General features: G+C 51.4%; 4 protein-coding genes across 6 annotated transcripts in view; all 4 read left to right on the top strand.

Annotated features, from left to right (window-relative positions):
• The first annotated feature begins 15,459 nt into the window (after positions 1 to 15,459).
• Positions 15,460 to 24,036, top strand: SERPINA4 (serpin family A member 4). Its single transcript, XM_055303617.1, has 5 exons — positions 15,460 to 15,555; positions 17,270 to 17,917; positions 21,426 to 21,699; positions 22,543 to 22,702; positions 23,477 to 24,036. Exons 2-5 carry the CDS (start codon positions 17,287 to 17,289, stop codon positions 23,675 to 23,677), a joined length of 1,266 nt encoding a protein of 421 aa, XP_055159592.1. The 5' UTR covers positions 15,460 to 15,555; positions 17,270 to 17,286; the 3' UTR covers positions 23,678 to 24,036.
• Positions 24,037 to 30,473: 6,437 nt separating this feature from the next.
• On the top strand, positions 30,474 to 40,398 carry LOC129496173 (plasma serine protease inhibitor-like). Of its 2 annotated transcripts, XM_055304218.1 has the most exons (6): positions 30,474 to 30,567; positions 30,707 to 30,813; positions 36,064 to 36,696; positions 38,058 to 38,328; positions 38,673 to 38,820; positions 39,368 to 40,398. In XM_055304218.1, exons 3-6 carry the CDS (start codon positions 36,081 to 36,083, stop codon positions 39,554 to 39,556), a joined length of 1,224 nt encoding a protein of 407 aa, XP_055160193.1. In that variant the 5' UTR covers positions 30,474 to 30,567; positions 30,707 to 30,813; positions 36,064 to 36,080; the 3' UTR covers positions 39,557 to 40,398. The 2 variants fall into 2 exon arrangements, with proteins under 2 accessions (XP_055160193.1, XP_055160194.1); XM_055304219.1 differs by lacking the exon at positions 30,707 to 30,813 and having other exon boundaries at positions 30,483 to 30,567.
• Positions 40,399 to 51,675: 11,277 nt separating this feature from the next.
• LOC129495849 (alpha-1-antichymotrypsin-like) lies at positions 51,676 to 60,399 on the top strand. 2 transcript variants are annotated; one of them, XM_055303590.1, is made up of 5 exons: positions 51,676 to 51,743; positions 53,267 to 53,920; positions 55,939 to 56,212; positions 58,773 to 58,923; positions 59,988 to 60,399. In XM_055303590.1, the coding sequence occupies exons 2-5, from the start codon at positions 53,284 to 53,286 to the stop codon at positions 60,189 to 60,191; spliced, it is 1,266 nt and encodes a 421-aa protein (XP_055159565.1). In that variant the 5' UTR covers positions 51,676 to 51,743; positions 53,267 to 53,283; the 3' UTR covers positions 60,192 to 60,399. The 2 variants fall into 2 exon arrangements, with proteins under 2 accessions (XP_055159565.1, XP_055159566.1); XM_055303591.1 differs by lacking the exon at positions 51,676 to 51,743 and adding an exon at positions 52,654 to 52,804.
• Positions 60,400 to 68,076: 7,677 nt separating this feature from the next.
• The window catches only part of LOC129496330 (putative serpin A13), a 10,479-nt gene continuing 9,422 nt past the window's right edge, over positions 68,077 to 69,133 (top strand). The window contains 2 exon segments of the mRNA XM_055304425.1: positions 68,077 to 68,151; positions 68,931 to 69,133. The exon segment at positions 68,931 to 69,133 is cut by the window's right edge and continues 72 nt beyond it. Of these exon segments, the coding sequence (XP_055160400.1) occupies positions 68,077 to 68,151; positions 68,931 to 69,133 (278 nt within the window).

The raw sequence follows: 69,133 nt of genomic DNA, 5'->3' as shown, positions 1-69,133 counted from the left end.
TCTATCTCTCCACTTCCTCCTCGGCCTCATGGTTCCCCAGCCTCGTCACCCTCTGCTAATGTGCCCTGTGCACCCTGGAGACGGGGTCCAGCTGGTCACCAGGTCACAGGGCAGGACCCGCGTTTTCCCGTGGCTCCCTGTAGACCATTAACCCTCGTGGGAGGGAGGACGAGCCGTAAGTGGGTGGGTCTCATCTCCCTGGTCCTGTCTGCTGATGCCATGGGAGGGAGCATGAGCACACAGAAGGGCCCCTCAGCATGGTTGAGGGTGTAGCAGGTGCTGGTAGGGAGAGGGAAGCAGCGTACCCAGAAGTATGTGGCTTCGTATGTGCCCTCAGGGACCCTATGATGTAGTCAGCGAAAGGAGATCCCAGGGAAGGGCAGAGCTTCTGGGGAAAAAAGGAAGGCACCATGGGAGCATGAGCAACTCCTTACTTCCCAGAGCTGGAAACTGAGGCCCATAAGAAATCGCTTGCTTTTGGGCATGCAAACAGCAGGTGTCAAGGCCAGACATGGCAGCAGGTCTCTCTCCTGCAAAGTTCACACAGCGTGGCTGCTTGGAGCCCCAGGCACTTCAGAAGGGAGGTGAGTGTGTCCTCTCTGGGACCTGGAGCTTCTCCTTTACTGCCTCAACTCCCTAGGGCTCAGCTGAGACCAGCCCACTGAAGGCCACCTTCTTCTGGTGGCCTCTCCGCGGCCTGTCCTCTTTGTGCGTGGGAGCGATCGGGAAGGATGGCACGTCTCACCCAAGGTGCCCTGGCTCACCGACAGAGTTAAGTCCCCTTGGGGATTGCAGAAGTCCTGCTTCCCGGTGCCTGTCACCTCCACTGGCAAAGGACGCCAGGACCCCAACCTCAGTGGCTCAGATGTGCCTGGTGATGAGCCAAGAAATAGTGTAATAGGGCCTGGAAAGTTCTTCTTGAAGAAAAGTGGTCCTCTCCCCATCGAGGGCTTGCACGCTGTCTCTGCAAGGCCAAGAATCATGTGAAGCTGCCTGCAGAAAGCCGGGGTCCCAGCACGTCTGTCTCACCAGTTGGAGACTGTGGCATCTGTGTGTGTGTGTGTGTGTGTGTGTGCGCGCGCGTCTGTGTCTGCGCCACTCAGTGTGACACCTCCTCAGGCCCTGATTAACTGCTGCGTACAGATGTCTGGCTGCCGTCCTTGAGACCCACTCACCAGCTGGTTTCCTGTGGGAGGAAAACCTCGTGGTGTTAGATGCAGAGACTCACGGCTTCTGCGTCCTCTCTCCTTCCTCCCTCTGCATGTGCTCACGTGTCATAGAGAAAACCAACCTAAACTAATACAATGTAAACCAGAACATAAATCATGTATATGTTAGGAGACTAATACAGTATCAAAGCCCATCTTACTTCCTGGACTCTGTCCTAAGAAAGAAATTGGAAATGGGCTTGCATTTCGGGCTAAGGATGTCGGCCCAGCATGATCACAGAGGCTGGAATAGAATTCATCAGCAACTGAAGGGTCCAGTGCAAGGGGATTGCCTCAACCAATCATGGCAGATCCTGAAGAGGGGTTATTATGGATGTTCGGAAGAGTTTTTTAATTTTTTAAAATTTAAGAACTTTTTAATTGCTCACACTCTACTGCTGAGGGGGACACGCAGGACACAATGCTCTATGAAATGTTAAAATAAACCCTACAAATTGCCAGCACTGACTATGTTTGACCTACAATGCCCAGCATGATGGGAAGCCCTAGAAGAAACATCTGTCACTCGGCACTGGGAGCTGTGGTCGGGCGGTGAGGATGTTGAGGGAAGGTAGTGGCACCTGACCACCAGGAGCAGGAAAAGCTATCCCAGGCCGAGGGAGCAGCCGGGGCGAAGGCAAGGAAGCAAAGAGGAAGTGCATTTCTGGCCTCACATTGCAGGCTGGTGCTTCCCTACACACGGGGCCCACATGGAGCAATCCCGAGGCACCCCCTTCGCCTGATTTTCCCCCAACCTGAGACAGGCCTGAACATGTAGCTCCTTTTACCTTTAAATTTAAATCTGGACAGGTCCCCTAGACAGCCTCAAGGGACTGAGTGACTCATAAATATATATATATATTTTTTCTTCAGAAAATGCAGAGCTGGCCTTGAAGATCTAGCACCAAGGTCACTGCAAACGGGCAGCAAACGGGCTGAACCCATGCGAATCATACTGTTTCCCCTTGTACAGATTTTAAAAACCCGCTTCCATTAGGGGCCTACACTTAAAAACTGGGTTAGTTCACATTAAAAGAGAAATCCAGATTTCCAGCTTCCTGGGAATACTTATTTACTGAGGATCTGCTACGTGGCAGCCACAGAGGACTGACAACATTCCTGGAGCGAGCCCAGTTGGAAATCTCGGTCTTTGTGGAGCTGATGTCAGGCTTCCCACTATGCTCCTGTGGCCTGCCTCACTGTCATGAGAAGTTTCGGTGTGCAAACTCCCACTGGTCCAACCAGCTTGATTTACAGATGGGGAAACTGAGGCCCCGAGTGAGAAGGCGACTTGCTGAAGGCCATTCAGCAGTCATTGGCTAACGCGGAGCTAGAATTCAGGCTTCCTGACTCCCATTGCCAGCTACAGGGCCCCTCTTGCTGCCTCTGGCTGAGGGGAGCTAGACCCTTCCACACCTCTCTGCTTAATTTCAGATTATCAGAAGATTATCAGCAGCTCCCGCAGCTGCCTGGGCTCATCGGTGTGTCCCTGATCAGAGCCTGGGAAGTTGCCATTTGAGTAACACTGTGGTCGCTTTTTTAATGTATTTATTTTTCTAACTTGCTTTCATCAAGCATCACCAGGTACATCCAACCCAACCATCTCCGTCCCTAAGCCAGTCATTTCAACTGATGCACAGTTGTCAGCTGTCTTTGACGCTGTTTGCCTTCTGGCCGCACACCTGTTGGAGGTTGGCAGGGTCACTGGTTGTGCCCTCGCTCTGCCTCCCTCTCTGGGGTTTCTATGGTGAGTGAGGAAGAGAGACATCACTGTCTTTTCCAGAAGGTTTCCATGGCAACAGGAGCTGTGGATTCAATCCCTTCCCCCTCTCCCCCCCCCCCACCCGCCCTCCGTGTAGCTCCGATGCCGGGCTACCTGCCTCAGCTGCTGATGCCCCGTGTGTCTTGGGCAACTGGCACTCCATCCTCGACCACACTTGTCTCTACAGCTTATCCTTGCCCTTCGGGCAGGTCTCGACTCAAGTGCCACCTCCTCCGAGTGGACTCCCTGACCATCCCCCCCAATCAGCCTTTACCCCCTCTTCCTTCACCATATTTCTTCAGGCACTGATCCCGGTCCGACATTCTATTATTGATGTATTGACTGTCCATTGCCCTGGCTAGAGTGTAAGTTCCACGAGGCACGAGGCTGAGGACTTTGTCCCGCTCGACGCTCGGGTAGGCGGTGCACAGTGCCTACACATAGCAGATGCTCCCCGAAGGGCTGACGAGCAAATCAGTGCACTCACACTTGCTCTCCAGACCTCACTTTCCCCATCACGAGAACGTCATCTTTGGTGTTGGGCTGCTTCACGTCTATCAGGTGAGCTGTACTTTGAAGTTTCCAAAAAGAAGAAGGAAAAAGAATAGAGGGACGCCTGGGTGGCTCATCGGTTGAGTGTCTGCCTTCAGCCCAGGGTGTGATCCTGGAGACCTGGGATTGGGTCCCACATCGGGCTCCCTGCGAGGAGCCTGCTTCTCCCTCTGCCTGTGTCTCTGCCTCTCTCTCTCTCTCTCTCTCTGTCTCTCTGTCTCCCATGAATAAATAAATAAAATATTTTAAAAAAAGAAAAAGAATAGACATTTAAAAAGCCTTGAGTCTGGAGCTGTTTGGAACATCCACTGCATATGTAATAAATGATTCCAGACATCAGTGGCTGAAAACAACGGTCACTGGACCTGCTTGGGATTCTGTGCATTGGGAATTCAGGCAGGGGTCAGCTGGCAAGGGGTGAGTGGGGGGGTTGGTCTCTTGCTCTATGATGTTGGCCATAGTCATTCACTCAGAGGCACTCAGACCATGTCTGAACTGGGCTGGAAGGTTCTTGGATGCTTCATCTGCATGTCTGCTGCCTCCGTCATGAGACTTCTCTCTCCATTGGTCAGTGTGGACTTCCTGACAGCATTGTGGTCCCAGGGAGTCTCCTATGGCAGCTGGTCTCCCAGAAGGAACGTTCAGCATATGAAAGCAGAAGCTTTCAGTCCTAAGTGTCAACCCCAGGAAGTGACACAGCACAACTTCTGCCTCCGTATCATTAAGATAAGTCACAAGGGAAGCCCTGATTCAGCGAGAGGGATGGTAGCCTGACCTCTGGATGGGAGGAGCAGCAAGACTTAGAAGCCACACTGAATCCACCACAGGGACTGATCCCTTCCCAGGCCCTGACTGAAGGATCTGGACTGTTACGCTCCAGGCACATGGGGTAGGGCCTCACCCAGTGCCACTATCTTGATAATTATGATTATTCACATGGAGCATAAGCCAAATGATGGCTAAGCTATAAAGGATGGGTTTATTGAGCAAACTTCCACTAAGGACAAAACTGACAGAGACAGTCTGACCAACTTAAGAGAAAAATCATCTCCATATTTGTAAAATATTTTAATAACTGTGTTAGTTACGCCCCTTTTGGCTACCAAGAGACTTGGGATGCTTTGGATTACATAAATAGAAGGGAATTTAGTGGAAGCACTGCGAGGCTGTCAGAGAGGCTCATGGAGTCCAAGATAATGTGGACCAACCAGACCATGGGAAGGACAACCCCAGGACTCAGCCATGGTGGTTTGGGGGCTGCCTTTATAGGTTCTGTCGCAACCCAAATAGCACTTAAGACACTCAGCCCTTGTTTCTCCACTTCCAGGAGAGAGACTTATTGCCCCCCGATCAGTTACACCGTCAGTCCCAGCCTGAGGGGCGGAGGCACATAGGATGGTCCAGTGTGTTGGGGGGAAAGGGTGACTGAGAACCTGAGCAAGGTAGACGCTGTTCTCATCAGTTCAGGCTGCCAAGGCAAAGCACCACAGACTGGGGGCTGAAGCAACAGACATTTATTGTCTCACTGCCCTGGAGGCCAGCAGCCCAAGCTCAAAGTGTCAACAGCATTTTTTCTTTCTGAGGGCCATAAAGAACAGATTTATTCAAGGCCTCACTCCTTGGCTTGTAGATGGTTGTCTTCTTGCTGTGTCTTCCCCTGGTGCTCTACTTCAGTGTTTATCTGTGTCCCGATCTCCTTTTCTTATAAGGACACCCCTTGCATTGGATTAGGGCTATCCTAATGACCTCATGTTAACTTAATTACCTCTTTTAAGATCCTGTCTCTAAGTAGAGTTACATTCAGAGGCCCTGGGGTAGGGGAAGGACTTCAACATGTGATGGGATGGGGGGGAGAGGCACAGTTCAGCCTATAACTCATCCCCTACCTAAAATTTAGTACGGATGTTGAGTGATGACACCACACATCTATTTGGGGCATGGAAAGGTTTACTGCTCACATAATGAGGCTTTCTGGGGACACCGGGAAGTCTCCCAAGATGGTCCAAAACCAGCTTGAGAAATGACTGAAGGCTGGCTTGGGGTTCTGCTAGTGGTTAGTTGGTGGGGCTGGGTGAGGACTCCCAGGCATGGTTTAAACTACTGCCATGGGCTTTTTTCATCCACTTGCCTGGAAGGGAGCAGAAAGGGCAAGATGGAGGGATGAGGCTTAAAAGCTGTCAGCAGCCAAACATCAGAATATGGAGTCAGATTCTATTACAAGAACCTGCTGTAAATCCTCCGCATCTGCACAATCATTTATAAACCTATTCCTTCCCATTACCCCACAACCCTCATCAGTCCTAAAGTGCTGAGATCCAGGGGGCTCTGAGCTGAGGGATGCTGAGGTTCATGGGCAGGAGGCTCAAACCTAAACTTTACTCTGAGTTCTACAGAACTGGCAGTGCTTGCAGAAGAGCCTGGGCTGGACTGGAGCTATGCTGGGGAGAGAGACAGAGTTTGGAGGGCCAAGGTGGCCTCAGAAGAGCAGAAATCCTCATCCCCTCCTTTCCCGCTCCAATCAAAATGACTTTTACCTTCTGGAATAGTCTGCTCAGACTCAGATAGAAAACCCTCATGGCTAAGCTGGTAGCTGCTCTGCAAAATCAGAGAAGGGAACTCAACACCCTTGAATCAAACCAAACTGGGATCAACCTAGATGTCACCTCCTCTATGAAGCCCGTCCCTGTGTCCCACTTCCAATCCCTTGCTTTATGGCTTATGTCCTTGCCTGGGGCTATCTCATGTTATTGCTACTCCTATTCAGATCTTCTCTCCCACCCTCTATGGTCAAGGTTTCATCTTATGCACCTGGGTGTCCCTGATTCCCACCTGTCCCTGTCGTTTCCCACCAGCCTGCCTTTCATGTCCTGATCCCCAGGCACATTGGCATCTTTGCATCCATCATCGATCCATGTTTCATTCTTCTGCAAGACATTGCAAATGCTGTTCCCCTTTCTGGAGCCCTGTTCCCCACTGCAACTTGGTAACTAACCCCTCATCTGCTTAGCTCATGTCTGGTCCTCAAGAAACCACTCCTAATGGTTTCTCCACTCTCTGCCCCTGGTGGCAGCAAATCCCAGAGGGGTCAATACTAACTCCTGATCTTCCCCTTCAGAACTAGTCTTCTGAACTGCTTACTAGCATGTGGCTACAGCAGAGCATTTGCCTACCCTCTCCCGCCCCCGCAAAGGAGGACATAATGATGTTACTCCTAATGACGGAGCTCAGTAAATAGCTGGAATGATTGAGCAAGTGAAGGAATGAATGCAAGGACCAGTGAGTGTTTCTATTTCTCCTCCAACCTGTAGGCAAGTCTGAGCTCATTGAGGAAAGAGGTCTGTGGTGGTGTGTGCAGAGCGGTGCATCATTTTCTGAGCCCAGTTCTACCATTTTTTTGCTTTGGATGGATTTGGTCCCTCTCTGTAAGAGGAGGTATTTAAAAAAGAAAAAAAAAAAGAGGAGGTATTTGAAAAAAAAAAAAGAGGAGGTATTTGGAAAAAGAAAAAGAGGAAGTATTTGGCTATTTGAGCTAGCTTGAATGCTTTTTCAGACTAGCAGAGGGCCAGCTGTGTTTCCCCCCCTTTTTTAAAGTCTAATTTTGTGTTTATTGCTTTTTGTGTCATTTCTGAAAGCTTTACAGTTTTAGCATTTACATTTAGGGTTATGATCCATCTGAAATTAATTTTTAAAAAATATTTATTTACTTGACAGAGAGATACAGAGCCATAGAGCACAAGTGGGGGGAATGGCAGAGGGAGAGAAAGTAGCAGACTCCCTGCTGAGAGCGAGCCCCCAAGTGGGGCTTGATCCCAGGAACCTGGGATGGTGCCATGAGCTGAAGGCAGACGCTTAACTGACTGAGCCACCCAGGCGCCCCTGAAATTAATTTTTGTATATAAGGCTGGGGGTTGAGATTTATTAATTTATTTTTTGTCACACAGGAATTTAGTTATTTTAGCATCAGTTCTAGATCCTTTCTTTCTTTATTGGATTTTTTTTTGTTGATTTGTGAAAATTGAAACGCCCATGTAAGTATGGGTCTGTTCCTGAGCTCTCTGTTCTATCCCGTTGCTCTGTCTATTGATTCCATGTCAGTATTACACTGTCTTGATTACTGTAGACTTATTAGTAAAAATCTTAAAATCAGGTAGTATAAACCCTCCAACTTTGGTCTTATTTTTTATAATTGCTTTGACTCTTCTAGACCATTTGCATTTCTTTTTTTAAATTTTTTTTATTGGAGTTCAATTTGCCAGCTGTGTTTCCTAAACACAACCACCCCCCCCACCCTCCTTTTCACCAAAAGCCCCGAGATTTTTTTTTATAGGAATGCCTGATACAGAGGCCGGGAGGGCCCAGGACAGCGAGGACGCTCCTGCCCCGAGCTGAGCAGATCAGCGGCCCCGCCCCGGAGCCTCCAGGCCCTGCGGACGGAGAGCCCCGTAGTTCCTGCGGAGGCTGACTCCAGGCTTCCAGAGTTGCCATAGCAACTGCGACTGTTCCTCCTGGGGCCCCACGGGGTAAACAACCCCCGCTGAGCCCGGCAGCAGGCAGGGGCAGAGCAGCTCCCCCAAGTGCTAACACCTGAAAATCAGCACAGCAGGCCCCTCCCCCAGAAGACCAGCTGGACGGACCAGTGATACTCCCCCGTGTTCCAATACAACTTGTTTTTGGCCACTCTGCACTGAGCAAAATGACTAGAAGGAAAACCTCACCTCAAAAGAAAGAATCAGAAACAGCCCTCTCTCCCACAGAGTTACAAAATCTGGATTACACTTCAATGTCAGAAAGCCAATTCAGAAGCACTATTCTACAGCTACTGGTGGCTCTAGAAAAAAGCATTAAGGCCTCACGAGACTTCATGACTGCAGAATTTAGATCCAATCAGGCAGAAATTAAAAATCAATTGAATGAGATGCAATCCAAACTAGAAGTCCTAACGACGAGGGTTAACGAGGTGGAAGAACGAGTGAGTGACATAGAAGACAAGTTAATGGCAAAGAGGGAAACTGAGGAAAAAAGAGACAAACAATTAAGGGACCATGAAGACAGATTAAGGCAAATAAATGACACTCTAAGGAAGAAAAACCTACGTTTAATTGGGGTTCCCGAGGGCGCCGAAAGGGACAGAGGGCCAGAATATGTATTTGAACAAATCCTAGCTGAAAACTTTCCCAATCTGGGAAGGGAAACAGGCATTCAGATCCAGGAAATAGAGAGATCCCCCCTAAAATCAATAAAAACCGTTCAACACCTCGACATCTAATAGTGAAGCTTGCAAATTCCAAAGATAAAGAGAAGATCCTTAAAGCAGCAAGAGACAAGAAGTCCCTGACTTTCATGGGGAGGAATATTAGGGTAACAGCAGACCTCTCCACAGAGACCTGGCAGGCCAGAAAGGGCTGGCAGGATATATTCAGGGTCCTAAATGAGAAGAACATGCAACCAAGAATACTTTATCCAGCAAGGCTCTCATTCAAAATGGAAGGAGAGATAAAGAGCTTCCAAGACAGGCAGGAACTGAAAGAATATGTGACCTCCAAACCAGCTCTGCAAGAAATTTTAAGGGGGACTCTTAAAACTCCCCTTTAAGAAGAAGTTCAGTGGAACAATCCACAAAAACAAGGACTAAATAGATATCATGATGACACTAAACTCATATCTGTCAATAGTAACTCTGAACGTGAATGGGCTTAATGACCCCATCAAAAGGCGCAGGGTTTCAGACTGGATAAAAAAGCAGGACCCATCTATTTGCTGTCTACAAGAGACTCATTTTAGACAGAAGGACACCTACAACCTGAAAATAAAAGGTTGGAGAACCATTTACCATTCAAATGGTTCTCAAAATATACCCTAAAAACTACAGAACACTTCTGAAAGAAATTGAGGAAGACACAAAGAGATGGAAAAATATTCCATGCTCATGGATTGGCAGAATTAATATTGTGAAAATGTCAATGTTACCCAGGGCAATTTACACGTATAATGCAATCCCTATCAAAATACCATGGACTTTCTTCAGAGACTTAGAACAAATTATTTTAAGATTTGTGTGGAATCAGAAAAGACCCCAAACAGCCAGGGGAATTTTAAAAAAGAAAACCATATCTGGGGGCATCACAATGCCAGATTTCAGGTTGTACTACAAAGCTGTGTTCATCAAGACAGTGTGGTACTGGCACAAAAACAGACACATAGATCAATGGAACAGAACAGAGAACCCAGAAGTGGACCCTGAACTTTATGGTCAACTAATATACGATAAAGGAGGAAAGACGATCCACTGGAAGAAAGACAGTCTCTTCAATAAATGGTGCTGGGAAAATTGGACATCCACATGCAGAAGAATGAAACTGGACCACTCTCTTGCACCATACACAAAGATAAACTCAAAATAGATGAAAGATCTAAATGTGAGACAAGATTCCATCAAAATCCCAGAGGAGAACTCAGGCAACACCCTTTTTGAACTTGGCCACAGTAACCGGAGAAGGACAAACAGTGTATGTTCTCATTCATTTGGGGAATATGAATAATAGCGAAAGGGAATATAAGGGAAGGGAGAAGAAATGTGTGAGAAATATCAGAAAGGGAGACAGAACATAAAGACTTCTAACTCTGGGAAATGAACTAGGGGTGGTGGAGGGGGAGGAGGGCGGGGGGTGGGGGTGAATGGGTGACGGGCACTGAGGGGTACACTTGACGGGATGAGCACTGGGTGTTATTCTGTATGTTGGTAAATTGAGCACCAATAAAAATTAATTTATAAAAAAAAAAAAAAAAAAGGAATGCCTGATAATGGAGACTCCTGTGCGAATAAGAGGTGATGGCGCGCCCTCTCGTGGTGAAACGTTAAACTGCAGGAACTACGTCCCTCAGAGCCCTGGCTTCCAGGCCGTGGGTGATTTTTCATGACTCATTTGGGGAGCTCATTAAAATGCTGGACCCACTCTATGCCAGCCCCAGAATTGTGATTCGAGAAACTTGAAGAAACTCCTGTGGTCCTTCGCTTTTAACAAGTACCCTCTTATGGAGGACCCCCGAGCCCACATTTTGAGGAATGTGGGTCTTGGGCAAAAAGCAGTGAATCCTTCAGTTTCCCAGGCACCTGTGCTGTCTCCATCCAGGGACCTTGCGTGGGGCATCAGGAATTAGCAGAGTCAGGGTCGCACACAGTCTTTCCCTGAGTGGTTGTCAGTCCCTAGCATCCCCCAGTTAAAGCCCAGTTCCCCTACAGGGAAAGTGAGGGGCATTGGGGCCCTGGCTGGCCAGTATGCTGAGATTAACCAGCCATTTCTATAGTAAGAGTCAGAAGTGGAGGCTACGATCTTGGGCTTTGGAACCAGCTCTCTCCAGGCTCAAACCCCAGCTCTCCCATGTACCAGCTGTGTGACCACAAGCAAGATATTTAATCTTTCTTGGCCTCCACTTGCCCTTCTGGTTAGTGGGAGGAAACACATCTCATAGGATCCCTACGAGGATATAATGTGGTTAAATCATCAAGCACAAGATCTTCACACAGGGCTTCTTCTGGGCTGAGCGTTGAACATTAGAGGGAAGGGGACAGATGCAGAGGGAAAAATGAATAAAATCCTGTCCCTGTTTCCAAAGAGCCCAGAGTCTAGTGGGGACATTGCTGGTTTGAAAGCCTGCTGTCCTTTTATGTTACTAAATTTGGGGTGGTTTTCTGCAGGACTGCATAACCAAGACACATGTGTATCCACCTATCTAAAAGCCAGGTAGGAGGTGATGAGTCAGAGAGGACAGGAAAGTAGATGCAGTGAGTCCCCAGGAAGTCTGACCAGCCTACTGGTACCTTGCAGATATTTCAGACAAGCCGGGACCCAGTAAACTGGACACCCCTAACTATAGGGATGCGTGCTGTGTTTTATTAATACCTCCATTGAAGGCCCTTTCTATGGTCTGAATGTCCCCTTGCCTCCCCCCAAAATTCACAGGTTGAAATCCTGGGCCCCAAAGATGATGGTGTCAGGAAGTGAGGCATTTAGGAGGTGATTAAGGTGGAAGGTGTGGCCCCTATAAATGGGATTAGTGCCCTTTAAAAGTGAGGCTCCAAAGAGCTTGTTTGTCCTTCACTGTGTGTGGGCACACCTGTGAACCAGGAAGAGGGCCCTCACCAGAATTTGACCATACTGGCCCTGGGCCCGTGACCCTATCATTCTCAACAGGCCCAACAGGGACTCCTCTCCCCTCTCTTTGTAATCCCTCTCTGGTCTGCACCTTCTCCCCACTTCTAAGCCTTTCTTCATGCCAGTAAAGCATTTAGGATCAGGAGAACAGTTCTTAACCCCCTTTCGTGAAATTTCGGCATGGGGGGTGGGGAAGGGGGTCTCTGAACTGTAACATTTATTGTCTTTGTGTTTCTATCAAAACCAACACTGGAAGGGCCTCATTGTCGACAGTCTATATGTGCATGCACCCATTTTTTAAAAAGACTGGAAGCAAATAAATTAAATCTGACTATGGCAGGTTTACAAGTTATTTCACTTTCTTCTTTAGACTGTGTATATTCCCGGATTTTTCATAGCAACCATAATTACATTGACAGTCAACTGAAAAACAATAACAGCCTCTTTGAGGGCAATATCCTGGCTCCCCCTGGAGTCCAGGGAATGAGAAAGGGGTCAGGAGTGGCCAAGAGGATGGAGAGCTTAAACTGTACACCTGTGCTGGTTTTGGAAACCAGAACATCCACAAAGGACTGGATCTCAAGCTGCAAAGTGACAGAGGGAGGGTCCCAAGGGAGTGCAGCTCTTGACTCTGGTACAGCTCAGGCCACTGCTCAGGTGCTGGGAAAGCAGCTCTTCCCTGAGGATCTCAACCCTGCAGCAGCTCCAGGTGGAGCATTTTGGGAGGGGGTGACTGAGATAGTCAAGCCCTGTGCTTCTCTGCTTCCACACCTTGGACTTCCAGGTCAGAGAGCTTTTCTTCTATCATTTAAACAGGTACTTGCTAAGATCATTGCTGTTTTCAGGAGCACACCAAGCTTTGAGCAGAGCCTCTGGTGTCCATTCATTCATTCATTCATTCATTCATTCATTATGCATATTCTCTTGACCAGTCCTATTCTGATACAGATACAAATCTGACTGTAACATCATCTGTTGCCCTCCTGGACCTCACAATTGATGAAAAACTCCTGGCACACCAAGGTATAAGATGCAAGGTCTTCACACTCCTTAAGCCTGCCCAGAGGCCTTAGGACAGCAAGCAGCCAGATGCTGGGTGGGGAACGAGCTCTGAGCTAGCGGCTGAGCCCAGTCTGCCGCCAGTACCGCTGGCCAACAGTCCTCATCCTCCATACTCTCGGGCAGTGACTCCTTTGAGGATCTGAAGGTCATTTCTATCTTTCCATCACACAGGATGCTTCCTGTGGGAGAAAATGGCTGCCCTGGCGCACAGTGACCACAAGGACTTTGTGTGATTCAAGGAAGCTCGTAAATTGTAAAATTTGAGAATCTGTGCATATTTTAGAAAGAGTCCAAGGCTTTCTTGAGATAGGCTGTCAGGACCACAGTGCAAAAAAAAAAAATTGTTTAAAAATACTGATTTAGCTGGGATCCCTGGGTGGCGCAGTGGTTTGGCGCCTGCCTATGGCCCAGGGCGCGATCCTGGAGACCCAGGATCGAATCCCACGTCGGGCTCCCGGTGCGTGGAGCCTGCTTCTCCCTCTGCCTGTGTCTCTGCCTCTCTCTCTTTCTGTGTGACTATCATAAATAAATTTAAAAAAATACTGATTTAGCTATATTCACACATTTAGGGATAAATGAATAGCATGCAAACTGTCTGGAGTAATACGATAGACTAGCTCACACTTACATTGCACCTCCTATTGCCAACACTCACTCTAAGCACTTTACAGACACAAATTTCCTGACTTCTCATGACAAGCTTGAGATTTGGAACAATTACTGCCTTTAGCTTACAGAGGAGAAGCAGAGGCAGTAGTGTAGCTGGTGGGTGGGCCTGGACTGAGCACCCCCACCTCCAGGCCCTGCCCTTTACCACTGCAAGAAGTTGGGAAGAAAGAAAGAAATGTCATTGATCCGGAGGGGGAGCCCAGCACATTTGAGGATCCCCGGTCCCCTCATGTCTGCCTTTCCAATTAGTGATTGCTCCTGATTTGACAGGTGAGGAAAGTGAGTTTCAGAGAGGTGGAGTGACTTGCCCTGAATTCACCAGCTCAGCGGCAGCACTGCCTGTCTGACTTCAAAGCCCAACTCCATCCAGAGCATTGCAGGGGCAGGGTCCAGGAACCAAAGGGCAGTCACCATGTGCTCACACCAGGGTCAGGCCACCTGTCCTTACAGCTGCCCCCTGGAATCTGCTGCATCGAGCTCTAACTCACTGCAGAAACCAGGCTAAGGAAGCTAAAACCAAATTGCCGACTCTGGAAAGGGAATAATTGAGTTTCATACTCATGAACTGATAATCCATCTCTCCTTCATTCATTTACTCGGTGAATATTGATGGAGCACCTACTGGGTGCCACACATGTTCTAGCACGTGGGTTACAGCCAAGAACGAAACCAGACCTGATATTCTAGAAGAACGGCAGGTTTGTCCAAGCAGAGAAAGAACATGGGCTTCAGTCTAACTTTGAAATATGAGCTAGCAACTTCTCTGAACTTTTGTTTTCTTGTCTGTAAAATGGGACAAGGACAGTCCTCATGGGGTGTGTATGTGTGTGTGGTAAGAGAGGAGATGCAAGTGGGTAGTAGTTCTCACTCTTACCTGGCATGACAAGTTCTTCTCTTGCCCTGGTGTCGATACATTTCTGTCCTGTGAACTTGGACACACCCCTGAACCTCTCAGAGCCCAATAATAGGCTGAGGTTTGGACCCCAGAGCAGCTGGGTCCAAGTCTGTGCTTGGACCTACTCTACCACTCTGTCCTCTGTCCAGCTCTGGTCTCCTAGCCCAATCTTGCTACTTGGCAGTATATGTTCCACTCAAGTCAAAGCCCCAAGCACCTGGAGACACATTCAGGAAAGCCCACGAGAGGAAGTATGAATGTCAAGGGCATATCATTCAGGACACCTCAGGCCACATCACTTCCTTCCCCTTGGGCTTAAGAAACAACCATATGTTATCCACATATTTAACTGCCCCAGAATAGTCCAAGGGAGCCCAAACTCACTGATTACTACACATAAAGCAGATTCAAGATCCATAATTAAAAAGGAAATGTGCAATTGGATTCCTGGCCCACAGAGGGGTTTGCTCCCACCCCATGCCACCTTTGCCCCTGGATGTACTCTCCTTGAAAGCCAACATATGGTACCTCATAGGCCAACATGTTCCATCACAGAGTCATGTACCTTTAAAGCCGAAAGGTTCCTGGGCAATCCATAGTCCAGGATTGCAAACTGGAGGACCAGGGCAGGATCCAGCCCCCTACCGCAGCCCAGTGGGTCCTGATGGCCACAGAGAAGTAACCCTCTCCAGTCCCACATGTCCACCATTCTTCATTATGTCATCCTGGAAGCAGTATTCACAAACATCCTGGAGGTTTGTGAGGGCACTGGGGTTTGCTGCCCCTGGTCTGGTCCACCTCTTCATTTTGCAGGAGGTGGGGGGGGGGATGGGATGGGCACATGACAAACCCAGAGAAGGGAATAAATGTGCCTGAGTTCACATGGCCAATGAGGGGCAATGTGGAGGCCACATCCGCTAAGGGGCCCCATCAGCCTCTGGGGGAAGCATGTGCCAGGCAAACATTAGTGCACTACACAAAGAGCAAGGGGTAAACTCAGTTGGAATCCCCCTGGACAGAAGGGGGGTCATCTTGAGAAGGTTGAGCCAACTTTCAGTAAAGTTCTCTGTGTTGAGACTCCACGCTGCACCCATAGGTCTGTTCGTTAATAATTACCTAATCTGGGAGGTGGTAGGTGGTGCTGGTGGTGCTGAAAGCTTCTGCCAACCTTCCTTGGCTTGATAAGCCCAGACCCTGTTCCTGGGCTTCCTCTAGCACTCAGACAGCTGCCCAGGGGCCATACCAGGACTGACCGTGAGTAACTCTCTGAGGGCCACAATTGAGAATCAGAAGGGAGGGTGATCAATCATCCTAGTTTTCCTAGGATTGGGAGATCTGGAACATAAGACTTGTAGTGCTAAGACTAGGAAAGACCTAGAGGTGACATATCCTATGGCTGGAAAGACCCCTACAGATGATTGCACCAGCCTTCATATTTCACTAGTGGGCAAACCGGCACCCAGGCCCAGAAGCAGCCTCCTGCAAGGCCACACATGACTTAAGACCCAGGTGTTTTGGAGAATGTCAGATAGAGAATTCTGGGTAACTCACTGCAAAGCCAGAGATAAATACGCATGTGACGGTTAGGGCAGGAGAAGGTATTATAGCTTGGTAGGAAGCCATGCTATGGGGACAGGTGTTAAGCAGGTGAGTAGAGTGGTTACTCCCATTCCAGGGTGGAAAATAATATAGAAAGACCAGGTAGGAAGCTACAGTGGTCTAAGACAGGACTCAGCAAATGGTGGCCTATGGGTCAAATCTAGGCCACGGCCTATTTTTACCTTGTCCCTGAGCTAAGAATGCAAGATATAACAAAATATAAAATATACATATAAATACAAAATTTGTAAATGGTTGAAAAAAATCAAAAGGAGGACAATATTTTGTGACCCACGCAAAGTATATAAAATTCACATTTTATTGTCCATAAATGAAGTTTCACCAGAACACAGCCACACACAAGCCTGCCTCGTGGGTAGCCACTTTCCAGCCAACACAGCCAAGTTCGGCAGCTGCAACATGACTATGACCTGCAGAGCCAAAGACATTGACTCTCTGGCCGTTTGCAGGAAAAGTTTTCTGACCCCTGGTCTGGGTGAATGAGGCTGGAGGCCTGAGTGAAGGTCATAGCAGTGGACAGGCTGGGGGGTTGGGGGAAGAGCCTGTCAGACATGTACAATGATTGAATGGAGTCGGGGATGGAAGACCAAACACAGACTAGAGATGACAACTGGGTTTGGAGCTGAGAACAAGATAGTAATGGTAGGTCCATTTGATGCAGCAGCACAGATTTGATGGAGAAAAATCGAGCACCCTGTTTGGGGCGGATTAAGTTTACTACAAAAAGAGATCAATCCTTTTCCTGGGACTTTGGGCAGGTTAGCTTTTGAACATTGATGATCTTACCTGTACGGAACAATGGTGAGAGTTCCACTCATCTCTACCTAGGAAAGAGGGGCAGGCAAAATGGCATTAAAGTGATTATGTCGACTGTAAAGCACACCTTGGATGTTGCTGCTGTAGATGGTAACATACCCTTTGGTGATTCGCACCCTTGCTGCAGTGGGTCACCGGACCGAGGGAATAAATGTGAATGGTAAAAGGAGCTCCAGGCTGAGTCTGGAGACTTTGTGTTCTAGCTCACTTACCAGTTAGGTGACCCAATTAAGTCATTTCTGGAGTCTCTGGGACCAGAATGGAAGCCAGTGCCTTGCAGAGCTCAGAGGGATGAGAAATGCAGGGAGGTGTGTGGGCAGGAAGTGTGCTTTGTTCATCTAAAGCACCGCCACGGAATATCATCTTCATCATATGCTGGGAAAGTGCTGGATTGTTTGCTATCCTGCCACAGGTCCATCTGCAAGAGTTCACAGTGTCATTTATCACCCTGGGGCCCTGCCCTTGCCCAACTTCTTAGGACAGCTGGATGTTCTACTGAGGAATTGCCTGGGCACTCTTTTTCCTCCTATAGCCCTGAGAGCGCAGAAGATGGATCTTGCAGACAGCCTGCTCCTCCTTCTGGCTGGACTGCTAGTCCTACCTCATGGTCAGCTGCATCCTGAGCGCTACAGCCTCCATCAGGAGCCTCCAAGCACAGGTGAGGGCTCCCCTAGCCTCAAGATTGCCCCGGGCAATACAGCTTTCGCTCTCCACTTCTACCACCTGATGGCTTCCCAAAGTCCTGGGAGCAACATCTTCTTTTCCCCATTGAGCATTTCGGCCTCCTACGCCATGCTGTCCCTGGGGGCCCGCTCACACAGCAAGACCCAGATCCTTGAGGGTCTGGGCTTCAACCTCACAGAGGTGTCCGAGTCAGACATCCACTGGGGCTTCCAGCACCTCTTGCACACTCTCCACCTTCCGGACGACAGGCTGGAGATGCACATGGGCAGCACCCTATTCCTGAGCCAGGACCTGCTGATCCTTCCGGGATTTCTTAATGACAGTGTGGCCTTCTATGACTCCAAACTCTTCCTCACCAACTTCCATGATCCTGTGGGCACCACCCAGCTTATCAATGACCACATCAAGGAGGAAACTCAAGGGAAGATTGTGGATTTGGTGAGCAACCTGAACACGGACATTGCAATGGTGCTGGTGAATTACATTTACTTCAAAGGTAAGAGTAGGTTCGCTAGTGGATCCTGTATCTTCCCTCTCCCCCTAATTTAAGGATAGATTAAATATTTTAAAAAGAGAAAGTAGATGGAAGGGGTCAGATAGGGTCAAGCAACCCTTAGAAGATTCACGTGAAAGCATCAGATATCTAAGATTGTGTAGTATTGAGAAAATTTAGAAATATTTACTTATTTATTTTCTTCATGGTAGTAATGTATGAAATGCACAAGGTGAACTGCTGGATTCATATCAAAGCTCTGCCACTTACCCCGGTGTAAACAGAGCAGGTTGTTTGCTTAAAGTAAAGATAATAAGGGTCCCTCCTTCAAAGCTTTGTTTTGAGAATCAAATTATGTCACATTTTTATGTAGTCTTTAAGAGAGGGCCTAAAGAGATAGGCAAACCACCAACCCCAGCCACATCTGATGAACCACTTTTTTCTGTCAATAAAGTTTTATTGGCATACAGCCATGCCCACTCATTTATGTATTTTCTCAGGCTGCTTTCACACAGCCACAGAGATAAGCAGTTTCTACAGAGCCTAAAATATTTGTTTTTCTGGACCTTTGCAAAAGAACCTTGTGGAGACTTGACAGTTATATATATTCAACAAATAGAGTAATCATAATTAATCTAATAATAACAATGCTCATTTTGAATACACCTAAAAACACATAAAGGTATAAAAGAGAAATAGAAATTACTCATAATCTTACTACCCTTAGGTAACCAGTGTTAACATTTCACCTAACTCATTCCAGTCTTCCATTCACACACACATATTAACAGTTGAAATCACAGTGTGGGGACAGATTTGTACAGCGTGCATCATCAGTGTTCCATGAGAGGAACAAAGCCACCATGAATGTTAAGGGAAAGGGGATTGCTATAAGAATTGGACCTTGCACAGTTGTGGGGAAGTGAAGGTCTGGAGGAAGTGGAGTTGGAGGAACGGAGTGAAGTCCTTGGCGCAGGTGGAAGTTTGGAGTTTATCAGGGATCTATATGCCAGGGACATCCAGCCACTACAGTGGGTTCGTGTATGGGCAGCTTGTGGAGAGGTCCATGCTGGGCACCTGGTAGTGGCTTGGGGATACTGGAGGGCTAATGTTGGACAATGGACTTGGAGGACGGCATGGAAAACTTGAGCACACAGAGCTCTGCTAGATCTGTTCATCATCCCATCTTCCTGGGAAGACCTTTAGAGTGTGGTGGTTGCTTCACATCTACCTCCTGATCTCACACTTGTAACCACCTTGAACCCAGAATCTACAGGGAACAGATTCTGGGAAACAGTCCCAGACTAAAATCCAGCCTAATCGGTCATTGCTTGCATTTTACACATGGAATTTTTTGTGCACCACTGAAAACGTTTTTAAAAACCTTTTTAATTCTGCAGTAACCATAAACTTAGAGAAGTTGCGAAAGCAATACAGAGAGATCCCATGTACCTTTCATCCAGGTTACCCTGAATAATATCTTACACAACTGTCATACAAAAGCAAAACCAGGAAATTTACATTGGTGCAATCTACAGACTATTCAGATTTTCCAGGTTTTGCATTCATTTGTGTGTGTGTGTGTGTGTGTGTGTGTGTGTATAGGTGTAGTTTAATGCTATTGAAAACTGTGTGTGCTGTTTTATGCCACTGAAAACTTTATTTAGATCTTGCTTTAATGGTTGCACACTATTCTATAGATGTCAATCTTTTCAAAATATAATTTAGATGTATAGTATATTCCATCAACCTATCCAAAGCTTTGACCATAAATAATGCAGGGTTTGAGTGTTCTCTTCCTGAAAGAGATGTAGCTCCAACTGGGTTAGTGTTATTGGCCTGAGAATGAGAGGTCCTCCAGAAATAGAATGAAGATAGAGACATCCTTCCCTCTGACACATCTGCCCAACACCTTAGGGACATAAACATAGCCCCAGGTCTCACTGTAAGTCACATGGTGAGAGAGTGGGAAAATTGTGGCTTACCTTCAAAACTGAAAACTACCTAGCAAAGATGCACAGCATTTCTGTAGATAAGATTCTCTTGAGAGATATTAAAGTACACTTAAATTTTTTAAAATACAGATATACTATGTTCATGAAAAGGAATAGTTAATCTGAAAAGATGTTGATTCTCTCCTGAATTAGTCTAAATATTTAATGCAATCCCAATCAAAATCCTAACAGGTTTATTTTATCTTTTTGGTGGCAGTTAACAAGCTGATTCTAAAATGTGTATGGTGGTGCAAAAGGCCAAGAATAGTTAAGATGGGAAAACTTGACTGCCAGAGGGTGAGACTTACCATAAATCCATATTAATTTAGGCTATGTAGTATAAATGGGCCAATGGGACAGAATAATGAGGCCAGAATAGACCTTAGAAATGCCCACATGGATAGATACATGGACATTTGATATTTGTCAAAGCTGACATTCCCCCTCACTGCCATGATAGAGCACTAGGGAAAGAGTGGATTTTTTCAAAAATGGTGCTGGTACAACTAGATACCCACAAGGGGAACAAAATGGGTTTGGACCCCTCCATTCAATGAGTAATAAGTATTTATTCTAGGTGGACTAGAGTCCTTTTTGCAAAAGAGAAAACTAAATCTTCTAGAATATAATACAGGAGACTATCTTCAAAACCTTGAAGGGAAAGCTTTCCTAAACAAGACACAAAAGACCTAACCACAGAGGAAAAGACTAATATGTTCACTGCATTAAAGTTAAGAATTTCAATCACCAAAACACTATTAATAGAGTGAAAATGCAAGTCAGAGAGAAAGACAAGGGATTTGCAACTCATGCAACCAATAGACAATTAGCGTTCAGTTCAGAAAGAACTGCAAATCACTAAGAATCAACCCTACACAAATCAAGAGAAAAACATGAACTGGTGTTGACGTAAAAAAAAAAAAAAGACACTTAGTTGGTCAATAAACATACAAAAGATTGCTCAACCTTATTTTTAACCAAGAAAGTACACTACAAAGCCATAATGTGCTACCACTACAGAAACATCAGGTTGGCAAAAAATTTTAAGTGCAGCAATGTAGATGAAATGGTGAAGACATGGGGGGGCTCAGTCAGTTAAATGTCTGACTCTTGGTTTCACTCAAGTCATGATCTCAGGGTTGTAAGATCAAGTCTGGTATTGTGCTCCAAGCTCACTACAGAGTCTGCTTGAGATTCTTTCTCTCTCTCCCTCCCCCTCTGTCCATCCCAATCTCATGCTTTCTCTCTCTCTCTTAAATAAATAAGAGCTTTGTAAATAAGGGTGAATACATGAAACAACCTTGCTTATACTGATTTGTATCTCACATTTTAGAATCTTAAATGAGCCCTGAGAGATCTGTTTCTCAGGCAGGTCAGGTTTTGAAGGATCTAAATGGTACACCATGATGGAATAGTAAGGTGGACGTCTCCAAGACTGTGGGAGAGGCATCCCCTAGCTGAAGGCTTAGCTTGTTGGTCCCCAGGTGCCCTGTGCCTTCTTTCCTTCTTCCTTTCAGCTCTGTGGGAAAAACCATTCCAACCCTCGATGACCACTACCCAAGACTTCCACGTTGATGAGAATACCGTAGTCCAGGTGCCTATGATGCTGCAGGACACAGCGCACCACTGGTATCTCAATGACAGATACTTGCCCTGCTCAGTGCTGCGGATGGATTACAAAGGAAACATGACAGCCTTTTTTATCCTTCCTAACCGAGGGAAAATGAAGCAAGTGGAAGAGGCCTTGACCCCAGAGATGCTAACAAGATGGAACCGCTTACTTCAGAAGAGGTAATCAATGTGCCTGGTGGTGCTGAATCTGCAGCACTGCCCTTCCTGTGGACCCTCCTAATGAAAGCCAGTGTCCAGAATGGGGGTAATTGCCGAATTATGAAAAAAAATTCTTATTTGCTCTCAGACTTCCCATGGGTTCCCTTAGACAATGAACTTTCCTGTTACATCTGAAATATGATTTTGCCCCTATTGGTGAGAAGAGAACCAGACTAGGTGTTAAGATTCCTGGCTCTAGATGTAGCCCTTATATTGCACAAGACTTGTGTGAAGTGACATCGGCTCTTCAAGGATCTGCCCCTGTGCAGTGAGTGCATAGACCTCCGGTCAAGATGCTTAGTATAGAGGGTCTTAAGAAAACTCCACCCATTCATCCAAGGAAGTAGCAAGGAAGTTTCCTGTCACCTTGGGGCTATGAATGGGGGAAGTTTCCAACCACAGATAAGAGCCTCAGCCTAGGGCCACATGTGGATGGAAAATTCACACGGCTCACGTGGTAGAGGAATTCTAGCCAAATAAATCATCTTTGGTCCCAAATAAGTGAAAATCGCAGGACCCCAACAAAGATGAAGGCAAAACTGTCACACTTGTATTTCCCTGGGCACCTGGCACGTTCACAGAAAGCAGCCTTTGTTGAAAATGTGCTCCCAAGGGAGGAGCTCCTGCAGATAGCAGGCCAGGGTCGGGGGAGTGGGGGTCCTGACTCTAAGTCTCTGGGAGCTTTGAAGCACAGTCAGTTGGAGTGAGTGGGGCCAGCTAGAGAATGCAGTCAAGAGGACCACAGTGCACTGGGGTCCCTTGCTTGTCCCTGGGTCCAATGTTTTAACCCCATGCCTCCTTTAGACATTTTTATAGGAAGCTCGAGCTGCATTTCCCCAAGTTCTCCATTTCTGGCTCCTATCAACTGGATGAGATTTTGCCCAAGATGGGCTTCGTGGACCTGTTCTCAAAGCAGGTTGACTTGTCTGGCATCACCAAAGAGAAAAAAGTGCAGGTGTCCAAGGTAAGTCATCCGTGGTCATCCATGCCTGAAGACTCAGTGGGGAACTTCTGCCGTATGAGAGCTGCCGGGTGATATGTGTTCTCTCTACCATCACATGAAATCTCAGAGCCTGGATTTCATTCAACCATCCACAGGCATGGGCATCCATGAACCAACCCCCTGTTTGCTGGCTTAGTTCTTAGCACTGGCAAAATGGTATCCACCCAGACCCTGTCCTCAGGGAGCTCTCACAGCCAAGTGGGCTTCATAGATCACAATGGACAGTGACAAATGCATTGATAGAAGTAGAGGGAGGATATAGACCAGGCTGGGCTGAGTGTGTGTGTATCAGAGATCTCTTTGACAAGAGAAAGAGATCTATGACTTCAGGTAAGAAAACAAAAGTGTACACCAGGATAGAGCCTTGAGTTATAGAGTTGAATTCCAAGTATTTCCCTTATGGCATTAAAGGGCTAGTGAGTGTCTAGATTTATTTTCCTCATTTGTAAGACGGCCATAATATATCAACCTTATAGGGTGGCTATGAAGATTTAAAAAGAGCCCTAAGCACATAGAAAGTGTTCAGTTGCAGATAGAAATAATTATTCCTATAAATAAGAGGTCATCTAGCTCACAAATCCACCCAGTGTAGACATTCTTGCTGGGAGATTCCCAACAAGTGGCTTGGCAAGCGGTGACCTGTAGTGATGATCTCCAACCACCTCTGGTTCGCCAAGCCTTCCCTAAGTCCTGATTCCTGTTCTCTTGAGATAACACTTATGATTTCCTTCCCAGAGTTTCCACAAAGCCATTCTTGAGGTGGATGAAGTTGGTACCCAGGCTGCAGCAGCCACTGGCATCTTTACCACCTTTCTGTCTGCCTGGCACAATCACAGAGTCCTTTGGTTCAACCGGCCCTTCTTTGTGGTGATCTTTTCCACCAACACCCAGAGCATCCTCTTCCTGGGAAAGGTTGTCAACCCCACAAAGCCATAGCCCTCCCAGGGCTGGCTCTTCTGTTATAAGCAGGAGGACGTGGCCTGGGGGACTCCATGGGAGCAGCTCCATGTTTGGAGAGGGGGACGCAGAAGATCCTGAGAGTCCAGGGCAGAAGCAGTTGGCGAGAGAGAGGGATGTGGGTGGTAGGAGATGCTCATGGACTGGACACCCAGATCCGCAGGACAGTGCAACCTCAGGCAGATCATCTCACCACTTTGAGCACCACCCCAGGAAGTGGGAGAAACCCCACCAGCTGGTTGAAGGGATTAAACACAATGATGGTTATGAGGAGCCTGGTTTGGTGCCTTGTACATAGTAGGTTCTCAGTAAATGCATCCTTATTCTCCATCTCTTTGGGGTTCTTTCTGCGCTGCCCTGGCATAGCTGGTCCCAGACATTGAGGGTGAGATACTCCAAGTTCCAGTGGGTTGGCAAAGGTGTATATGGAATGGAGAAGCAATGTGGGCAGCCTGCTCTCCCCGGCAGGGTGGATGCCTTGTTTCAGAGTGGGAGCTCCAAAGGCCTTGGTGGGAAGAGCACGAGTCAAGGCGGTCACCACAAAGACCTACTGAAGAAGGCCCAGTAAGGCAGGCAGCTTCCCCCGGGTGGTGCAGACACTTCCCCCATCTTTGGCCATAGAGATGTGGCCAGTCCCCCGGATCAGGGGTCATGGTCACACATGCACTGCAGAAGAAGGAAGAGCCTGAGATTGGAGTCTGGAGCTTGTGTTTACATCCTACTCTTCCACTGATGTGCTCCAGGGCCTCAGGCCAATCCCCTTCCTTCTTGGGCCTGCTTCCTCACCCGGCTAATCGGGTTGTCCCAGGTGGTCCAGCTCAGATGTCTGTAGCATGTGGGGTGAATTCTCTCAGAGTCTTAGAGAAGAAACCTTGATCCCTCCTGTAGGGGTAAGCCAACGGAACCTGGCTGTGTTTGTTTCTGAACCTCAGGAACATGTGGCAAATGCATCTCCCTAGGCAGGGCCCTGGGGCATGTTCTTGTCACCTAGCGTGTCAGACGCAGGAGGTCCTGGGTCACAGACCCAGATTTCCACTGGTGATTGAAGAGACAGGCTGTGGGTCACCTCCAGCACTGAGATGACTGAGCAAGAGTCACAATGATCCAGGCTTTGTGTGACGTGGTTCCTGGCCCACATAATGTCACAGGTACAGGAATAGGCTCATTGTGGGAAACCAGGAAACCAATACCCAGAGCAAGAATCAGATGACCTGTTTATGGTTGCGGGAAAAGCCATTGTCTCACAGGAAGTGAGAGAGGGTAGGAAGGGAAGATTTGGAGGTTCTCTCCCCTGGCCTCTAAAATGGAGCCCTGAGCTGGACAGGACAGCCTTGGAACAAGTGCCATCCCAGAAAAGGAGGGTGCTGAGCAGGACCTTCTGGTGCTCATCATACCAGCCCCGAGCTACACGGACAAGGCCCTGGAAAGGCTGCAGGACCCCGTGTCCTGGCATGCTCAGAGGAATGCAGACCCTCCTCCTTCCTCAATCCTTGGTTTCATTGGCTGAAAAACAACTACATTACTGAAAATATGAGTCCACTCCCCCCTGCACCCGTTGGGAAGTTGAATTCTGTTTTTTAATAGCCAGGAAGGAAATAAAGTCTGGCTCAGGGTGACACTGGCAACTCTGCCCTTACAGAGGCAGCTGGGTGGGTGGGTTCAAGCCCTTCAGGAGAAAGAGGCCAAGGCCTGGGGTGACTGTGCCCGGTGCCGCCTGGGTGGTGTGGGAATGTGAAGCCCTGGTATGATGCAGAGAAAGAAAGGGGAGGAGTCACCCTCAGTTCAGCCTTGAGCTTGGTGCCTCCGTATTCCGATTACGCCCATCAGTCCCTGGCTCAGAAGCCCTCAGTGGCACCCTATTGCCTGTAAGATAATGCCCATAGTCCTCCACCTGCAGCTCTGCCTCTCCTGCCTCTGTGCCTCCTCCCACACTCGTGTGTCCAGTGACTTCAGCTGCGGAAACTTGCTGTTTCCCAGGTTGTCCATAGCCTCCACTCCGGGCCTCTGCTCCTGCACCCCCATTGCCCTGAGAGCCCCCTTCCCCATCTCTGAGCATCTGCCAGGATCTCCTGCCTCATGCCCTCCCCAACCAGACGGCCATCCTCCCATCAGACGTGCTTGGCTGACACTAATCGCTGATCCCCCAGCCCTGATTAGACAGATGATCTCAAAGTCAGGGCTCTGTTCACACTGCATCCCCTTCACTCACCCCAGATCCTGGCCCTGGAGTTGACCGTATGGTCTGGTGTGTGGCTGAGGCTCAACTGATATTTGGTGAATGAATGAATGAATGAATGAATGAATGAAAGAAAAAGGCTGTGCCCTGAACAAGGTCCCTGAGCTGTTTGTTCCGTACCACCCCCCGACACATCCCTGGAATTGATTGGGTAAATATTTATGCCAGCTCCTCAGATTTCTAAATGCCCTTTTGGAACATTAAACCCATAAATAAATAAAAAGACTCCATGCAGGCACTGCCCCCAAGAGCAGTGCCTGGGCTCCTCCTCTTCTCCTTTGCTGCTCTCCTATGGTGTCCCTTACCTGTGTGGCACTGGTTACACCATTTGGGAGCAATGGGAGTACCATGAGCACCAGTGGCATACTCTGGGGACCCCAGAATGCCGGTGGAATGATGAGCTTGCATGGCTCTCATACGTGGGTGTGTAGAGATGCCTCGTGGGCTCTTTCGGTTATTTGTTCTTTCATTCAACAAATAGTTACTCGTTGGGGATGAGCCCCTGCTGGGAAACCAGGGGATCCCCCTCCCCCGCCAATGGAGGCACTTGAAATCTGGATGGAAACAAGGAGGAGTGCAGCCCCAGCTTCCCCACGAACCCTGTGCTGGGGGGCAGGCTCTTCACCCCTCTGGATCTCAGGTTCCACTCCCCACCCCATTAGTGGGCAGAGAGCCCCACAACAGCTGCTGCAGCAGAGAGGAGAGGGTGAACATGGGATCCCCTGAAGCTACAGACCTGGGAGCCCCTGGTTCTGACTCAGTGTGGCAGGTGAGGGGCAGGAAGGAGCCCTCTCCATCCCTGGCTGCCTGGGCAGGTCAGGGGCCCTTTTCTGACAAGTGGCAGATCTAAGGCCAGTGGTCTCATGCTCCCATGCTCTGAGCACCTGCAGGGAGCAAGCTTGGGTGACACGTGTTTCTAGGAGTTGTCAAGAGGCCCTGTGTAGAACCTAGACTTTGGAGCCAGAATGCCTGTGTTCGAATCCAGCCGCCACCAATTACTGAGTGTATTAGCTTGTTGGGGCCATCAGAACAAAGCACCACAAACTGAAATGTATTGTCCCAGAGTTCTGGAGGCTGGAAGTCCAAGGTCAAGGTGTTGGCAGGGTGGTTCTTTCTGAGGGCTGTGGGGCGGAGAATCTGTTCTGGAACCCCTCCGGGCCTCTGATGGTTTACTGTCAATCTGTGGCATCCTCTGTGTGTGTGTCTGTATCCAAATTTCCCCTTTTAATGAGGACACTGGTCAGAGGGGCTTAAGGGTCCCCTCTACTGCCGAATGATTTCACCTGAACTAATTCTCTCAGCATTGACCCTCTATATTTAAATCAGCTCAACTTCTAAGGTGGTGGTGGTGGGGACACAGTTCAGCCCATAATAGCATGGGACGTGGGCTGTACTGGGCCTCAGTTTCCTCATCTGTAAAATGGAGATGATACTACCTAACACAGCACTAGATTTCGAGCACTGGATGAGTCATTATATGTAAAGCACAACTCTTTGGTGCCCCACAAATGTGAACTAGTCCCTTGTTTCATCTTTTGTCACAACTCTGTCCTCTAGAGCAAGTCACAACTTCATACACCTGCCAGGGCTGGCAGGTCACCTGAAGGGTGAAGTGGGCTAACAGTGTGTCAGGGGCCAGGCAGGTGAGTCAGTAAAACCCCCAATTCATTAAAATCACTTCTTCTCAGCATCACAGCACTCGGTGGGCTGAGCAGAATGCACCTCTGCCCAGGGCGAAGCTCATCTGCTGGGGTTGGGTCACTCTTGGTGATAACGGAAAAATAAATCTATCAGGGCTCCTGGGTGGCTCAGTGGTTGAGCACCTGCCTTTGGCTCAGGTCGTGAATCCAGGGCCCTGGGATCAAGTCCTACATCAGGCTCCCTGTGGGGAGCTTCCTTCTCACTCTGCCTATGTCTCTGCCTCTCTCTGTTTTCTCATGAATAAATAAATAAAATCTTTTCTAAAAAAGTCTATCATGACCTATAGAGTCCTTTAAATTCCCATATTCTGGCCGCTGGCCCATCCTACCCACTCCCTGAGGCAGTTACGGACTTCAGGGTATCCCCCCAAAATTCACATGTTGAAGTCCTAACCCCTAATGGGATTATATTTGGAGATGGGGACTTTCGGGAAGATAATTAAAGTCAGAGGAGTCATAAGGGCTGGGCCTTAATCCCACAGGGATGGTGTCCTCATCCTCATAAGAAGAGGAAGAGACACTAGACCTGCCTCTCTATGTCTCTCCTTATGGGCCAAGAGCTCAAGTGAGCGCGCAGTGAGAAGGTGCCATTTACGAGCCAGGAAGAGAGATCTCCCCGGAAACCACATCTGAGGTCACCTTGATCTTGGACTTCAAGCCTCCAGAAATGCGAAAAGATAAATCTCTGCTGTTAGGTCCCCCAGTCAGTCTATGGCGTTTTGTTCTGGCGGCCCTAGCAGGCCGATACGGGGGGCATTGCACCCCAAGACCCCCACTGCCCTGCCGAAATCCGTCTCTTCGGACCTTAACCCAGTCTCTGCCTCCTTCCTTCGGGGCACCTTCGGGGCACCCGGGGCGGGGAGTCCGGGGCTGCCACAGACTTTCCCCCAATTCTCAAGCTATTCCTTACAGCACAGTCTTGGAAAGTAGTCCATGTGATGTCTCCAGGAACAGCCCAGAGCTGGAGAAGTCCTACTTACCTTGGTTAATCCCATCTTTCCCAAATACTTCCATGCGGCGCCCATTCTGGGGTATCGTACACGTTACCTGTTCTTGCTGTAACTAATTCATGCCAACGTCGTGGCTTGGAACAGCACAAACTTATTCTCCTACACTTTGGGGTCCAAAGTCCAAACTAAGTCTCACTGGGCTGACATGGAGAAGTTAGCAGGGCTTTCTCCTGGAGTTCCTTGGTCATCGAACATCCTTGGATCCCCACATCGCAAGGTCTTCTGCTTCCGTGGTCATGTTGCCTTCTTCTGAGCCTGATTCCTCACTGCCTTCACTTATAAGGGTCCCTATAATGAGGTTTAGGACCCACCTGGATAATCTGTGCTAGTCTTCGCATTTCAAGATCCTTCACTTTGGAACATCTGGGTGGCTCAGTGGTCGAGCATCTGCCTTCGGCTCAGGTCGTGATCCCAGGGTGCTGGGATCGAGTCCTGCATCGGGCTCCCCGCAGGGAGGCTGCTTCTCCCCCTTTGCCTGTGTCTCTGCCTCTCTCCCTCTGTCTCTCAGGAATAAGTAAGATCTTTTAAAACACAAATTCTTCACTTAAAGTCACATCTGCAGAGTCCCTTTTGTCATATAAGGGAAGATCCACAGATCCTGGGTATTAGGATGTGGCTCTTTGCGGGGCATGTTATCCACCCCAACACAGGCATGTAATATGATTTCCACCTCTAGGTTCTTTAAAGGACTCTTGCTATGTCACATGGGACAATGGACGGAAGAGACCTAGCTTTCCCCTTGTTAACGCTCCTCCTTATTAGCTGTGTGCCTTTGGGCTGATTACCTAACCTCTCTCTGCTTCTGTCTTCTCACTGATCCGATGGAAATACTAGTACCCACCTTCTGGCACATCTGGGAGGCAGCAAGCACAAAGTAAGTGCTCGATGCCCGGTAGTGATGGTGTTTACCTGTAGACTGAAGTGGGCTTCAGTCTCCTCCTGGTCTCAGAGGCAGTAGAGGGACCCTGTTTGTTGAACACCAAGATCGCTTCCCCTGGACAACGTCTGGCCCCCTGTCTCCTCTGCCAATTCCCCACCCCAGTTCACCCACACCACCCCTGGGTCTTGGTCACACGCAGGACACCTGACACCAGGGCCCGGGGACTTTGGGAATGAAGCAAGGGTTGAGCCTGCACCCTGCACCAGCATCTTGGAAATGCTCTTGAAATGGTGGGGCTGAGTTCCAGAGCCCCAAGGTCAAGGTCAAAAAGGGCAGTTCAGCTCCAGCTGAGCCAGCTGAAATCCCAGATACAGCCCTTTCCTAAGGAAAAAGCCTTGACCTTGAAGTTGGTGACCTGGGCACCTGGCGCCATTCTGTCCCTAATGATTCACGTCCCTAATTTGATGTCCCGCTCATCTTTCTAAGCCTCAATTCAGTCATTTGCACAGTGAGGGGACTGGATCCAATGGTCCCTGCATCCAGCCATGGTGACAGTCCCTCTGACTTCCTCTAGACTCTCACCATTGAAGGAATCCGGTAAGCACTGCCTGGGAATCCGATAGTGTTGGGGGTGTGGAGACCTCGGGCTCGCACGATCCTGCCCCAGATGTAGAGCCAAGTGGCTGTGGGAGCAGAGGAATCAGCCTGGAGAAAGGAAGGCTTGCCAGAGGGTGTCCCTTTCTCTGTGTCTGGAATGCCAGCAGCAGGTGGCCTCCCTGGGGACCCAGTGCTGTGGAGGCCAACGGGGGTCTGTGTAGGACTGGCGAGTGGGTGGCCCCAGGTCAGAGCTCAGGTGGCTGTGCCTGCAGCCTACCCGTTGGCAAGAAGCCCTCCAGGACAGGACGGGGCAGGGCCAAGGGGGCGGGGGCGGAGTCAGGGCTCTGCCCAGGTCAGTGACAAATGCTCCTTCCAACAGCTTCTGCTTTTCGCTGAGCGTGAGGGACTGGGACCTCCACTGTGTGCACGCTTGACTGTGAGACAGAGTAAGTACAGGCATTGAAGACGGACGGGGGGGCCCACGGGCTTGAGGGCATGGGGCCTGATGGGATACTGGGGTTCTGGGATTTGAGAGGCTTTGAAGCTTTGGGGCAGCCCCAGAGTGACCAGGAAAACTTCCCACAGGGGTGGGGAGAGAGCCAGGGCCTCGGAGGCCGCAGAGTCCACCCTCCGCCCCAGAACTGTGAACTTGGGCACACACTACATCTGGCAGCACCTTGGTGTCCTTTAAGGTAAGATGCGAATTATTACACCTTCCCCACAGTGGCTGTGAAGATTCGGTATGTGGTAGCTCTCGCCCAGGAGGGATTTTGATCCCTGCGGCACATCTGGCAACATCTGGAGACATTTGTAATGGGCACAGCTGGGGACAGGGTTGCACTGGTGTCTAGTGAGTAGAGGCCAGGGATGCCCCTAAATCGCTGACAAGGCACAGGAGAGCCCCCATGACAAAGAACAGCTCCGAGGTGGAGAAACCCCAAGACAAGGTAGAGGCGACAGAGTCTGGTCCACAGGCGGTGCTCCTCTGTCTGGCTTTCTGCACCTGCCATCTCGGACCTTTAGAAATCAGGAGAAACGACGGAACAGCTCTGTTTTCCTGAGTCAGGGCGGCCCCGGCTGGAGCTGCCACCTACAGGGGTCTCAGGGGCTGCTCGAGGTCTGGACGCTGTGTGGCGATGTGTTAAATAGGCGAAACTTGGACATAAAATAAGTATACTTTTCAGTTTTTCTAAGGAGAGGGGCAGTTGCTGCCCAGCGTCCTTGGTCACCGATCAAGAAGCATGAAGGATAAGGCGGTGGGCAGAGGGGGCCAGGAGGCGATGGGTTTGTTTGTGCTGGTGGTAGTTTCACGGGTGTACACGGCCCAGGGCTTTTTGTATGTCACTCGTATCTCAAGAAATGAGTTTTAAGGAAGGAAAAGGGAAATGGAAGCCGAATGGCAGGGGAGAGTTGTTCCAAGCCACCTGGCAAGTTAGCCCTGGGTGCAGGAGGGCTCCGCGTCCAGCACAGGTTCTAAAGCCTCTGAGCCATAGAGAAGGACTTCATTCATCATTCATTCATTCATTCATTCTTCCAAAAAGGGGTCTGAGCACCAGCCCTTGGCTGCAAACCTCACAGCAAAAGCCTTTTCGGTTGCTTTTCGGTTGCTCTCTGCTAGGAGCTCGTGCTCTAGTTGGGAACAGAGGCCGGGAGGCAGGAAGGCACCTGCAAATGCATGTGGAACCCATGCTTCCATCACTGTGGGGGCTCAGGGGCCATCCTAGAGAATAACAATGCACGGGGAGGGGCCGGGCAGGGGCAAGGCATGACAACAGCGAGCAGCAGACAGGTCTCCTTAGGCACATGCCTCCCACAGCTGAGCGCCAGGTTGACCTGGTAGGATTTGGGACCTAGCATTCGGAATAAGTGCAGCAGATTTGGAGTCCATGGATGGTGGGGATTAGTGGGAGGACTTCCTCAGCGCCTGTGCAGCCCCTGCCCAGCCTGGCCGGCTCAAGTCACTCTGGCCTGGGGTGCCAGATGCTCTGGATCCATCTGCTCTTCTCCCTTGGACACGCAGGGACCTCTCTGCAGAAACACTGGCATCGGGGGGCCCAGGAGAGGGCCAACCAGGCCAGGCTCCACTCTCCTGATTGAGAGCCCATCTCCCAGGGGCCAGACTCCCAGGGCCTGGAGCAGACTCACCCCAGCTCACAGTTGGCACAAAACTCTGTCAAAGCTGGGTCTTTCCGCCGGAGGCCTAGTAATATGATGACGGCCCAGTCCGGGTTTGAAACTGGGAAGCCTAAAACCAGCACCCTCATGCCTTCACTCTCTCGGACCCCCTATTTCCTCCTCTGTACAACGATGGTGATGATACCAGCTCTGTGTTGCTGTGGAGGAGCATAAATGAGCTTGGGCGAGACCCAGGGATACTCACCAGGACCTAGCTACAGGGGAGAGGGAACAAGGTATCCTGTCTCAGAACCGTGAAAGGAAGAACGAGGCAGTGTGTACACCAGTCACAGGAATCTGGATTTTAATCCCGGCTCCATCACTCACTGGCTGAGACAAGCTATATACCATTTTGCTCAGCCTCAGTTTACCCATCTGCAAAATCGTCTCAATGATGTTTCTTCCTTTGATGGGTAGATGCAGTAATATTTGTAGAGTATCGAATAGGTTGTTAATGAACACTGTTTTGGGTTTTTTTTTTAAAGATTTTGTTTATTCACGAGAGACACAGAGAGAGGCAGAGACACGGGCAGAGGGGGAAGCAGGCTCCCTACGGGGAGCCTGAGCCTGATGCAAGAGTCGATCTCAGGACCCGAGGATCAAACCCTGAGCTGAAGGCAGAGGCTCAACCACTGAGCCACCCAGGTGTCCTTAAACACTGGTTTTTAGTAAGAGAGAGAGAGTGAGCCCAAGTGGAGAGTTCTAGGTCCCAAACCTGCACCCCAGGGGAGAGTGCATGAGGCTGGGCCACCTCCAAGGAGACCCTGGTGTCTGGGGAGACTCAGTGGGTGCTGAGAAAGTGGCTCTGGCCCACCAGACCTCTGGTGCTTGGTGGGGGGCAAAGGGGCAGTGGTGGGGAGAATTGTTTATGAACAAGCTGAGGCCTGCAGAAAGGAAGGAACTGGCCCAAGGCCACCGGGCCAACTGAAGGCACAGGAGGCCAGAACTCTCTCTCCTGCCCGCGCCAACTGCCTCTGGGCTCCATCCAAGCAGGAACCTCCCTCGGTGTCTGCAACTATTCTCTGAAAGCATTTCTTTTGAGGCAATTATCAGCTCGGTGTTAATCTGTGATAATAAGTGAGCGGAGGTTGAGCTGAAGTGTTTGCTCAGCAGCATCCTGCTACATTGACGGTTCTAACACTTTGCAGGAGGGACCATACTGTGCTGTAAAATTGGCTAGTTTAAAGGACACAGAGACTAAACCACCCACCCACATCCTCTAAAGACTGACACCCAGGGTGCAAACAGAAAGGGGGTGTCAACCTGGGAAGCCCAGACCCTGTGGCTTAATTATCTGCAGATGAGCAGCTATAGTGCTGGCTGCTGAGGCGGGGGATCCAGAGACTGGAGGCGGTGGCGCAGAAGGAGGGCCCGGGAGCTGGGGAAGCGAAATGGCCTGGCGGTGTAGAGCACAGGCTGTGAGCATCGGAACTGAGCTTTGCTGGGACGCCTGGGTGGCTCAGTGGTTGGCCACTGCCTTTGGCCTAGAGTGTGGTCCCGGGGTCCTGGGATCGAGACCCGCATCGGGCTCCCCGCAGGGAGCCTGCTTCTCCCTCTGCCTGTGTCTCTGCCTCTCTCTCTGTATCTCTTATGAATAGATAAATAAAATCTTTAAAAAAAAAAAAAAGAACTGAGCTTTACCACCATCAGCCAAGGACTTGGCCTGTCTGAGCGTCAGGTGACCCCTCTGAACGGCGCTAATAGCAGAACCCGCCTCTGAAGGTGGGTGTGAGGCCGAGGGAGGGCAGATAGGAGGAGACGGCGCAGCACCCAACAGCAGGCCCGTGACTGCTGAGGCTGCAGTATTTGATTCTGGGTGGCCGGAGCTTCTGCAAACAGAATGTTCTAAATGAGCCTCTTTTGTGAGCTCAGGTGCAATCTAAACGCCAGGGTTGGTGAGCGTGCCCTGCTCAGGTCACTTGATTTTGCTCAAACTCAGGACTGCAGCTGGGTCAGCCTGACCCCCAAGGTCACTGGCCCTCTCTCCCCCTGCCCTCCCTCCCAAGTGGGCCACTTTGTATGTAATGCCCACTGCAGCTGTTTGGGGCCTTTGGGTTTGGGGTTTGTGTGGGTCATGTGACTCTGGCAGGACCCTGAGGCTGGGGACTTGATGACACTGTGTCCTTGGAGGAAGAAGACCCAGCTGGAGGGAGATCTCACCTTCTAGGGCTTTTCTCAGCACACAGGCCACTAGGTACACACGAGAGCAAGTGTGCAGTGAGAGTGTGTACCCCACAGCACAGCTGAGGAACCGGCAACCTCGGTGGGGCTTTGACTGGAAGCTGCCACAGCCACGGCTGACACTTCCACTGCAACAGGTGTGCGCCTTGACCTGTGTTGACTCCTTAAAGCCCCCAGTCAGCACCTGGGGCAGGTACTGGAGTCACCTCCGCTGCACAGATTTGGGGGGGGGGGTAGGTGTGTTCAGTGGCTCCGGGCATGACCGACTTTCCCCAAACCACACTCATGGGAAGTACTGGGGCTGACCTTTGAACTCAGGAGGCTGGGCTGCCGAGTCTGGACTGGTCACGGGGGACCGTGGACATGGGGGACTTTGGAAGGCCTGGGCCCAGGAAGGTTTTCTGGTTAGAGAGGAAGGGTCTAGGCAGATGGACCAGGAGAGGAGGGAGGAGGCAGGGGCTGAGGACCTCCCAGGGCCCACCTGGGAGGCCTCCTTCTCTGGGGGACGGAAGGAAGAAGACATGTCTTGGCTCAGGGTTGCAGTAACAAAGCAGCACACAAGAGGAAATGGGTCTGGAAGGGCTGATTCCTCCTGAGGCCTGTCCCCTGGACCCGCAGATGCTGGCCCTGTCCCTGTGTCCTCATGTGGACGCCCCTCTGTGTGTGTCTGGGTCCTCACCTCTTCTCACAAGGCCTGCCCATACAACCTTGTTTTGACTTCATCACTTCTTTAAAGACCCTTCCTCTCAATACGGTCACATTCTGAGGTGCTAGGTGTTAGGACTTCATTGTAGGAATGTGGGGGACACAGTTCAGCCACTACAGAGTAGGAGGGAAGTCGAGATGCTCACATTCAGAGCATAGAATTTTCTCACGGGGTTGGGAGTGGGGAGGTGCCTCTGATGAGGAGCAAGGATGGCCCCCGGGTCCTTGCACAGCTCCGCTCCCTGCCCCAGGGGAAAAGAACCAATTGGCATCTGCGTGTTCCGCAGCACATCTCTGGAGCCTGGCACCCTGCCGGCCATGGGGGAGATGCTCAATATGTATTTGCTGAGTGAACGAGGATAAATCCAGCAGTTCCAAGGGGCCCGTGGTGGGGGAGTGGTAATTGGTCTGAGTTCACAGAAGGACCACCGGGCCTTGCAAACGCTGCCTCCAGGGATTGAAGTGACAGTCACAGGCCACCTTGGAAGCAGGCTTCTCATTGCCTGGGAACCTCAGAGATGCTGATGAGGCGGAGAGAAGAGAGCCATGCACTCCCACGTCCCACCTCCTGTAGCACGAACCCTGATATGGACGAGAGGATTCTTGCTCTGGTGGCCAGCCCCCACTTCTGCTCTGCGAACTCTGCTTTCTCCTTCCTCTCCCGACCTTTAGGTGCTCACGTCCCCAGAGTCTCTGTCCTCGAGCCTCCACGGCTCTCCTTAGCCCCCTCTCCCAACTGCACAGGCTCATCATCTCCCTTAGATGCTGCATGCTGGGTGGTCACAAGCCTGGGACACCGGCCCTACACACCCAGTCCCCTCTCTGAGGAGGTGCCCCCACTGTGCACCCTCCCTGAGGACACCTCCCCACTGTCCTTTCAGAGTGAGGAGCAGCCACCATGCAGCTCTGCCTCCTTCTGTGCCTGATGCTCTTCAGCTCGCCGGGTGCCAGCCTGCACCGCCACCGCCCCCGGGAGATGAAGAAGAGAGTCAAGGAGCCGCCTGTGGCCAGCACAGTGGCCCCCGCCAGCAGGGACTTCGCCTTCGACCTCTACAGGGCCTTGGCTACGGCTGCCCCCGATCAGAATATCTTCTTCTCCCCTCTGAGCATCTCCACGACCCTGGCCATGCTGTCCCTGGGGGCTGGATCATCCACAAAGGTGCAGATCCTAGAAGGCCTGGGCCTCCGTCCCCAGGAGGTCTTGGAGGAGGCGCTGCACCGCAGGATCCACCAGTTGCTGCGGGACTTCGCCCAGCCCAGGGAGGACATCCAGCTGAGCCTCGGCAATGCCCTGTTCATCAGCCCCACCGTGCGCCTCCAGGACACCTTCCTCCGGGCCGTGAAGACGCTATACCTGGCAGACACTTTCCCCACCAACTTTGGGGACCCTGCGGGGGCCCAGAAGCAGATCAACGATTACGTGGCAAAGCAAACCAAAGGCAAGATCATGGACTTGGCTAAGGACCTGGATAGCACTGAGGCCATGGTGATGGTGAATTACATTTTCTTTAAAGGTAAGACCCAGGTGCTCTGGGCTGAACGCTCTCCTTTCCTCTGCTTTTGTCCAAAGGGTCCCCCAAGTCCCACACCCTTAAAGGAGTAAGAGTAGAGTTAGTCCCTTCTGGTGCCTTGTTGACAGAGTGAGGCCAACAATCAGCAGAGGGTAGGTCAGGCATCTTCCTATGGTGTAAGGGGATGTCTGTGACCCCGGCTGCTGTCCCCCCTTCACCTGCCACCCTGGGGAAGAGTTGGCTCTTGTTCATGGGCCTTGGGCCCCAGCTTCCACCACGAGATTGCCATGGCCACTGTACTGCCACTCAGGGAAGGATTGTAGGTCTTAGAAGGGCCTTGGAGGGCCTCCCCCTTCCCCTACACCCTTGGCCCCATGTCCTCCTAGGGGCTAGGCTCTTCTTTCAGCAGAGAAATCCCTCGGCAAGCACCTGGCCTCTGGAGAGTCTTCTCCCCACCTCCCACAACAGCTGATCCCCCCACCTCCATCTCCCTGACGTTTCTGGTGGATACCCCTACTCATCTCCGCTCTCATGTCTGCTTCTCCTTCTAGATGCAGAGCCCCTTTGTTGCCCCCATATGGGGCCTGGCTGAGGATGTGGAGGCAGGAGTAGATAAAGAGGAGGGGAGGGAGAGAGGAAAGAGGGAAACAGCTTGTTAACTGCCTCCCCCTTCCTAGGAGCACAGATAGCGAGCATCCAGCTTGGAGTCCCAGTTTTCATGTCTCCCCCCCCCCCCCATGCAGGACTCTCTCTCTGACACCAGGCTGCAGGGGACAACTGTGACAGAAGCTAGGTGGGGTCCTCCGTATCTTACGTCTACTAAGAAGATGCAGAGAACTATCTGTATCTCGTTGATGCAGAAGAGCTGGAGGGATCAGACACAGCAGGAAGCATAAGTGAGGGCTTCTCAGTAGGAAAAGTCCTGTATGTCCAGGAACCTTACAAACTCTCTCCCCCAAACTGAGATCAAAATCCAAAAATGGGAAAAGAGTGAAAAACAGAATAACTCCCCAAGGTGTAGTGTGGCTTTGTCAGCCGTCATTACAGCGGACCTTCTTCTAGAAGATATTTGACCTTGAGTAACACCAGAGATCAAACAAACAACTTTGGCAGCCAAGGGCCTCCAAGGACATGAAAACCATCCCCTTTTCTTTGCACACATGGAAGAAAAACCCCATAGAAAGTTCAGGCACATCCCTGAAGTTATAAAAAGGCTTGCCTTTCTAGTCCAAGGGTTGCGGGATCCCTGCCACTGAGGAGGAGACTGCGCAAGGGGGGATGAGCTCTGTTTGGTGGGTTTACTGTCTCGACACCGTTCATCTGCAGCTCGGACTTTCTAACACCTTTTCCATTTTGATATTTAGCTAAGTGGGAGACAGGCTTTAACCACAAAAGCACCCGCAAGCAGGACTTCCATGTGACCTCGGAGACGGTGGTTCAGGTGCCCATGATGAAACAGGAAGACCATTATTACTACTACGTGGACCGGAACCTCTCCTGCAGGGTGGTGGGTGTCCCCTACCAAGGGAACGCCACCGCTCTGTTCGTTCTCCCCAGTGAGGGTCAGATGGGACAGCTGGAGAATGGAATGAGTGAGAAAACACTGAAGAAGTGGCTCAAGATGTTCACAAAGAGGTATTCCACAGGCGACGTGAGGCCAGGCTGGCCCTGCACACTGCCAGGGAGACACAGCAGTGGTGGGAAGGTCTCACCCAACCCAGGAGCTGCCTCCCAACCTGGAGGCATCGAGTGAGGGCCCAGCCCCCAGGGCCTGGCCCAGCTGGGGGGAGCAGGCCTGAGCGCCCACTTTCCTAATGGGGACGTCAGAGTGTGTGGGGACCCATGGGGACAGACCCTATGGTCCAAGTCCAGAGTCAGGTGGGCTCTAGGCAAGGGGCTGGAGGACCATTATGAAACTGAGGGCAGGTAGCTGGGATCTGAGTTCAGCCAGCCGATGAAAGTTCCTATTCTCTTTCCAGGCAGCTTGAGCTCTATCTTCCCAAGTTCTCCATTGAGGGCTCCTACCAGCTGGACAAAGTTCTCCCTACGCTGGGCATCAATGACGTCTTTACCTCCCACGCTGACCTGACTGGCATGACCAACGACACTAATATCCAGGTGTCTGAGGTGAGCTCAGAAGAAGCTTTCTGTGATTTCTATTTTGCTCTATTCTATTCTATTCTATTCTATTCTAATTTATTCTGCTCCACTCCTTTCTTTCCATTCCACCTTCCAGATTCTCTCTCCCTCTTTCTCTCTCACTCTCCTCTTTTCCTTCAAGAAACAAAGATATCACTTTGCACCTCATCCTATGTGCAATGGGAAGCCATATCCAGCACCGCGTCTTAGGAGGAGCTCTCAAGAAGCAATCAAAACTAAGACTTAGGTGCTAGCTCCTTCACTCACTAGCTGTGTGACACTTACTTGACCTCTCTGAGCCTCCTTTCTCGCTATAAAATTGGAGGGTCACATCCTTGCTTCAAGATTCCATGAAAATTCAAGGGAAGGCACAGATCCCAGTGCACAGTAGTGGCACGACTACCTGTCATTTGCTACCTGCTTGGTGGCATGGTTGCACAGAGAGTTGGACAGTGATGGCAGAAGCTTCACCGTCTCCAGTGATGGCATCTCCCAGCCCCTGATGGTTTGGTGACATCTGATCTTTCTTCTGCAGATGGTGCACAAGGCTATGGTGGAGGTGGACGAGTCGGGGACTCAAGCGGCTGCAGCCACAGAAGCAATCTTCATGTTCAAGTCGGCCCCAATGAGGCCTCACAAGATCATGTTCAACAGGCCCTTTATGATGCTCATTGTGGAGAATGCCACGAACATCCTCTTCCTTGGCAAAGTGACCCATCCCTGAGGTGGGTGTTTCTCCTGAAAGGTCACAAGCCTCCATAGTGGAAGTCCCTACTGGGAGCTGATGATTGACACAGGTTTCGTTGACTAATGGAGCATTTACAAGTAATAATAATCATAGTATTGATATATTAACGATGGCTTCTTTTCACACAACTGCAAGACGTGGCCACCTTGAGGAACCTTCGAGAGCATTTGGACTGGCCCTCACTCTTCATCAGTGGAGTCTAGCACCGAGGCCCAGAGAGGTTGGTTGACTTGCCCAAGGACACACAGCATGTTAACAGTAGAGAGAGGCCCAGAATCCAGGCCTCTGATGCCCAGCCCAGTGCCACCGAGCTCTGTAGGAGGATTGTTCTGGCAGGCATTTCTACCAAAAAATGTAGTTCTAAGCTGAGGCCTTCTCTTGCCAGCAATACCAGCCATCCATTCATCGTGGTTTGGAAAAAAAACAAGTAATGGGGCTTCTGTCCCAGCTAACCAGCTGTGGGGCATTGGGGTGATCCTATTCCTCTCTGGACCTCAATTTCCCCCATGCATCCAAGGAAGGATCAGGTGAAAGGTTGAAGGTTCCTTGACATCATATAAAGAGGCTGGGGTGTTCCCTGCCCATCACCGTAGATTTTAACACATTCCAGTGCTCCTTGTCCTAGAAGAAAAGCAAGTGGGCACCAGGGTGGAAAGGGCCCATCACAGCATCGAACTAACCTGAGGCTTCATTACGACCTCCTGGCGTGGCTGGGGGCAGGAGAATAGAGACCTGTTGCAAACACTAGAGTATCAGTTGAAGACATTGATGACTAACCACGAATTTTAGCATCAACAAGAGTAATAAAGCATTTTGCAAACACTGAGTGTCATTGTCCTTACAGAAGTAATGCTGGGAACGGTCACATTAATAGCTTACCGTGTACCAGGCCTGGTGCCACGTGCTTCACCTGGATGGTTGCCTTTATCTGCTGTGAGGCAGGTAGTGCTATTATCCCCATTTTACAGATGGGGGAGGCAAGGCTTGGGGAGAGCAGGCTACTTCTCCACTCACACAAGGGTGGAGGCAGGAATTGCCCCAGGGAGTGCAGCCCCCAGACCCACATTTTCAGTCTTGTGCTCTGCTGCAGGGAAGACATGATGGAGAACCAGAAGCCTGGTTCTAGATGCATCGCTCCCCTGGGATGCAGGCAAGCTTACTCTCCCTCCTCTTTTATGAAAGCCCCTACAGACACTTCCTGTCTAGCAAATGAATGGGATCGGACACTTTAAAGAATCAATGAATGAATGAATGAGTCCTTCACTCGAATTGTCCTCTAATTAGCCACCCCTTTAAATCTGAGCGCTTGCCCAGCCCACCCTGCATGGCCCTAGTATGCTCCCAGTGAGGCTGTACCTACTGCCCTAATTCCAGAGTCTGCACTGTATTGCAAAAGGTCAGAACCTCAAGCCTTGGGCACACTTCAAAGTACTGAGGACCTACTTTGTGCCAGCCTTTGGGGACACCTTACACCTGTCATCTCCTGAATCTCTCGACAACCCCGCAGAGTATGTCCGTGTACCCATTTTACAGAGGGGACGTGAGGGGGTGTGCAGAGGCTGAGGACAGTGAGAGGCTTAGGTCCTGGGACCCGGATGGCACCTGTGTTGACATATGGTTGGGCAGATGGCTGAGATGGGACCCCAAACAGCTTGTCTGCATCTGAGCTTCCAGCTCAGGGACAGCATTTCAGGATTGGGCCTCCTCATGGGCTCAGACCCACTCCCGTGTGCCTTTCCCTTGCGAAATGTCTCTCCTGCCTTGGCAGATATTTCTCTCACTGTTTGCCCAACCAGTCCAAGGTCAGAGGGAGGCCCTGCCTGTGTGATGTGTGTAAGACCAAGGTCCAGAGTTGTCTGAAGTTCACTGGGCACATGGTCACACAAGAGCTACCATGTATGAGGTCGGGATGGGCTCCAGGGTGGCTGCATGTCACACACTGAAGCTCCCGGCTGGGTGTCATTGCAGGCCTCATCACTCAACTGTTACGTGATCCTGGGATGAACGCAATGATATAGCATGGGGGGCTGAGGGGGAGGTGGAGAGAGAGAGAAAGAGGTCAGGAAAACCTTCTTGGAAGAGGTGATATTGAGCTGGTCTTGAGTAAATAAGCCTTCACCAGACAGCAGGTTTGGGAACAGGGGAGAGACTCCAGCAGAGAGAAAGGCCAGAGGATGATGTTGAGCAAGCTGCAGTGTGTGGAAACCACGGAGACTTCATTCCAGGCCAGGATAGGGTGTGTGAAGGAGAGTAGTGAGGATGAGGTGCCCGCACAACCATCTGGGACGGGGACCTTGAACAAGAAGCTGGTGTTACTCTGTTCTATTTCTTCCTGATTTTAGAATGGCTTGGCCATCCACATCACACCCTGAGCCCTCCCTGGACCCCTCCCATCCCTCATTCTCACACGGGCACATGAGCAGACACCTCCACTCAGCCCTATAGGGGGCACTTGCACCCATCTGTACCTGCTCCTCCAGTGGCCCTTTCTCCAATTGACCTCGTCCATCCTGTCCAGTAAAAGGGCAGCTTAACAACAGAAACTGTGTTATCTCACAGTTCTGGAAGCTGGAGTCTGAGACCCAGGTGTTAGGCTGGTTCCTCCTGAGGCCCTTCTCCGTGGCTGGGCTCACAGGTGGCCTCCTCTCTTTGTGCCCTCACATGGTCATCTCCTGGCATTCTAACCTCCTCTTCTGTCTCCCAGCCTCCCCAGGTCTGATTGGACCAGAGCCCACCCTACGGGCCTCATTTTAACTTAATCACCTCTTTAAAGTCCATGTCTTCTAATACAGCCTCATCCTGAGGTGCTGGGGGTTAGGGCTTCAACAGATGAATTTGGGGGCAGGGGACACAATTTAGTTCAACAGAGTCACCTTCATTTGAATTTCTGCTGCTATTGTCAAGCCTTGTCTTGTTCTTGGGAACCCACTTTCATTTCTCTCTCTGATCATATGGATACTCAGGACCTCCCCTTGTGAACCCACTGCCACCAGAATGGCAGAGGACAATGCTAGGGCTGAGAAATCCTGTCCCCATCTCTTCTGCAGAGACCCAGGCCAGAAAAATGACCTTGGACTCCAAGAGGAAACACTTCACACCCCAATGAGCAGCCATTCCCAGCCCACTCTTGCCTATATATAAGGCCATTGTTTGGGGGCACCTACAGAGCCTCAGACATGGAAGTCATACAAGGTACAAGTGCAAGCCCAGCAGACATGGACTCTGGCCACAACTAGCTAATTAAACAGATAAACATGAGGGTACAAACTGTGGTGAGGGTAATTCGTTCATCTGCAGATATTTATTGAATGCCCACTGCTTATCTGGAACCGTCCTGGGTATTGGAAATAAATGAAGAAAACCACAAAAATCCCTGCCCCGGTGGAGCAACATTCTTGCATGGAGAGACAATAAAATTTTAAAAAATAACAAGGAATAAAATGGAAAAGTAGAGAGTATGACATATGCCCATTGGTGACAAGTGCTATGGCACGTGAGCTTGACTTGGCACCTTGTTTCTGCAAACAGAGCCCAAGGAGAGAAGGATGCTAAGTGGCGCCCACTGCCTTGACTAAGTGGTCCAAACCCTAACCCCCCGGGGTGATGGTGTAGGAGATGGGGCCCTTGGGAGGTGATTAGGTCATGAGGGTGGAGACTCCATCAATGGGATTCGTGCCCATATAAAAGACACTGCAGACAGCTCCCTGGCTCCTTCCCATGGCAGGGCACAACCAGAAGTCCATGACCAGAAAGGGCTCTCATCCCACCATGCTGGCTCTGATCTCGAACTTCCAGCCTCCGGAACGGTGAGAAATACATTTCTGCTGTCCAGGAGGTGCCCGTCTGCGGTGTCCCCAGACACCTGGGGAGCTGTCACGGCCCGGGTGAAACAGAGGAGACGTGGGAATTAAGTGTAATGTGGTTTCCTGATTGGGATCCGGGAAGCGAAGAAGGACAGTAGGGGAAAAACTGTTAAAATACAAATGAGTCTGCACCATACTAACGTTCACGTCTTGGTTTTTGACAAATACACTGTGGTGACAAAAGATGTTTGCGTCACAGGAACTCTGCACTGTTTTTACTACTTTTCCGAGTATCTTGAGTTATTTCAAAACAAAAAGTTGTTTTCTTTAAAAAAAAATATTAAGGAAAGAGAAGAGAAAAAGCAGAGGAGAGGATAGGAATGGGATTGGTTTGTAAAGGCAGAAGCTAGAGGCCACTGAAGGGAGAAAGTGGGGTGCCCAGAGCGACAGCTGGGGAGACCCTCTACCTCGGGAGCCGGGGGTCCAGTGGGGGCTCTGAGGTGGTGGCATTGAAGCTGAGATCTGAAGGACAAGCTGGACTGAACCGGGCAAAGATTATGAGCAAAGACCCAGACAGGGGAGACTGTCTTGCTCGAGGACTTGAAAGAGGACATACGTGGCTGGAGCCCGGAGTCCTGCTCATCACGGTGTCCCTGTGCAGGTGCTGGCGCAGGGAGTGACAGCAGTAATACTAGGTCGCACTCGGATGCCACCTGCTGCATGCGTGGCACTGCCCTGCATCCCCTGCATGTATATCTCAATTCACAAAGCGTCAGAGAGGCCCCTCCTGCAAGGTACTGGGGCTGGTGAGCAAGTTCTATCGGTGCCCTTCTCCAGCCGCACCCGTGAACGGACCGTCTGCCACGTTTCCACAAGGAATGAGGTGGGAGGAAGGTGGCCCCAAGGTAACTGTGTCCTTTGACCATCTGGGAGATCCAGCGTGAGTCCATACGCCACTCCTGATGGTAGTTTTCCATGAAGACATACAGAGCACAGATAACGAAACATTTCCTACATAGGTGCACGCTGCTGCTCACACGTATGTGCACACACACCCAGCCTGCTGGAGAGCAGTGGCTGCCCGGCAGCTAAGCCAACTACAGCTTCCATTGTACTAAGATCTGAGCATTTGCTGCACATGCCTGGGAACGAGGGGTCCCCCAGAATCTTCCCTCTGAGCCCCTCCTTCTCCCTCAGCATCCCAAAGAGGCAGCCATGAGCCCCCCGTGGATTTGATCAAGTCTCTGTTCTTTCACAAATATCAAGGTCCTTGGCCTGGGTGGGGGCAGGAGCAGGAAAGTGAGTCTGGTGGGTGGGGGTGGGATGGGGTGAAAGAATATCAGAGGTGGGCTGAGATGTGGGACCTGAGCTTCTGCTCCTGGATGCTCCTGGATGCGCTGAGCGAGGTGCTTGCGAGCCAACACACGTGTCCCTTCATCCCTTGTGCGGTGGGAATGATCGTGACGATGCCCTTTCACCAGGCTGGGAGCAAATCGGGCAAAGGGAAGAAGCTTTGACCCTACAGCAGGGTTTACTCAAACGTAACTTGAGGAGCTTGTTAAAAATTCTTATTCAGGGTCCTACCCTTGGAACTGTAATGTTTGAGACGAGGTCTTTAACAGGCCCTGCTCAGATTCAGATGCACACGCAGCGTTTGTGTCTCCGCTTCTCGGGGTGCATGACAGCACAGGGCTATCCTACTAGGCCCAGGCCCCAGGCACTCCTGTTCCCCCCCATCCACCCACCACCACCACCCCAGTGCAGCTGCCACCCACCTAGACTCAGAGCCTGAAGACCCTCGTCCTCCAGGGCCTGATGCGCCTGGACACTCTTTGTTTTTAGGTATTTTTCCAGCTAATTCTTTCAGGGCAGCAGCCAGGTAACAAATACATAAAACCCAGGTGCATCTTGGAGCTCATGGCCACTCTGACAGCTCAGAGAGTGCTTCCTCTGCTCTCTGCTCAGAGGTACCTGCCCGGGGAGCCGTCCTGACTCCCCCAACCCAGCCCTGGAGTCCCAGTTCCCCATGCCTTCCTCTTATGTTTTCCGCGCCAGAGTTAACATCTTTCTACGTGTCTGTGTCTCTCGAGGACCATGAAGTCCCCGAGGGCCCGAAGTGGTCTCTACTCCCCAGTGCCTGGCACAGGGTTTTGCCCAAAGTGGACTCTCACTGGGTGCATGAACTAGGAGATGGCCAGCTGGCTGCAGAGGACTCTTGCCTCTGCAAGTCCTCAGGTCACTGCCTGAGACTTCTCTATTCCTTGGGTGGGACCCCCCACCGCACACACTGCAGGTGGGGTTGCTGATAACCTATAAGGACACCCAACTAAGAACTCCAGGTGATAAATCACTTTTTAGGAGAAGTACGCCCCAGGCCTAGTGAGGCACTTTTGCTCGCTGACTCGGGCAGCTCTATGTGTAGGGAGCAAGGATGAGGGAGAAGGGCATCTCCGCTGGCCAGAAGCCAACAGTCTCACTGCAGAGATTGGGAAAGTGACAGTCACCGGACAGCGGGAAGCAGAGTGGGGACACATCTGGGCTAGTCAGAGGAGGGGCGGTTCTGCCAGGAAGGACCCCGGGAGGCCTCCTGTCACATGATGTGCAGCCCAAAGTGTAACAAAGGTGTTGACTCACCGATGATTGCATCAAACTGAAGCCTGAGACAGAACGTTCTGGGAGGTTTCCTTGTTTGTAAAGGAATTTGAAAGCCTCCTTTCTCCTGGTACAAGAGGGGAGCCATGGGATCTGCAGGGACAGCTCGGCTCTGGGGAGTGCCCTTCAGGTCCCTGCAGTCTGGCGTCCCAGCTGCAGCTCTGGTGTCACTGTGGCAGGGAGCGTGGACCGCAGAGATGGACAGTAGGGAGCGGGTGTCCACGATGTGGAGAAGGGACACCCCCACCCCATGTGCAAGAGGGGGAGGGGGACAGCCCCAGGTCCTGGCTGTGCTGGGGAGCAGAGACATCATTCACTGGAAGGCGGGAAGACTGCAGGGAGCAGGGAACAGTGGGGGGTTCAATTTAGGGTCGGATCATTTGAGAGAGGAGAGAAGTCACTAAGGAGAGATGCCAAAAGGAGGCACTGGGGTCCACATTCTGCTCACCAGAAATCTCTGAAACTTGGAAAGAGCCACATGACCCCGGGTGAGACATGGGAGCTGATGGATGAGATGGAAGCGTGGCAGGTGGACACCACCCTGCGGGGGGAGTGGCAAGGAGGCCGGGGGAGACCCGAGGCCTGGGAGAGCCTCTGAAGCGGGGGAGCCCACCGAGGGGACACAGGAGGGAGCGGGGGCTGCAAAGGCCTCCCCTCACCCACACCCACGTTTACAAAGAGCTCCGCAGCCAGTGGCCACCTTCACGTCCCTTGACCCTGACCTCAGAAACCCGTCACAGCCGGGCCATAAGCCCCCTGGTGTTTTCTGGACCAATAGTCCCCGCTCAAGCCAAGACGGCACAGGAATCGCAAGGCCATGGGCTCCCTGACGAGGCTCACAGAAACCCCAGAGGTGGAGAAGCGCTAAGGAGGAGATGTTAACCCGAGAGAGGGGACAGGGGACCCCTTGCTTTGTTATTATGATGGTTACAAGTGCACCATGTTTGTCCTAAATATCCACCCTGATAGTGGCAAGAAATCTACCAAGTTCTGGGTCAGTTTCCTATATTTATTTTTTTAAAGATATTTATTTATTTATTTATTTATTTATTTATTTATTTATTTATTTATTCATTTATTCATTTATTCATTTATTCATTTATTTATGAGAGACAGAGAGAGAGAGTCAGAGGCACAGGCAGAGGGAGTAGCAGGCTCCATGCAGGGAGCCTGACACAGGACTCGATCCCAGGACTCCAGGATCATGCCCTGGGCCGAAAGCAGGTGCTAAACCGCTGAGCCACCCGGGCTGCCCATAAAAGCCCTCCGTGGCCAGGCTGTCAGGACCCGTCTCACTTTTGAGGGCTTTCTCTGCATCTTTGCTTAATAAATTTCTATCGCTTTGTCCGTTGTCAGTGGTCCTCGAGATTCATTGTTTGACCCTGTGAAATAAGAATCGAGCTCTCCCGTATCCGGGCCACGTGCTTTGTATGAAGTTGACCTGCTTTCTTATATAATATTTAGGTTTCCCTGTTTGTTTTCTTCCCTGATCCTAAGAGCTCAGCGGGCAGAGGATGTGACTCGGGGTTAAGCTACTGCTGTATAATAAATCACTCCAACAAAAGTCCTCAGCTTAGAACAATAAACGTTTACAACCTCACCGTTTCTAGGGGTCAGGAATCCGGGAGAGGCTGAGCTGGGAGGTTCGGGCTCAGGGTCCTTCCTGAGTTTCTGGGGGCTGCTGTCTTCATAAAAGCGGATGGACAGGCTGAATGAGTAAGGAGGTACCCCAGCCCCCATCTGATGCAGGGGAAGAGTCTGCGGCTTAGGGTACGTAAGGGTGTCGGGGGTAAGTCGGGGACTGGGCTGCTCTTACCCCAAGTCCCTGCTCACCAGGAATTCTCAGATGCCACCTGTAACGGGAAACAAAAGTGGATGATGGCAAGCTGCTTCCTCCTCAAAGGGACCAGGCCACGTTAACAGATGAGCAAGCAGAGGCAGGAAGTGTCCCTGTCCCGCCAAGTCCTCCCGCAGGGACACCCGAGGGCACAGCCAGGGCGGTGCTGAGAGTTACTGGCCAGCGCACCTCCCATCTGCAGCCAGCGCCTCCCCGGCCACACGAAACCAGGGCGTTGGGCTGTTGCCTCCTTTCTGCCTCCTAAGAATTCTTTAAGGAGCAATGATTGACAGAAAGAGGCTCAGAGAGGTGAGGTAATGAGGCCAACATCACCCCACTGGCTGCTGGTGGCAGAGCCGCGACGAGGAAGGGGCCCGGCTCAGTGGGGCCCTTCCCATGACTGCACCTCCCCAGCCTTCAGGAAGAAGCTCTCTGGGAGGAACTGGTGTTTGTCCCTCCCAGCCTCACCTGCCTCACCTGTTCTCTGGAGGTGGGACACCCCCCTACTTGGTGTCCTGCCATCCACCCCCACCCCCCGGGGAGCCCCTAAAGTACATACACGCTCTCCCATTTGCAATAGCAGCCCCAGTGGGGACGCAACTCTTTTCCTAAGACTTTCTATAGCCTGCCTGTGCCAAGCTGGCATTCAGGAATCACGGGTAACTACGGGAAGGCAGGGACGCCCGGGTGGCTCAGCGGTTGAGCATCTGCCTTCGGTTCAGGGCGTGATGCCCAGTTCTGGGATTGAGTCCCACATCAGGCTCCTTGCAGGGAGTCCGCTTCTCCTTCTGCCTATGTCTCTGCCTCTCTCTCTGTTCTCTCATGAATAAATAAATAAATAAAATATTAAAAAAAAAACAGGAAGGCAATAACTATGGAAAATGATAAACAGATCACAATAGTCAAGCTTGCAAGACCCAAGTCAACCCAGTCCCGACGGATTCCATATGTGGCTGCGGACAGTAAGCGTGACTGACCCACAGACGGAGCACCTGCCAGCCCCAGGTCCAGGGTTGATCACTCTAGGTCTGACTCTTGCCTCTTCCCCTCTGAGGCAAGTGCAACAGCCACACCCAGACAGACCCCAAAGGCCAGTGCCGCTTCCAGCCTCGGCCTGTCTCTCTCTCTGCACTGAGCCTTAGCAGTAGGTTCCTGGAGACCGTGGCCCTGACCCCCCCAAAGCCAAGTTGAACCTTCCAGCTCTCCCTTGGGCTGTTCACCTGCGTGCATTTCCAGTCCAAGAAACACACCATCTGCAGTCACAGGTAGAGGTGTCAACAGACAGGGACAGGGCTCCCATTCAGCTCCCATTCCACAAAAAGGAGGCAGCCTTCCCGACACAGAGCTATAGACAGGCAACACCTTATAAAATTAGTGATCCCACAGCTGTAGAAGAATTATACTCCTAAGGGGTGCGATGGGGTGGGGTGGGGGGCTCAGTCAGTTAAGCGTCTGACTCTTGGCTTTGGCTCAGGCCATGATCTCTAGGTTGTGGGATCAAGCCCCATATTGGGCTCCAAGCTCAGTGCAGAGTCTGCTTCAGACTCTTTCTCTCTCTTCCTCCCCCTCTAACCCTACTCACTCTCTCTCTCAAATAAATAAATTAATCTTAAAAAATAATTATACTCCCAAGATACGCGTTTTCTGTCATATGTTCAAGGATGGAAATCCTTTTCCTTTTCTCTCTCTCTCTCTTTTGAGCATGGGAAGGTAGAAAGAGCCTGAACGTGACATTGGAGCAGCAGCTCCACCACTTAACAGCTAAGGGCCCCTGGGCAAGTCATAAGGTTAGATGTTAGCATTTTTCCTCTCCCCCCAAACCCACCACTCTGGAGGCTGGCACAGACCAAGCCTTGGTGACAACAACATAAGATGGAAAGGGGACAGAGATCTTTTTCAACATAATGATGTACCATATAAAGAGGTGCTAAGTGCCAAGATTGGTGGGCACTGACCATCTAGTAGACATTCTGTCTCCAGACAATGCAGCACCCACCCGGCCCCACCCAGAGGGCAGCCCAATGACACTGAGTGAATGAATGACGATCTCAGGTCTCAGAGAGAAGCAGAGGGCTTCCAGGACTAAGAGGCCATGAGGGCAAGAAAGAGAAGGAGAGAGAGAGAAGATTCCAGCGGGGAAGGGCTCCCCTGCAATTCATTGGATGGAGTAAAAGCAGGAGGAAGAGAAAGGGTCAGAGGAGAAGGAGGAGGAGAAGGAGGAGGACCAGCAATCAGACCTCAGGAATGGCAGAGCAATAAGACAGAAGGAGCCTGGGACCCCAACAAAGGGGAGCCTCCATATAAGCCCACGCCCACACCTAAATTTCCATGAGCGAGGAGTAAACTGTAGCCTTGTTTTAGTCACTATTTCTTTGGGAGTCTGTGTAATTTTTTTTAAGATTGTATTTATTTATTTGACAGAGAGAGAGAGAGAGCACAAGCGGGGGAGCGACAGAGGGAGGAGAAGCAGGCTCCCCGCTGAGCAGGGAGCCCGATGTGGGGCTCCATCCCAGGACCCTGGGCTGAAGGCAGATGCTTAACCAACTGAGCCACCCAGGAGTCCCTGGGATTCTGTGTAATTTTAAAATATGTATTCGATTCTGAAAATACTTGGAACCTAAAAGGGCATTAAGTCACCATTGTAGGGAGGATGGGACCAGAATCCTCCTTAGTTACCCCAGTGCTTCCTGGACAGCATGTACTGGGTAAGTACCCTAGGACACAGCACCACATGGTCCTGTCCTCAGCGAGCTTACGCTCCGTGTTATGTCACTTACCCTTCGTACCACCCTGGCAGGAAGATGTCTGTGTCCCCATTGTAGACACCAGGAGGTTAAGCCTGAGGGATTCCCAGTTGCTTGAGGCCACCATCTGGCAAGGGTCCATCGAGGACTCAGGTCCACCACGTGCCAGAGCCACACCCTTACCGGTAATCCATTGGTTTCCAAACTGTGCTCCATGGCACCCTCTAGTCTGTCAGAGGTTGTCATGGATGGAGGGTCGTGACATGAGGGGTCAAGGGGAAGGTGTTCTCAGGAGCCCAAGAAAGACCTGGCATGCAAGAGAGATCGGAGGAGACCTCGAGGTCACCACAGCTCTTAGTGGGAATCAAGGGTAGAAGGGCCCTGGGGTGAAGAGGAAGCCACCCAGGATGGATAGTGCCAGAGACCAGAGGCCCCTGACTGACACCCCCAACCTGGGAATGAGGGAGGGGTGCTTCAACATACAAATCAATCTACAGGCAAGTAGAGCATTGCATTTTTAAAATATATCTGAGGGGAGGTGGTCAGGGGGTGGGGGTGACTGGGTGACGGGCACTGAGGGGGGCACTTGATGGGATGAGCACTGGATGTTATGCTCTATGTTGGCAAATTGAACACCAATAAAAAATAAATTTATATAAAAATACATATATATCTGAGTTTGTGTATGAAGATTCGCATCAAAGAAAGTGATTTTTAAAAGAAATCACAACAAAAAGTCAGCTGGGGGGTGAGATTCGGGCAAGTACTTTCCAATGTCCTTCTGTATATTTTCCGGGTTTTCACATGTTCCTTAATGAATATTTCATAAACAAAAGATACAAATGAAAAGGGAAACTTGTTTTTTGGGGTTTTCCTTTTTTTAAGAAGCAAATGAAGGGCTGTCCTGGTAACTGGATTATTCCACTAGATCTAATGAATTCATGTTACCAGAAATGATCGCCCATTCCAGTCTAAAAACAGAACACTTGGGCGTCCCTGCCAACATTTCCCAAGCAAGGGGAGGAGTTCTTCGCACGGATAAATAGGTGTCAGCACCCGTGAAAATCCAGCACTCCGGGCAGGCGGTGGCTTTGGAATCCACTGAGTACGTCCAGCTGTAGAGGCAGGTAATCCAAGATGCAGTGGGTGCGTCCTGGGAGCAGAGGAACCCATCTTTCTAGGGCGGTTCTAGGCCTTGGCCTGGAGCCTGGGATGCTGGAGGGAGCCAGGCGGAGGTGTGCCAGGGCGCCGGGGACAGTTCTGGGGCTGGCCCCGGAGGCCATGCCCTCTGAAGACAAGTCTTCCCCTCTGGGTCTGAGTTTTCACATCTGCAAAGGGGTGGACATACCACGAGGGCTTCTTTGGCTGTTCCTGCCTCCAACACCTGTGTATTCTGACTTTAGCCAGCTGGGTGCCCCCATATGCAGGACCCTCCGGACCCCAACACACCCAGGGTGCCTCCCCTTGTCTGGCACCCGGCACAGCTCTCACTCCGTGGTATAGACGGAATGTTGCAGGGGGTCCCTCCAGGCAGAGCACATGGGGTCTCCAAGGGGGCCTGGCGCGTGGCTCCTCTCCCCTCTCCCCTCTCCCCTCTCCCCTCCGGGGGCCTTGGCCAGGGAGACAGGCCGGCAGTGTCTGTCCAGCAACTGCTCAGAAACAGAGCCAGCCTGCCAACTTGCCCAAACAGAGTTCTTTTTCTCCAGAAATAATTCAAGGCTGGTGGGGGTGGGGGGTGCAGGTGGTGGGCAGGATGTTTAACTCGTCCAAAGAAATGGTTGCATTAGCCCAAGAGTAAACAGAGAGTTGAGGCAATTGAACCACTGTTGCCCCTCGGCTGATCTGAAGGTGTCTCTAGTGGCTTCTTGATGGAAATCAGTTCAACTCTGTCCCTTGCCCCCTCCCCTTCCCCTACTTCCCCTCCCACACCCCCTCTCCCCTCCCCACCTCTGAAGCTCTGCTTTTCTCCTCTGAACTCTGGGCCTGAGTGGGCAGAGGCTGAAGGTAAGTAAATAATCATGTTGGCCGCAGTCCCTGGCTCTGACGGCTCCTGCCACAGCTCCGTCCCCTCTCCCTGTGGAATCGCAGCTCCGGCGTGGCTGGGAGTTTCAGGGAAGGGGTGCCCTGTGGGAGGAGATAGGCCTCTGGAACCCTCTTAGGAGCCCGACACCTTCATGGTTTCTCGCCCGTGAGCTGCTCAGCATGTTGTACTGAGATGGGGATTGAGGCTCAGAGAGGTTCAGCCCCTTGCCTGTCACCACGCAGCAAGGGCAAGCAGCCAAAATGAAATCCTAGCCCAGGTCTGCGCAGCCCTGAGGCCCACACTGCGTTCCCCCCACCGGGTAGCCAGGAGCCAGGCCAAGCGGTGTCCTGCCCCTGCTCCTCCCGCCGCTGGCTGTGTGACTGCGGGCGAGCCCCTTCACCTCTCGGTGCCTAGTGTGTCGCCAGTGGGGAAAATGACAACAATTACCTCCAGTGTGATGTGGTCTTGTATGTTGGGTGCCTGGGAGAGTGCCTTCCCCTGGAAAGTCGCAAGGCTAACAGAGGCAGAGACTGGAGCACAGGCCACACTGGGAGGGAGGGGATGGCAGTGGGAGGCACTCGGGGCACCATCGGGCCCCCCAACACTTAAAGGAGCTTTGCCTTCCAGAGCAGAGGACAGAGGGCATGTCACCCCTCTTGGCTCTGGGGCTCCTGGTGGCCGGGCTCTGTCCCACTGTCCACTGCCTCCCGGAGGGCATGCGTGACCCGGAGAACGTCACCCAGGAGGATCTACCCAACGAGACGTCTGAGAACAGCCTCCGATTAGCCTCCAGCAACACCGACTTCACCCTCAGCCTCTACAAGGAGCTGGCTTCGAAGAGCCCCGACAAGAATGTCATCTTCTCCCCGATGAGCATCTCCATCGCCTTGGCCTTCTTATCCCTGGGGGCCCAAGGCACCACCCTGACGGAGATCCTCGAAGGCCTCAAGTTCAACCTCACGGAGATCCCCGACAGGGAGATCCACCGGGGCTTCCAGCACCTGCTGCGGGCCCTCCACCAGCCCAGCAGCGAGCTGCAGCTGAGCGTGGGCAATGCCATGTTTGTGGGGGAGCAGCTGAAGCTGCTGGAGACGTTCGTGGAAGATGCCAGGGTGCTGTACGCCTCGGAGGCCTTCTCCACCAACTTCCAGGAGTCTGCTGCCGCCGAGAAGCTCATCAACGACTATGTGAAGAATAGGACGCAGGGGAAAATTGTGGATTTGGTCAAGGACCTTGACCTGCACACGGCAGTGGTCCTGGTGAATTACATCTTCCTTAAAGGTGGGTCCCTGGCTTGGGGTTTGGAGGGAAACAGGGTTTCCTTTTATTTTATTTTATTTTATTTTATTTTATTTTATTTTATTTTATTTTATTTATTTTATTTTATTTTATTTTATTCTTATTTATTTTATTTCATTTTATTTTATTTTTTTATAAATTTATTTTTATTGGTGTTCAATTTGCCAACATATAGAATAACACCCAGGAAATAGGGTTTTAGTTCTGAGTCTTCGGGACCATTTCTGGCCTGTGTAACAAACCGTGGGATTAGGGAAACCGCCACAGAGCAGGTGCCCTTGGTCTGGGGAGTGGGTAGGAGAGGAGGCACCACGTTCCCGGGACGCCACCTGCCTGTACACATTGAGTTCTTATTTTTTTTTTATAAATTTATTTTTTATTGGTGTTCAATTTGCCAACATATAGAATAACACCCAGTGCTCATCCTGTCAAGTGCCCCCCTCAGTGCCCGTCACCCAGTCACCCCCACCCCCCGCCCACCTCCCCTTCCACCACCCCTAGTTCGTTTCCCAGAGTTAGGAGTCACATTGACTTCTTGTAGGGTTTTCCAAGTGATGCTTCGCCTCTGTAGGAAGTAACTGCAAAGGAGCCCAGCCACCCTTTGTCTGAGTCAGAGCAGCACTTTTTACTCCAACTCAAACGTGCCTGGCTCCCAGACGGAAGGAGCTGTCCCTTCAAATTGCTTTCAGGGTGGGCAGGAACTTCAGCTTCCTCCCTGCAGGACACCTTTGGGGACACTCAGGAAGCCCTTTGCCTGTGCCCAGCAGGACCATTCTGACCTGGGCTCCGTCCTGATCAGGGACTGGGGTCTGGGAGGTCCCAGCAAGGCTGGGGGCCATCTGCACGGGGACACAGCATTCAAGGAGCCCGGCCATCCCAGGGCTCTGCAACCAGGCTCCCCTGTAATGTTGAGGGTGGTGCCGGCAAAGGTCACCATCCGGGGAAGTGTCTTTGAGGGGGCACCATCCAAGACAAGACCCCTTCCCAGGCTCTGGCTGGTCCAAACCCCAATCCCTTGGATAGGAACGCGACACTAACCTCCCCAGCACGTGCGTTCCTAAGAGGTGGAGAGCAAACAGGAAGAGTCAGCCAGTGGAGCCGCAGTCCTAGTGGGAACAAAAAAACTAGACAGAGACCCAAAGAAGCTTCATGGAGTCAGGGGGTGGCGAGGTGCCTGAGAGATAGGAGCTGCACGGAGACACACAAACCTACACTAGAGGTTCTGGCTGAGGTCTGGGGCCTGTGTTTCTGGCTGCAGGTGAAGACACGGAACCAGATTTTTCTGTAAAACTAATCCAGACCCGATATGCTGTTTGCCTCTTGTGTCTCCTGATTTTCCCCTCCTACCACTGTGCCTGTCCTAGGATTTTCTCCTCCAAATTCTCCTCCCCAGGGACACACCAGCCCAGCCGGGCCTTCCCCTCCTCTCCTGCCTCGAATGGTGGGACACAGGCAGGGGGTTTGGGGTGGGTGGCTGCACATTTCCCCGCAAGTCCCCAGGCTCTGGTTCCCCCAGGAGCTCCCACCCACCCCATTGAGGGCTCCAGTCCTCCTGCGCCTCTGTCCTCCGTGGACCTCCCTCCAGCCTGCATGACAAGGCGTACGTGGGCATGCAATCGATTACTAGCGTTGTCTCCTTTAGGGGGTCAGGTATTCCGCATTCCTCGCCCTGCTGCAGCCACCCACAGTGCTCCCAGGCCCCTCTCCCGTCTCTCCCAGACCCACCTCTCTCCTGCATCCACTATTCCCAGATTCCTGTCGCTCTCTCACATATCACAGCTAACCCAGTCTTTGTCTCATAGCCGTGTCCCGACCAGATCGGGGGGGACTCACCCCCACCCCCGGTGGCCACCCACTGGCCAATGCATTCCTGCAAACCAAGGCAGGGCCGGTGGCGTGGCCGGTGCTCTGCTGAGTGTCTCCATCATTCAGGGGACCCCGGGCAGAGAAGGGGTGGAGGCAGGGCAGCCCTTGTGTTCACAGACTCCTCTGACCTCCAGCCAAGTGGAAGACACCCTTTGACCCCCGAGATACTTTCAAGTCCAAGTTCCAAGTGAGCAAGAGCAGGTCGGTGAAAGTGCCCATGATGAACCTTGAGGACGTGTCGGTGCCTTACTTCCGGGACGACGTGCTGTCCTGCACGGTAGTGGAGCTCCAGTACACCAGCAACGACAGTGCACTCTTCGTCCTCCCCGACGAGGGCAGAATGGAGGCAGTGGAGGCCATGCTGCTCCCAGAGACGCTGAGGAGGTGGACACACTCCCTGCAGATGAGGTGATGACCCCAAGGTGCGGCCGGGTCTGCTTCCTCCTCAGCCACTCCCACCCCCTTTCCACCCTCTCCTGACTCCCCATGCCCCCCAGCACCCAGGGCCTCCCTGATGGCCGATGGGCTGCAGTGCTGGGGGAAGCCACCCTGGCACAGGTGGAGCTTGGGTTTACCGTGCCCTTTGCTGCCCCGGGGGGCTTTGGGCCTCAAGGTATCTCCTCTATGAGACACGAGGACCTGGGACAGGACAGGGGCAGAGGCTGCCTCTGACTGCAACAAGCTCAGGTCCCAGGGAATCCTCAACAGCCGGCATGCTTGTCTCAACCTCTCGGAGGCAGAGGGGACAGATGGGCCTGCCATCAGGTGAAGGCCAAAGCAAGATAGGCTCTGAGCAGCTCTGCGCCGGCCCTTACATTCATTCATTTATTCTTTCACCCATTTTGGCACAGGTCACATAGGTTAATGGGGAGCCTAGTAGGTGCCAGGCACTGATTTAGACCCCAAGGGTAGGTCAGCAAGTAAAACACAAATCTCCTGCCCTCGTGGAGCTTACTTTGTACTCAGGAAATGAGAAAGTAAATAAATATGACAAACAGGGAAATGATTTAGTATGTCGGACGTTAGGAAATGCGGATGAGGCGGTGGATGATAGAGCAGGGTAAAGTGATTAGGAAAACTGGACCGACAAGGAGGTAGTTGGTGATTTTATTTTTATTTTTTTAAGATTTATTTATTTATTTATGATAGACATAGAAAGAGAGAGAGAGGCAGAGACACAGGAGGAGGGAGAAGCAGGCTCCATGCCGGGAGCCCGATGCGGGACTCAATCCCTGGACTCCAGGATCGCGCCCTAGGCCAAAGGCAGGCGCCAAACCGCTGAGCCACCCAGGGATCCCCTAGTTGGTGATTTTAAATAGGATTACCATTAGGTGACATCTGAGCATCAATATGGTAGAGGTGAGGGGCTGAGGCATGTGGGTATGTTGGGGAAAAGTATTCCTGGCAGAGGGAACAGCCAGTGCAAAGCCTCTATGCAAAGCCTGGAGGGTTAGTGAGACAAGAGAGGCTAGAGCAGGGTGAGAGTCAGAAGTCAGGGGGCTCCACGGGATGGCACAGATTGAGGAGGGCCATGCAGCCCCTTGGAGAAACCTTGACTCTTCCTCCTCTAAGTGAAGTGTGGAGTCGTCACTAGGTCTTGGGCCAAAGGGTGAATGATCGGAGTATTGTTTTAAATACACCCAGGAGGCTGAGTGGAGAATAGAGCACAGAGGACAGGCATGGAGGCAGGAAGCCAGCTCGGAGCCCTGTGCAGCGATCCAGGCAAGAAGTGTGAGGAGTCGTCAAGTTTCAGATGAACCTGAGGGTAGAGATAGGCTAGGACATGGCATCCAGAAGACTGATGTCAAGGGGAACAAGCAAGGCACTGGGAGTTCTGGCCCGGTCCTTGAGGGTGGAGACACTGGGAGGCAGTTCTGGGCTCTGTCCCTGTGATGGGGACATAAGGAGACAACTGTGGGTCAGATCCCAGGAAGCCCCAGGACACAGGGACCCGGCTCTCCCATCCCTGTTCTCCACCCGCAATGCGTCCTTCCTTTAACAGCAGATAGCTTCCACCTGGCAGGGGCTTGGTGACGATCTATAATCGGATAGACGCGCCATCACACACCTTTGATTTACAAAGCACAGAGGAAATACGCCTCTACATGTTCCTAGCCCACGGTGGGTGCTCAATCAATGTTAAGTGAATGGATGGATGGGAGAGTGAATGAATGTGGAGAGAAAGAGATCTCTCCCCTGCTCATGGGACTCAAGGTTTATTGGGAGACACGGCCTCCCCGTAGCTGGCAGCTGTAAAACCAGTGACAAGAGTCTGAGGGATATAAACAGAGGGAGACGGAAGCTGGCAGGTGGTCGCTGATAGCTGCCCCTGCTTTTGCTCCAAGAACGCACCAGCAGCTCTGCTCAGGAGCAGGAGAAGCCCCTGCCCTCAAGGAGCTCACCAGACACCAAGAAGGGGACCTTCAATTGCTTGTTTCAGGATTCCCCGAGACCCTCTGAATGCGATCCCTCCGTGTCCAGCCCCTGCTTGGACACTACGCCTTCCCTCCGCTCTGTGGAGCAGCCCCTCTTTCTTCTCGAGCCTTCCTGCCAGTTCATCTATGTGCCTCCTGTTCTGCTCTTTACCCAGCTAGCTCCTTCCCCTCCCTCTGGACTCAGGCTTGATGGAAGCCTTCCTGGTGCCTGTGGAGCACGCTGTGGAATCCCCGTCAGAGACAGGGTGTTTCCTGCTGCACTGCAGGCTTGCAGGGGAGGAGCAGGGCAGGTACTGGCACCGCCACGACCCCCGTACTGGCACACGTAGGCACTTGCCCATGTGAATGGATAATTCACATTATCCACAGAATTAAGAGTAAGCACAGGAGGTCAAGAAACTGGGGAAAGGAGTACTTACTTCCAGCAAGAAGGGGATGGTTAGAGAGGAAACCAAGGAAGACCATGCTGTGAGGTGGGAGAAAGTGAGCAGTGAGTCGAGCAGGTGTTCAAAGTCATGTTTCTCATTTCCTAGGAGGATAGACAACCTCTACCTGCCAAAGTTTTCCATCTCCAGCAGCTATAATCTGGAAGACGTCCTTCCCCAGCTGGGCGTGAGAGAAGTCTTCACCAACCAGGCCGACCTGTCGAGAGTCACAGGGCACAAGAACCTGGCAGTTTCCCAGGTGAGCGTTTCAACTTTGGATAATTCATCCTCTGTATCCAAGCCTGAATGGTAAAGGGGAGGCAGACATTTGGGGAACCTTGAGTTTGCATGAATAACTGCATTGCTCAGTACCCTGTCCCCCTCATGGTTCTGCCCCAAGCCCAGGAAAGCTGGGTGGCAAGCATGTTGGAGGCTGGTCCCCCCACTCCCCTGCAATATCCTGTGACACAGAAGCCACTCGTGGGGAAGAGCCTGTGCTGGAATCAGGGATGGACCCCACCCCATGCTCTATCTTTTATTGTCTACAGCAGCAAATAATTAAAGTGCTGGACCCCCTCGGTTTTTCTATATAATGAGGGTGATAGTTCTTGGCCAGTGTGCAGTGCCCGGCAGAGTAGGGGAGAGGCACCAAGTAGTGACAGCCATCGGGCAGTAGTGATGGGTGTGAGAGGAGCATACAGGGCCCCTTGCACTGCGCTCCCAGAAACAAGGTCCTCGGAGTGAAGCAGTTGTCTGAGCAGCCCTCCACTCTCCTCTGCACCCCACCTTCCAAAGGACACGGTAATGGCAATGAAAGGGGGTGTGCAGAAGGGCCTATGTGGTCCTTAGATGTGAAGCCACATCTTCGCACAGCAGCCTGGGCCCCGAGGACATTTCGGATGGGGCAGGAGCAGAGCTGAGGGCAGTGGGGCCCTTTGGGCCTGCGGGGAACCTGCAGCAGCTGCTTCGAGGTGGAGAAGCTGCCAGAAAGTCGCTTGCAGGACAATCGCCTGGGTTGCCCCGGGCCCTCCCCCTGCAATAGCAAGTGTTTGGTGGGGGGACAGCACAGTGTCTGGACTCATCAGAGAGGCCTCCAGATCAGGGTGCCCCTCCTCTCCATCTCCGTGATCCTGGGCAGATGTCTCGGAGCCTCAGAGTCTCGGTTTGTACCTCTGTGTGTGGGAACCACGCAGGACCCCTGACAGGGTTGCCAGGACGAACGAAGCGATTGGTGACAGGCCGGGGTGGAGGCTGCATGAATGTCAGTCCCCTTGGGGCTCCCAGGCGGGCTGCTCACCCCTCGCCCACCGGATCTTCCCGCAGATAGTCCACAAGACCCTGCTCGATGTGACTGAGTTGGGCACAGAAGCCGCTGCCGCCACGGGAAGTAAAGTTGTTTTTTTTTCCGGAAAGATCGGCCCACTCTTCACTGTTCGTTTCAACAGACCCTTTCTGTTCTGCATACACCACAAAGATACGGAGAACATCCTCTTCTGGGGCAAGGTCACCAACCCCAATCAAGCCTAGGCCTCGCCCCGCAGAGGTGGGGCCCCTTTCAGAGGTCTGTGGGTGCAGCCTGGCCTCTCTGCACCGAGGAGCCACGTGCCAGGCTCTGCCCTGCTCATCCTTTAGAAGGTGCCAGTGACTACCTGGTGGCTTCCAGGGAGCCTGTGGGCTTTTTGATCTGAGGCCCTGAGGTCTCCAGACAGCAATAAACTATCTTTCTTGGACTGGACACTTCCTTTGTGCCTCTCTGCCTCAATCTGCCTGACTGCACACCCCATAGCTGCCTGTGCCCGGAGCCCAAGCTCTGGGACCTCCCGCTGGGCTCAGTCTCAGCCAGGCTCTGGGCACCTCTGCCTTGGGTTGCCGTGCCCTGGCCAGAACCAGGCTTGGTGCTTGTGGCCAAGCCCACCTGGCCCTCGGGCCTACAAGGGGAGGGGAGCCTGCTGCCTGATTCTGTCTTCTGTGGGCTCCTTGTCCCCAGGTCCAGTCTCGCCCTTTCTTCCCCCTTGCCTGGGCCCCGGATATGTCCACGCGCTGACCCCCAACCCTGATCACACCTGGCACAGTCCCTGGATCCCTCGCTCCCGGGCCTTCTCTCTTCCAGTATCCCTCAGCAATACTGGGGAGAGTAGCTAATTTGTGGGTTCCTGGTCGGAGCTTCTCACCTGCCTCCCGAGTTCTGAGTCCCCCCCCCCACAGATGAAGCCCTTAGCAACCAGAATGGAGGGTGAGAGAAAATGAGCAATGCATGGACAGCTGCAGTTAAAGCCAGCCACACAGTCGTTACTCTGCTGGTGTTATCAGGAACTGTGTGATCTCTACGGCTGACGACCGACAGCTAAAGAGTGGAGATCTTTCTGCTGGGCAATCTGCCAGGACCACTACCATTTAGTCCTTGTGACAACCCTATGGGATAGATACTCTTCTGAGTCCCATTTTATAGATGAGGACGCTGAGGAGCAGAAAGGCTCAGTAGTTTTCAGCTAGGAATCCTCACCAGCAGAGTGTGATCCCAACCTGCTCGATGTCACAGGACGTCTCTAAACCACAACAAGCTTCTGCCCTTAAAGATGCTCATGGTGATGACTCTCATGGGCTTTGAATCTGATGGGCAAGACTGATGATAAAACTAGGCTCTGGAAGCTGAGAGCGGGGCACCAAGCTCATCTTTCTATAGGGAGATAAAGAGCTCTGATGAGCATATGTATAGTCAGAGATGCCTGTGGGTCATGCGAGAAGAGATGTCTGCAACTATCTGTAGCTCGAGAATTTGGGGTGGAGAGACGGATAGCATGGTCATTGCGTGTTGGTGGTTAAGCGAGACCATAAGAGGAGACAGGCACCTTAGTGTACATGGTGCTGAGGTCCCAGAGGCACCCTTACCCAAACACCAACACATAAGGGGACAAGCAGACAACAAGGAGATTGCAAAAGAGCAGGAAGACACAGGAGGAAAAGTGTGCCTTGTGAAGACCCAAGGAAGAAGATGTTGCAGCAGCAAGGGATGGTCGGCATGGAATGGGGCTGAGGAGTCCCGGAGGAGAAGGGTGAAGAGCATCCTCTGGAAGAGTCCGACACTGGTCCGTGGGGGACCTTGGCAGGAACAATCCAAGAGGAGGGTGAGAGCAGGGATCAGCCATGGGGGGTGGTCAGATGAGCCGCCAGCTAGGGGAGCTATGATGTCAACACCCCTCCATAGCTGTTTGACATCGAAAGGCAGGAAAGAGGGGAGCTTGAGAGTCACATAGAATTAAGGGAACCAGGGTTGGGGGGGCACTTGATGGGATGAGCACTGGGTGTTATGCTATATGTTGGCAAATTGAACTCCAACAAAAAATAAATTAATTAAAAATAAATTTAAAAAAAAGAATTAAGGGAGGATTTTCTTTCCATTTTCTTTTGTGATGAGAGACTTAAGCATGCTTACATAGTAAAAGTCAGCTAAAGAGCTTGAAAATAGAAAATAAAAGAAGTTAATGCTCAGCGGGAAGTCTCCTTAAGGATTCTCTCCCTTGGGGCGCGCCTGGGTGGCTCAGTGGTTGAGCATCTGCCTTCAGCTCAGATCATGATCCCGGGGTCCTGGGATCGAGTCCTGCATCAGCTCCCCGCAGGGAGCTTCTCCCTCTGCCTATTTCTCTGCCTCTCCCTGTGTGTCTCTCACGAATAAATACAATCTTAAAAAAAAAAAAAAAAGGATTCTCCCTGCACCCCTTCCCCTGCTCATGCTCTCTCTCTTTCTCTTTCTCTCAAATAAATAAACAAAAATTTTTTAAGTGACTTTACACAGACTCAGTTTCCAAAGCTAAAACCACTCACTACTGGCCTAGCTGGTAAATTCCAACCGTGCTTTCTATCGCCCTAAAGCCACTGGGAACTTATCACAGCCCATGAAACCCCGTAAGTACTTCCCCCAACCTCCCCCTTTGAGGCATTACTGAGATGCTGTCCAGGTGGTGTTCTTGCTTGCTCAGCAAGTTTATGAAACCCAGATTTGTGTGATCCAGGGAGTTCCCTGGGGATCTCTGTGGAGGAACTTCAACCTTAGGAAAACTCAGGATTCCCAGCAGAGCGGGGCGGTGCCAGCTAAGGTGCAGAGGGCACATGAGTCTGGATCCCAGGGCTCTAAGCCCTGCTGAGGTCCTAAGTGCTAAGTGACCCAGGGGGGGTGGCCTTGTGCTCTCTGAACCTCCATGACCTGTGGGTGAAGCTCCGTGAAAACATGGGAGCTGGAAATCTGCCTCGGTACTGAGACCTCCTGGCTATAGTACACTCACTTCCTTGGAGCAAATACTTACTTTGCACAATTCCACACTTCTGCGCCCCCTCCACGGCTAGGAGGCAGTAGGAGGAATTAAAGGGGGAGAAAGGTGACAGCAGATGGAGCAGGGGAGAGATGTGTGAATATAAAAAGGGACACTTTGAGGCCGACTTAAGGAATGTCATTGATTGGATCGAGTGGAAGGAGGTAACACTCTGGCTGCCATATGGGAGGCTTGGGAACCTGGAAGACATCATCTGGTAAGATGAGTAACGTAGAGCAGTGCTTCGTGAGGTAGGCCATAGAGACCAGAGATGCCTGACCATCACCCACGAAGGAAAGCACGGAGAGCAGCGGCTGATGTGGTCACATTCACACATGGGAATAGGGCGCAGCCCCACAGAGGAATGAAGTGCTGCCCCACACCATGGCATGGGCAAACGTTGAACACACTATGCTCGGTGAAAGAAGCCAGACACCAAAGGTCACGTACTCCATAATTCCATTTATATAAAACGCCTAGCCTAGGCAAGTCCACAGATACAGTGAGCACTTTAGTGGTCGCCAGGTGCTGGGGAGGGGGAAGCATGCAGAGTGCTGCTTAGTGGGGCTGGGGTCTCTGTTGGGGGTGCCTGACACCGCCTGAACCTAGATGGAAGTGATGGCTGCACAGCATCGTGCATGTACGCACCCCCGCCGAACTGTACACCTTTAGATGTTCGATTGGGTGCATCTCACCTCACTAGACAGAAAGGAGGGCTTGCAGACACAGGAACTCAACGCCTTGCCAGATCCCAGTTCTAACAAACCAACGGTAAAATGAAATGATGTGTAGGATTTGCTCCAAACAACCCGAGGGAGAAAAGGGAGTGGAAGGTATGGGAAAATGGTGCTGACCTCATATTAATAATAATTGAAGCTGCTGGAGGTATGTGAGGTTCATTACACCATAATTCCTCCATAACAAAGATTTGGAACAAAAAAAAAAGTCTTATTCCCCAGTATTCAATGCATCCTCAGCACATAGTGGGTACTGCATAGTGGATGGATGGATGGATGGATGGATGGATGGATGGATGGATGGATGGACAGGTGAGTGGATGGACGGATGGATGGATGGATGGATGGATGGATGGATGGATGGATGGACAGGTGAGTGGATGGACGGATGGATGGATGGATGGATGGATGGACAGGTGAGTGGATGGATGGATGGATGGATGGATGGATGGATGGACAGGTGAGTGGATAGATGGATGGATGGATGGATGGATGGATGGATGGATGGATGGACAGGTGAGTGGATGGATGGATGGATGGATGGATGGATGGACAGATAGATGGATGAATGCAATGAGTCTCATGCCACACCCCTGCTGTATCCTCCCCTGAGTGAACAAGAGAAACCCCTGAAGACCCTGTGAAGTCAACAACAAGGAACCTCATGGGTATTTATGTCCAGGCAGTGGATGAACACAGTAAAAGTAAAGTAATAATTAATCTGGGAGAAAATCAAGTCAGGCTCACACCCACTAACCCGTATAAACCGTGTCTCTGCACTCAGCACGCAGGCCACCTTAATACCATCCCTGCCACCAGGCCACCTCAAGAAGGACAAGGCATTTCAGTTGCAAAAGTCTTGCAAATATGCTTTCTGCTGAGTACACATGAACTTTTCTGTTGGTGCTCCGTTACAACGGAGAGTTCTTTTGGCTCTCCTGAAGAACTGGTTATTACAATATAGGCAAAGTGCAAAAGGAGTCACAGCATTTGAGGCCGACTTAGGGAATGTCATTGGTTGGATCAATGACAATTGATTGGATCAATTGAAGTTGATTAAGCCAAGCTTCGTGCAAGCAAGAACTATGACTCTGGCATCTGCGCTCCCGTGCTGGGCACAGGAGCGCCTGGCGGAAGCAGGCGTCCTCAGGTGGAAGAATGAGGCCAGGAAAGGGTGTTGCTCCAGCTAGGTCAGCCCTTTACGGATTTTAAAGGCTGTCCCTATGCATCGCTAGATTGGATCTTCATGACCTCATCTTGAGCGGTGAGGAGGGTGAGGGAGGAATGACACTCGGGAGGGCGTGCAGCGCTGGAATCAAGACTCCCCCCACCCACCGCAGGACACCAGCCCCAACCGCAAAGCATCACACCTGCTCTATTGCTCCTTCTTCCCTGTGCGTGGGTTTCCACATAACCTTGAATTTAGGAGTGGTTTGTTTTCCTCATTATTGGGTGTGCTGAGAGTGGACATTGGGCCAAGGGAGTGTCAGTACAGCCTGTGTTAACCCCAGAGGCCCAAGCTGTCACCGTCCTCCCACAGGGACAGACTTCTGTGTCCCGGGCCATGCAGACCTGCCGGATCTCCTCCAGCTCCTTGGAGAGCACTCGACTGTAGCTGAGTGCGGGGCTGTGGGTGCGGCTGGAGCCCTGCCGCCTCCCCCCACCCCTGCTTGGTGAGCCTGCCACAGGCTCATTGTGACACATGCACACAGGCAGCCCACACTCCGAGAGCTACGCATGTAGGCAGCTGTCTGGAGTGGCGTTGGCTTGCCCTGCCTCCACAACCTCCGACACGCTCTTTCCTCCCCTTTCAACCTCTGCTGAAACTCCTTGCCTCACTCTCTCCTGACCCATGTTCCAGTCTTAGCTCAGAAACCACCTCTTCCAGGAAGCCCTCCAGGAACTCCCCGTCTTCTGTGCCTCCCGTAGGCTCCCCATTCACCCTGCATAGGCATAGGCCGCCTCTGACGGAGCTGTGATCAGCCTCTCCGCGTGCCCATCTTAGGCAATCACTAGCAAGCCTCTTCCAGGTAATCCCTCACGTCCCAGCTGCCAAATATTTATTGAATGAGGGCGTGAATGAACATGTTTCTCTCTGAGTCTCATTTTTTTTTTCCTGTCTGTCCAATGCTCAGATTGGATCGTGGTGTCCTGGCAGCTCAATAGCTCTTTGGTTTGGAGGACTTGGTCACTCCACGCACACCACTTCGGGTGAATTCTGTGTGTCTGTCTCAGGGGACCTGAGCCCCGGAGGGAGCAGCTGCGTCTCACCCATCATGCATCCCTAGCACGTGGCTCAAATCCTGCACAGAACCCCCACAAAAACCTGCACATGGGTGTGAATAGCAGTTTCATTCATAATTGCCAGAACCTGGAAGCAACCAAGACATCCTTCAAGAAATGAAGGGAGAGATAACCCAGGGTTTATCCAGACAATGGAATATTACTTGGCCCGTGTTTGTGCGGTGAGTGAATGAATGAACACATGAATGGATGTTCAATATAATAATGGAATCAAGTTTTACAAACTTTTCAGCAAAACCAGGATAGTCACCAAAGCAGATGAGCAGGCAAATGGACAAATGAGGACTCCTCTGTTCTCTGCTGGTAAATGATAAGGAACAACCCTTTACAGATGAAGTTTTCTCAGGGGCTGTTTCTGTGGCTTCTCCCTTTTCCAGAGAGAACTCAAGGACTGCCTGCGGACATGGAAAATCAGAGGCAGGACAGGGCGGTGTGATGAGGATCAGTTCCATCATAATTAACCCAAACCCAGGGGTCCCCCGTGAGATTGCCACAGGGGGAGCAAGGGATGGTCTGGTTTTGGGGTGGAGTCCCAAAGGATGGTGCTTGGTTTTGTGGGGCTAAGTGCTGAAACCCTAGAAGGAAATTTTTTTTAAAAAGAGAGACAGAAAAATAAATAAATAAATAATAAAGAGAGAGAACACGCGAGCAGTGAGGGTGGGGCAGAGAGAGCGAGGGAGAGAATCCCAAGCAGTCTCCACGTTCAACAAGGAGGCTGATGCGGGGCTTGATCCCCCGACCCTGAGATCATGACCTGAGCTGAAATCAAGAGTTGGACGCTTAACCAACTGAGCCACCCGGGCACCCCTAGAATGGAATCTCCAAGGGTAGCCCATAAACCATTTGTGCTTTCAACAAATATCAATTGACAGTCCACTCTGTGCTGAGTACTAGGAATTGAGCAGAGAATACACAGAATGATGCCCTCATAGAGCTTACCTTTCGGTGGGAAAGCTAGATAAATATTTCATATCATTCCAGATAAGCATAAGAAAAATAAAGCAGGACTTCGGGTGGTGAGGGCAGAGGTAGGGCCTCTCTAAGAAGGTGACCTTTGAGCAGAGAACTGAGTGACGTGAAGCAGTGTACAGAGTAAGTGCGGCAGAAAGGCGGTTCACTGTTCTAGGTAGCAAGTGCAAAGGTCCTGAGGCAGGATTGAGCTCTTAAGTTCTAGAGTAACAAGAAGGCCAGAGTGGTGAGAGCAGAAGGAGGGAGGAGAAGGATGGTCAGAGGGGAAGTCAGAATATTGCCAAGGCCCAAATCACGTAGGGCTTCCTAAGAGGTGGCGAGAAGTGTAGAATTTCTCCTCAGGGTGATGGCGACCATTGGCAATCTTGAACTAGAAGTGAATAAATCTGATTTGCCTTTCTTTTGAAGATTTATTTTGTTTATTTGAGAGACAGAGAGAGAGAGAGAGAGAGTAGGGGGAGGGGCAGAAGCAGAAGGTCTCAAGCAGACTTCCTGCTGATGGCGGAGGCCGATGCGGAGCTTGATCTCGTGACCTGAGATCATGACCTGAGCCGAAACCGAGAGTCAGACGCTTAACCGACTGAGCCACCCAGGAGTCCCAAATCTGATTTACCTTTTAAAAGTATCACAGCGACTTGACGGGATGAGCACTGGGTGTTATTCTGTATGTTGGCAAATTGAACACCAATAAAAAATAAATTTATTATTTAAAAAAAAATTTTAAATATAAAAAATAAAAGTATCACAGTGGATCCCTCAGTGGAGCAAAGAGTTAGCTCACACCATTACTGAAATAGATTCTAGTCTTCACTGAGGTCTCTGTCAGAATCCTGCGAAGGGAGGCAGGTCTGCTGGGGTAATAGCATCTGCTGCTAGCGGGGGCCCACCCCATGCCGGGTCCTGGGCTAGGGCAGTATGGCGCAAGATCACTCGAATTCCTATAACCCTGCGATGAGGGGATTCTTAGCACCACCCCAGAGAGGGCAAGCAGAGGCCCCAAGAGGTAAAGTGACTTGGCTAAGGTCTCTGGGCTCGCACATAGCAGTAGAGCCTGAGCCAAGGCCGGGCTGCCAGGGTGTCTCCCTGCACCACGAGATGCCTCCTCGCCTGTTCTCCTCGGGAGCACCCTGCCAGTCCAAGACCAGGGATGAGCAATGGGGCTCAGGCGGGGTGAGTCACCCAAGGTCACATTCCAGGATATGATGGAGCCGGGATTTAAAAGGGGTCGCCTGGAGGAGGTGCTGTGAGCTGTTGGGTGAGACCCAATCTCTGTGTGTGAGCAGGAAGCAGGCGGGGTGGGAAGGAAGGACAAAGTGGACTGCCTCAAAGGTGGGGGGGAGGATCCTCTCCCAAAGCCCGGGAGGCGGCTAGAGAAGACTCAGCTGACTCGAGACCTGTGGCACCTCTGGAACCCAGGGACGGGTGTGGAGGAGGCACGATCGTTGCCCCCGGGGGCAAACAGAGCCCTCACCTGCACTTGGTGCCAAGGGCTCTCTCAGCAGGTGTGCAGGGATGTGCGCTTCTGTTCACACAAGACAGCTGCTTGGGTGTTCCTTTCATCTCCTCCTGAATCCACCCACACCCAGGCTCTGGGTTCAAATCCTGATCCCACCGCCTACCAGCTGCTTGACTTCCTGCAAGTTACTTAACCTTTCCAGGTCTCGTCTGCCAACTGCGAGTGCGAAACCAGTGCCTCCCCGCACAGGGGCGGGGGAAGGATGACAAGAGGACTTGCCGGTGATGCCCGGGAAGCATCTGCTCAATGCCTGGCCCAGAGCAGACATTCTGTGCATATCACTGGCTCCCGTTACGTCGCCATTGACGCTGTCCTTCCGGCCCCTGCTTCCAGACCAAGGACCCTCAGAGGCCGGAGGCCCCTCGGTGGTGGCCGCTGGTCACCGTGCCCACGGCTGGGGCTCATTGTCCTGTCCTGATCTTGTCGACCCGAGGCCCAAACCAGCCTTCCCAGGCCTGCCCTGCCTTGCCACAAAATTTCTGTGAGCAGCATGGACTTTGCTTTCAAGCTCTATAGACCGTTGGCTTTGGATGCCCCCGGAGAGAACATCCTCTTCTCCCCAGCGAGTGTCTCCTCGGCTTTGGCCATGCTCGTCCTCGGGGTCCCAGCAGCCAGTAGGGCCCAGCTCCTGGAGGG

This window comes from Nyctereutes procyonoides, unplaced genomic scaffold, assembly GCF_905146905.1.
Source record: "Nyctereutes procyonoides isolate TBG_1078 unplaced genomic scaffold, NYPRO_anot_genome, whole genome shotgun sequence".
In the NCBI taxonomy this organism is placed as follows: Eukaryota; Metazoa; Chordata; class Mammalia; order Carnivora; family Canidae; genus Nyctereutes; species Nyctereutes procyonoides.
Note: the sequence above shows the minus strand (reverse complement) of the source record. Positions and strands in the feature narration are given on the sequence as shown.

What these genes read in the sequence shown, in the direction of transcription:
- SERPINA4 (XM_055303617.1), top strand. Translation starts at nt 17,287, where the DNA reads ATGGATCTTGCAGACAGCCTGCTCCTCCTTCTGGCTGGACTGCTAGTC. An exon ending in GAATTACATTTACTTCAAAG is followed by an intron (nt 17,918 to 21,425) that starts GTAAGAGTAGGT and finishes TCTTCCTTTCAG; the next exon opens with CTCTGTGGGAAAAACCATTC. An exon ending in AACCGCTTACTTCAGAAGAG is followed by an intron (nt 21,700 to 22,542) that starts GTAATCAATGTG and finishes TGCCTCCTTTAG; the next exon opens with ACATTTTTATAGGAAGCTCG.
- LOC129496173 (XM_055304218.1), top strand. Translation starts at nt 36,081, where the DNA reads ATGCAGCTCTGCCTCCTTCTGTGCCTGATGCTCTTCAGCTCGCCGGGT. An exon ending in CTCAAGATGTTCACAAAGAG is followed by an intron (nt 38,329 to 38,672) that starts GTATTCCACAGG and finishes TTCTCTTTCCAG; the next exon opens with GCAGCTTGAGCTCTATCTTC. An exon ending in CTAATATCCAGGTGTCTGAG is followed by an intron (nt 38,821 to 39,367) that starts GTGAGCTCAGAA and finishes TTTCTTCTGCAG; the next exon opens with ATGGTGCACAAGGCTATGGT.
- LOC129495849 (XM_055303590.1), top strand. Translation starts at nt 53,284, where the DNA reads ATGTCACCCCTCTTGGCTCTGGGGCTCCTGGTGGCCGGGCTCTGTCCC. An exon ending in ACACACTCCCTGCAGATGAG is followed by an intron (nt 56,213 to 58,772) that starts GTGATGACCCCA and finishes CTCATTTCCTAG; the next exon opens with GAGGATAGACAACCTCTACC. An exon ending in AGAACCTGGCAGTTTCCCAG is followed by an intron (nt 58,924 to 59,987) that starts GTGAGCGTTTCA and finishes ATCTTCCCGCAG; the next exon opens with ATAGTCCACAAGACCCTGCT.